This window comes from Jaculus jaculus, chromosome 10 (genome assembly GCF_020740685.1).
Source record: "Jaculus jaculus isolate mJacJac1 chromosome 10, mJacJac1.mat.Y.cur, whole genome shotgun sequence".
NCBI classification, from domain to species: domain Eukaryota; kingdom Metazoa; phylum Chordata; class Mammalia; order Rodentia; family Dipodidae; genus Jaculus; species Jaculus jaculus.
Genome location: NC_059111.1, coordinates 74,168,835 through 74,240,923, shown reverse-complemented (window position 1 = coordinate 74,240,923; position 72,089 = coordinate 74,168,835).

The following is a 72,089-nucleotide window of genomic DNA, read 5'->3' as shown; positions in this document are numbered from 1 at the left end:
AAGAAATCCTGATTTTAAATGGGTAATAGTGCTACAGACACATTCTCAAATGGCCAACAGATATATATGTGTATGTGTGTGTGTGTATGTATATATACTTATATATATACATGTATATATATACGTGTATAAATATATATACATACAACACACATACACACAATAATTCAGTAACACTAATCATGAAGGAAATGCATATCAAAACCACACTGGTATATTATCACACCCCAATAAGAAAGGGCATTATCTAAATGTGAAAAGATATTACTGGATATGATGTAGAAAGAAAGAAACCTGTGTACTGTTTTATGGCTGCGGACATTATGAAAAAAAAAAGCAACATAGAGATTGTCCACCCACCTAACACACACAAATATTCAAAGTACACCTATCATGTGATCCAGTTAGTTCACTACTGGGTATACATCAAAAGGGAATATATATGTTGAAACATTTGCACTCCTATGCTTATTGAAGCATTTCTCACTAGTGCCAAGAAAGGGAAACTGTCCCACTGTCTATATAAAGTGATGAATGGTTGAAGAAAGCATGATATATACCACGGTACATTATCCAGACATTAAAAATAATAAAAGTATAGCATTTGCAGTAACAAACTCAGAACAAAAGATCATTACATTCAATGAAGTAAGTTAGGTAGAGGGAAATGAGTAGCGCATGATCTCCCATATGTAACACATAAAAAAAGTTGTGCTTAGAGAAGGTGAGAGTAGAATAGTGGTTACCAGAGGCTGAGGAAAGTAGGGTATGGAGGGGTAGAATTAACTCAATAAATGGATACGCAGGTGATGTTAGTTAGAAGTAAATCCTGGTGTGTTCTTGCATGGTGGTGTATAACTGTGTGTTTGTGTGTGGACTAGCTCAGAACACTGCCAGAAAGAAAATATTGTGAATGTTTTCCCCATCAAGATTTGATATGTTTAACCCAAATGCACAGTGTATACATGTACCCAAAAAGTACAAGTTAATTACCCTAATAGTAAGTACAATTTTGTCGGTTTATGTATAAATTTTAAAATACACTAAAAATAAGCTGGATGTGATGACACCTTTAATCCCAGCACTCAGGAGGCAGAGGTAGGAGAATAGCTATGAGTTTGAGGATAACTTGAGACTACATAGGGGATTCCAGGTCAGCCTGAGTAAGACCCTACCTTGAAAAACATAAATGAAAACAAAAACACAAAATCAAATCAAACTTTTTAAAAAAGCAGGGCTTAAAAGGTTATGCAGGACCATTACTTGTTGATTTTCCAGCCTTGTTTCCTACCACTTTTCCTTTCAGCTGGTCAATGTCAGCTGCAGTGGCATTCTGGCCATTTCTTGACCAGGCTGAGTTTATCCCTGTCTTAGTCCTTGGCACAGGATGTTCTCTCTGTTGGGAACACCCAGCCCCAGATGGCCTGCTGCCTCCCTCACGTCACTCACAGTCCAGCTCAGATGTTAGTTCCTCAGAAAGACCTTCCACTTTAAAATAGATGTTCTCTATTTCCACCAGCCTCCCCCTTCAGTGTTTGCTATCATTCCATTCTGCAAGTCTTACCAGCACTTAGCACTTGCTGAAAGTGTCTTGTTTGTTTACATCTTGTGCCCTGACTTGCTCTGAGACTATAAGTGCTTGAGAGAACAGAGATTTTTGTCCTGTCTCCTTCAAGTCCTCATTTCCTAAACTGTGGCTAGTCTATAGAGGGTATTCCAAAATGTATTTTGAATAAATTACTGAAGAACTTAACTGCAAAGAGGATGTAATAGAACTAAGATGGAGCCTTAGCTTTCTGGTCTTATCCTGGAAGGAGTGAGAGCAGGAAGAACTGTGATGTACATGCAAAGTCTGTTCAAGGAGTGAAAACTCAAGGTGTCATTTTGTCACAGGGAACAATGTCATACTTTTCTGGAACCTATGTTTCCTCAGCAGTGAATGGAATATTGAATATGGCCAGTTTGAATAATCTTCCAGGTAAAATAATATATATTTAAGACATATGTGAGGACTAAGGCATACACAGGTACTCAAGAAATGATGACCATTATTTCAATCAATATTGGGAATAGGGAAGATTTTTAATAATTATTATGTTCACATTATGGATGAGAAAGCTTAAAAACAGTTGCATTACATTTTCTTCTTTACCTAAACATGCCTCTTAAATACCAGTGTATATACATCTGTAAAGGCAACAGGGACTTAAGTATACTTTGCATATCAAACAAGATATTCATGTAGGCTGGATTTTTCAGATGCAGTCAGATAATAAATTGGGCCATAAAGTATGAATACTTTACCTAGCAATGAAGGAGTAGTACACATGAATAGAAGAGATATAATGGTTGGTCATAAAATATGATTAACCTAGTTGAAACAAAAGGCCTTAGTACCTCACAAGTGGTGAACTCATTAGTGGGTTATGGGGGTTCCACATGAGTGAAGAAATCATGTATAATGGCTGCTCATTACATACCCTATTTATTCCTAGGGTACCTTTTTGAAGCTTGTTTTTCAAATAAATTTAACCAAAAGAGACAAAAAGCATGATATAAGAATGTACCCACCATATTTTAAAACAGTATTATTATAGAAAGTTAGTCTGTATTAGTCAGAAGAAACTTAAATCTTAATGACAGAGCAAGTTTGGTGTGAATTTCATGTATGAACAAGCCATTTAACAGTGGTTTAAAATGAAGCCTTTTATGAAGCAGAACCATTTGATGGGCTATTTCTATGGGGATCACACTGGCCTGTTACCTCTCTCCTTTTTATGAATACTATTACTGCTTTGTGGCTCCAGTTTTACAACTACCTCTGTGACTTTGGGATATATAATTAACAATGCTGGGACTCAGTTTCACACCAGTGTAGCCTGTTTCAGAACTCAAAGCAAGGCAAGGCCTAAGGATGTTGGAAGCCTTTTGACCTATCCTGCACATGCCATGTATCAATAAACATTCCCTGAGAGACAGCCTCTGTTGTATTGAGTACAGGCTTTTTACACAGAGAAAAATGGGGCAGCCACCTGGGTACCTGTCCTATAACCTGTAGGATACATTTCCAGATAGAAGTTGATAAAGGGAAAAATCTATGAATTTTTCATTTCATACTTTTCCTGTTAACATTGTTTAAAGCTTAAACACATTCTGAGCTGGAGAGATGGCTTGGGCTAGAGAGATGGCTTAGCGGTTAAGTGCTCACCTGTGAAGTCTATGGACCCTGGTTCAAGGCTCGGTTCCCCAGGTCCTACTACGTTAACCAGATGCACAAAGGGGCGCAAGCATCTGGAGTTCGTTTGCAGTGGCTGGAAACCCTGGCGCGCCCATTCTCTCTCTCTCCCTATGTCTGTCTTTCTCTCTGTGTCTGTCGCTCTCAAATAAATAAATAAAAAATGAACAACAACAACAAAAAAAACACATTCTAATATATTTGGATGTGTTTGATGGTGTCTCTCTGCTTGGATCTGTGAAAGGGGGCCAACCTTCTCCCACCAGCAATGGAACTTCCCCTGGGATCTGAAAGCTTCAAATAAATTCCTTCCTCGCATAAATTGCGCCTGGTTTGGAAGTTCATTCCAGCATCATGAAGCTGATTATGATATCTATAACTAGCTACGTTAAGATACTTAGCTGGGAAACATACTGCTTATGGTGAATCAGATAATTGCTCCTCCTGTCTTTTCAAAACTGTTGCACTGTAGCTTTTTGTAAGATGTCTTCACTAGAATATTCTTGTGTTATGATTAAAGACAGGTGCCACTTCACTCAGTAAAAAAGAAAATTCTTCATGTCTTAAAAAAAACTCTTCAGCAAAATTCAATATACTTTCTTACTGCAACAAAAGAATAAACCTATCACCTGAGTTGAGTAATGGTTTATTTAAACGGAATTGAGTGGCAAAACAAACAGGATCCTCTAATAATAATAATAATAATAAATAATAATAACAACAACAACAACAACAATAATAATAATTAATGGCAAATGCTTAGGTCTTAGAGAGGAACTGCATTTTATAGTGACCAACACAACTATTATATGTGGAACATAGCAGTAAAATACAAGCAAAAGTAAAAAAAGAATATTATTATTTTTTATTAGTTATTATTATCACTCTGATCAATGCTTAGGGGGCATCATAGAAGAAGGAAGTGAAAGAATGTAAGAAATGGAGCATCAACAAGAGCACTGGAAGGCTGTGTTCTTAACACAACATGGTTAGTACAGGAGCAACTGTGTTTTGCTGCACAAGATTGAGCTCCTTAAGGTTTTGTTACACATTGGCAAGGGATTCATGAGACTCCCCTCCTTCAAGAGGAACTTTTGGAAGCTAATGGCTGCTGGGGTAGAGGAAGACATTTTCTTCCCTGTAATCACTGGTAAATTGCTTATACTCCTATAAATAACTCCTAAGGCATGAAAGAAACATGAAAGTAGTAAGGAGACTAGTTCGGAAGAAGGAATGGGTTAGCAGAAGTGGGAGGGGATAAGAGAGGGTAATAGTGGTGATTATGATAAAATTATAATATATTCATGTATGAAATTGTTACAAAATTTAACTGAAAAATGAAACCATCTCAGAAGATGCTGCTTGTTTTATCATGACTAAAGTTATTTACTTTAAAGTTCTTATTTATAAACTGTTACATTCTGTATACCTCAGCAAAATTCTAATTTTTTTTCATAATATAATCTGTAGAAACTATGATTATAGCTACTCTCATTTCTCATGCCATTTTTAGCTTAATTTTTGCCTTGCTTCAACTTTTCAGAGGGGTAATTTTATTTTCTTATGAATACTAAGGCTTGATCATGATACTTTTCGCATGCTATGTAAGCACTCTACCAATGAGGTACAATTGCAGCCTTCTGTCTATTTTTTTTTCCATTTGAACTTTTGAAATATTTATTCCATGTATTTATATTTTTATTTTATAGTTTTGCAGCCCAGATCAACCTAGAACTTGGTATTCTCTTGCCTAATCTTCCAGAGTACCTTGATTACAGACATGTACTACCATCTTCCCTTGATACTCTTTCTTACTATATTCAACTGTAATTTTTCCTGCTATTCAGTATCCTTTGGTAGAAAATTATAACAGTTTATTATCTTTCTTCTGTGAATGGGCATGTTATACACAACTTTTTATGACTATCACAGATATATAATACTGAGTGGATACAGCAGAAAAACAAGGGACATTTAACTCGTTGATATAAATTTAATAAAGCCTAAAACATGAAAAATATATGGATATATACAATTTTAAATAACACATCATTAGTTAAGAAAACGTCTAGCACAAAATTCTTGATACTGAATTATAAACGGAGATCAGCACAATGAACACTGTTGACAATGTCCTTCATTATGTTTCGGGTGCCTTCATGAAGATTCATTTTTAAACTTTTGCTTCACAAATCATGTAGCATTTTGCATGCATAAAATGTTTAAAAAATTAGAAAACAATTGTTACATTTGTTCTTTAAATTAGCCCTGGAATGCAGTCAATTAAATACAAATGCCCTTGTTTTGCAGATGAAAGAAATAAAACATAAATAATTTGTCCAAAGCTTTATTAGTGGTAAATTTTTAAATAGACTAAAATTTAATTTGTTAATTAACTACTTTTTAAATTTTTTAACTTTTAAAATTTTTTTCAAAGGATGGTAGTGCAGCATTGCACTACCTCAGGCTGACCAGGAATTCTCTATGTAATCTCAGCCTGGCCTTGAATTTACAGTGATCCTTCTACCTCTGCCTCCCAAGCGCTGGGATTAAAGGTGTGTGCCACTATGCCTTATCTTAAATAACTACCTTGCAAAGCATTTCCTCCATTTATAGAAAGGTACTGCCATTCACCTGGTGATTCAGCCTCAAGCTGGAGTTATTCATAATCATTCTATTTGTGTCCACAAGCCATCAGGTACCCATTTGTTGTAGTCCAATTCATATTGCTGTTAGAAATCACCCAACCAAGGGCAGCCTCTGGGAAAAAGAGATTTATTTTGGCTTACAGGCTTGAGGGGAAGCTCTATGATGGCAGGGGAAAATGATGGCATGAGCAGATGAGCATCACCCCCTGGCCAATATAAGATGGACAATAACAACAGGAGACTTTGGCAAACACTGTCATAGGAAACTGGCTATAACACCCATAAGCCCACCCCCAACAATACACTCCCTCCAGGAGGCATTAAGTCCCAAGTATATATCAGCTGGGAACCTAACAGTCAGAACACCTAGCTTTATGAGGGACACCTGAATCAAACCACCATACCATACCTGTCAAAATTATCACTTTAAAAGACTTGGATCTGGATCCTTTCTTTGAATCCCCATGACTTCAAAGATCATATCATCTTTATTTTTTTGTGTGTTAACAGCATTTTTGTTCTTTTCATTTTATATTAATTCTTATTCTTCTTAATAAGATGTTTTTTTATGGATACATCATGTGTTGGTACCCTCTTTTCCCTCATCCCGGCCACCATTAAGTTGGGGATGCTCCTCAGTAGGGTTGCAGGTTTTTTATTTGCACACTGTGGTAACTTCCCTGCCTTGTCTCCAGACAGTCATATAGTGTTTGGATCAAAACCATTGTCAGAGTGTTAACCAGAACACACCTTGTGCAGTAACAGTGACCCTGACTTTGACTGATAATATTGCTTATTAACTCCCATTTCACTCAGATGAAGCCAGTGATTGTTATGAGGGTGTTATAGAGCCTCACCGCCTGCCTCTTGCTGAGCCCTCTCAGTATGTTTCCATTTTATCATCACATCACTCATAGCAACCACCTTATGGTTTGCAGATCAGTGGCCCTTCTCAACGCTGTCACCATGTCTGGGGACGTTTCTTCAGGAAATCATTATCCCACTAGACTTACTATAACAGTTACATATTACAGATCAAAAGAAATACGCAAACAAGTAATTGACAAATTGGTATGATGCCAAATGTTGTAGAAATAATGCATTTTATTTACTCTGAAAGCAGTAAAAGTTGGCTACTATAGGGCAGGATCAAGTATTGAAATATCTCAGTGAATAAAGATCAGTTCCTCCATTCATGGAGCCTCCAGTCTTATTTTAATGGTATTTTAAAATATTTGTTTATCAATTTATTGGATTTAAAACTTTTATATTTCAGAGCAATATCAAACAAAATCCCTTATATATATATTAAATCACAAAAGCTTTTCTTGCCAACCCTTTTATAAGCATGAACATTTAGGGTTCTGTCTCCCACATTTTCTCCTGAGGAAAGCAGCTGTTAATTTTACTAACCATGCCATTTCTCCCCCTTTGCTACTCCCTGGAACTTGGCTAGACCTAGTCACTTTGTCAAGTCTTGAAGTGTCATTTTGGATGAAGCTTAGATGCTTAGATGTGTCCAGATATCATTCACTATCTAATTTTTCCAGCTCCCTAATAGTCCTGAATAAAGCCCATAGGAGAATTTTATACACCTTGCTCAAGACTTACATTATGTTCCATTATTCTCATAATACAACTGAGATCTCTTTTCATGGCATGGTGTTGCAATATTTTTGAATAATCATGTTATTGCCTAATTCTCCTATTTCATTTTAACCACACCTTCCTGTTCATCTCTCTTCTCTACTCAGAGTAGCCTTCCTGTGTTTGTTGTTATTGATGTTTTATTTTTGGTGTGTATGTGTTCATGTGTGAGGGATGTGGTACTCCAGTGGAGGTTAAAGGACATTTTTTCGGTGATTGTACTCATCTTCCATCTTGTTTGATGCAGGGTCTCTCACTGTTTACTGTTCCTTTCACCAGGCTGGTAGGCTTGCAAGCCTCCAGGAAATATTCTTGTCTATGCCTCATGCTGGAATTTTGGAAGTCTGCCATTGTTTCCAGCTTTTACAGGGGTCTAGGGATCAAAACCTAGGTACTATTGCTTAAGACCCAAGCAGTCAGCCCTCTCCCCTGCTGTTTTGATAGGTAATAAATAGGGTCTTCTTCAGAACCTATTCTCTTGGATGGTTTTTCACTTACTACCATGACTTCATTGTAACATCTACTCAAAAACTTGCCCCTTTGCAATGCCTTTCCTAAGTATGCTACCTAAAATTGACCTCCCTTACTTCTCTTTTTCTTTAGGTGGTAATGTCTTCATTGCTCTTGCCATTTCTTGACAACATAGCATACTTGATTTGTTTTTTGCTGTTCCACTCACAACAATGTGAATTCTGTAAAACCCTCTTTCTCTTGTTCACTACTAAATACCCAGCACTTAGTAGAGTATGTAGACATAAGCATTCAATACATATATTTCTAATGAATAGATGGAACTTAACACAATTTTCTTGTCTCTGCAGTTAATAAAATCAGGTCCAGTGTATGATCCTATATGTCCTTCATGTAGCATCTGCGACAATCTCTATTTATGTACCTGTATTTTTCACAATGCATTCAACATAAAACTGTCTTATTCATCTCAATATTTAGAACACAGTGAGGCTAGAATAGGCATAGTGTTTGTAAAAGTGTGCATTCTTTTCCATTGAGCAAGGTACTGAACTAAATGTTGAGATTTAAAATTTTAAGTTTATAGCTTTTCATGGTGCCTGTGAAATGTTCCCCTGTCTTCTGGTAGGTAGTTAATACTCTATCATAAGGGGTTACATTGCCCAGACACAGTGTTATCATATTTACTTAGAACAAACACTTACTTTGCATTTTTTAGATTGTGTCTCTATTAGGTTATTACACACATACTTGAAGACATTCTCAAAACAATGTTCACAGAAATTTAGGAAACCAATTTTATAATAAACAGTGAGTTTTTGTTTGTTTGTTTAACAACTCAATTTGTATTTTTACTTTGACTCAGGGTTCATTTAAGGGACAGAAGACAGAAAAGTGAAACTTCCAAGACTAATTCTCAAGAAGGATGCCATCTGGAGTTAGGGCTTGAGAATAATGGAGTCTTTCTCTTTTCTGGACTTAAGCTGCCAGATGATTCAATGATATTCAGATATTTCTGATCCGGTAGTTATAGAGTTTGTTGCTGCACTCTAAGAAAAATTAAGAAATGCAGACAAGGGATAAACAATGTGAAAGTAGATGTATTAAGGAGACATTGAGAAGGACTCTTAAAAGAGTAGAGCAACCCTCAAGAGAGAGGGTTGGCCCTGACCTGCCTGGTTTACTGACCTTTTGTGGAACCATGGCAGTAATTGAACAGAGTTTGAGATGATTTTTATTGAGCTTGGTTATATTTCATGAAGATTTAGTTCCCCTGAGGGACCTTTACACTCTGTGTATGTTCTTTTGGTCTAATCAGGTAGCTAACACCATGTTACTCATCCAGTCATTTGAATGGTCATGCATCTTGGTTCTTCCCTCTCACAGTTGGTTGTACTCTTGAAAGCTATTAAAATGGTTATTTTCTTTTCCTTTGTGGGCTACATGATGGCTTATAACACCATGGATCCTTGCCTTTGAAGTCTAAAGAGAGTAAATTGCTATCTCAATATGAATTTTAGGCCAAGTTTAACAATTCATTCAGTCACTAATTCAGTCACTTACTTACCCACAACATTTCTTCATTCTTCATTCATGTTTTTAAGTTCCTACTTTGTAAAACTAAGTCAAATGAATTGTGGATTGATATTTACTGTCTTTGTCTAATCTTTAGCTGGTCTTGTTCAGTGATATGTTGCCTTTTCTCTCTTCTCCTTCTTTGAATGCTAGTCACCCAGTTTTATATTTCTTCTTAGCATAAATAAACTTGAGCAGCTTTCTTCCTCAACATAAACTCCTGACTTCCCTTTTCTTAGAACAGTTGCAGTAGAACTCTTGCTGCTGGAAGTACATGCTCTGCCTCTTTGAGCATAAGTCAACTCACACTCTTCCCAGTTTAACACCTTGGGAATGTTTTTCTCAAGGACCTGGAAACCATCTGTTTTTAATGCAATAATCAAGAAAAATAGTGCCTTTACCCCCTAGTCTGTCTTGGAGGGTAAAATCCCAATTTAGTAATCATCCATTTTAAACATAAATATCCTCATCATAGTCACCAATCTGCTTCTAAGTCAAGATCTTTCCTACTAACTTGTGCACAGGTAGATGAGGGATAATAGAACCCTCTGAAAGTAAAGTAAAAGTAGCTAAAGAGAAATGTCCCTGAACCTATGGGGGATGGGTATATGGCTGTTCCATGTCTTTTTATCCCTAAGCAAGTCTTTGCAGTTTCCACTCTGCTACAGGCCAGAAATCTGGTTTATTCTTATCTCATTCTTTCCCGGAAGAAAATATTACCCCTTCCAAGAAGTGTCTGGTCCACTGGCATGACAACTGGACTCACCAGCTTAGCCCTCATCCAGTAAATTTCCATGAATTATCTCAACAGAGGTCTTCAGGAGGGCTTTACCATTTCTATAAATCTCTTCCTGCGCAGGAGCTGTGCCTACTTTCCCTCTCTTACGTTCTCTAATAAAATCTTCCTAAAGTTCCCTCTCTACTGTCTGTGGAGTTCATTCATTGAAATTCATAAGATAAGAACATGAGGAGCACTGACTCAGTGAAATTTTTGTGTGGCTGTGAGAATCTGGCACCCTTAACTCCTGAGTAATAGCAGAGCTGAGAAAAGCTCCATCACTCTTAAAAACACCCCCAATTCATGTACCAATCTCAAGGCTAAAATCTTTTATTCTTTTTATTTCAGTTCAGTTGAGTTTATTCTCTCCTTTTTCATAGTCCTTTTGGCTTCACTCATGATAGTCTTGAATGAAGTTTTCTTTTTAGTGCTGTGTCTGGTAAAAATTTTTATATAGAGTGCCAGTAGAATGTGCCTTTCTTCTCTCCACTTTTGTTGCTCTACAAAGCAGTAAGGACATTTTATTTCTTTCACTAAATCATGTACAAAAGTGATGTAATTTTTAAGAAGGAAGGAAATAAATATTTTGCTGATATATGAATCTGTGGGAACATCATTTCATTTAAAATTATATCAGAAAAGAAAATTTTTACAAGCAGTAAAGCTTTTTTAACGTTATTATACTATGAAAACACAAATTTGAAACATATTTCTGGACATATTGAAAATGTGTACCCTGTCCATTCTCAACTTGCCAAGTACCCTATGAAACTAGTCAGAAGAACTCTTCCAGAGTCATGATCAATTCGCTTGCTGGTGTGATGCCTATTACTATGCAAAATGTGTGGTAACAGTTCACTTTGAATTTTAACTTGGTATCTTTAAAGAACAGTTTTTCTAAGAGAAAGAGAATCTCCACCTGACAAGTAGAGCTTTCTATACAAGAACCCTGACCTTTGACAGTGTAAAGATACCACTTGGAATTTCACTTATTTATTAATTTTATCTATTCTCTGGTTTAAAACCATGCAATTTTGCCTTCTCCATCTGAACTTGCCTACTGATGCAAACTGTCAGTCGACCTTTCTGCTCTCCGTTTAGAAAAGACTATCTATATCAAATAGCCTTGACTTTTAACAATTGGCAAACACAGCCTGGGATTATTGTATGCTGCTTAAACAAACAATTTCCCTGTATAACATTAACTAAGGGATTCGTGGTTTTAATGTAGCCACATTCACTTAAATAACAGAAGAAAACTATTAATATTTGCTTATGATTCATTACAAAATGCAATGCCTTTTAAATTAGAAGTTCATACTAAGTCTTAAATAGTACTAATTTTGATCAACATTATATGTTTTGCTTATCTGTGTAGTACAATATGTAGATAATATCTGCATTAGCTATCTTATTAGTATAAGCTACATTAGTATAGTAAGAATACTCAGAACAGAAGTATATTTCTTTTTTTTTCTTTATTTGTTTTTTTGAGGTAGGGTCTCACTCTAACTCAGGACATCCTGGAATTCATTATGTAGTCTCAGGGTGGCCTTGAACTCACAGCAATCCTCCTACTTCTGCCTCCTGAGTGCTGGAATTAAAGGAATGCACCACCACACCCAGCAAAAGATTTCTTATACAGATTCTCTCCTCACATGCATTCATTCCTTTTACAAAATAAATTACACAGTGAAGATCTTGAGCAAACCAATGAAATAGCCATTTAATGAACTAAACTAGATAGCCATAGTTCTTTTTAATTTTAAAGACTGTTGTATAATGCATTCATTATTTATAGAAATATGGATGTATAAAAATAATCCAGAAGTGTACTGAGCATGTAGGAACAACAATAGCTGTGAGGGACATGCAGGTAGAGTAGAACCTAACCTCAGGAAAGGCAAAACAATGATAACATATACTCTGTGGGGTATCATAAAAGCCAAGAATGCAAAGATGAATGAATTTCTGTGATCCCAGCTCTCAATAGATTTCTGGATTTCAGATTGTTGACATTAAACTCAAATATTATAGAATGAAATTGATGGTGGTTATGCCTCTTCCTGCTCCCCAGGCAGTTTGGTCATACTTTCTGATCCATGTATTTAGTATATGGTTCATAAATGTGGATTTACTAAAATAGCATATCCACCAGCCCTAACTCCATTGTAAAGTGCATCTGTTAACTTTTCTCTTTTGAAGAGAAAGTTACAAGTAGTGTCCTTTAAAGTGACAGTGGCTTTAATGAGGGTGAGTCATAACACTCAGGGAGCAAACCGACTTATTTTTATTACACAACACTTTTAACTGGGACCATTTTTAAAAGGGCAAATGACAGGGGCCAAGATTAGATGTATCCTCCGTAGAAAGCTTGCCTGATCCTGCCAGGATATGGATTTAAAGAAGTGGAAAACAGAAAAATATGCTTCCTAAAGAATGTTAAAGGAAAGAAGGAGGGAGAGGAAGAAAAAGAAGATGAAGAAGAGGAGACGGAGGAAGAAGTGGATTTTTTTTTTTTTTTGGTGTTTTGAGGAAGAAGTAGATTTTAAGAATGGAACATTTCACAGAAATTTCAGGACTAAATTGTGTGACATGAGTTTGTACATGAAATCAGACATTTCGCAATAGGAAGAGAAGGAAAGAACCCAACATGTGAGGGGAAGTGTTGCTATTCTAACTGGGAATGCTCAAATAAAAAGTTACTCAGTCATTTTTCCAATACACTAGGAAAATGGTATGCTATTTCTGAAAAAAAAAATGAAAAAAGAAAAAAAAAACTTGCTTCTAGTAAAAACGGCAATAGACTTATTTTTATGTTTCACATTCTATTACAGCAAGTGATTTAATAACTAATGAACTACAGTGGATAGAGTAGAAATAAACCTTCTTGGCTGCAAGAATGAGTTCAAAGACTGATCAAGTGACAGTATTCTATATTGGACATATGATAGCCCTGACCAAACCCATTGCTAGCCATTGCTAAAAATTATGAAGCTGCTTCTAAAAATGACAGTCTTGCTATATTGAGCCTTTACAAGTATGCCTCACTCTTCTAATTAAGGAATGATTTAATGCATAAGTTTGCCCCAGAATTTGAACATCTTTTAATGAAACATTTTTTTTTCTCTAGAAGCCATATAAAAATTCTACCTGAGCTTAAAATAAATGTATATTTCCCCTGAAGTTAATAGTACACTATTCTGAGATATGCTAATTCCAATAATATTAATGTCTATAATATCCATAGTAATGGTTTCACAAAGTCCAGAAACATGAGACGTAACCAAAGCCTCTCCTTGAGTCTGCTACACCAACAAGAGAAATAGAAGCTACATTTTCTGGCCACGGGTTCTTAGATTAACATCCCAGGAAAGACAAAAGTGACACCTCAGCATTATCATTAACTCATACATTGTTTGCAGCTTAGTAAATGTTTGTCAGACTTCTGAAGAAAGACTTTAAATATGGCAATTATGAACATAATTTGAAAATTGCTACAGATAGTAAAATCTACTTAGAAAGTCAGGGGAATGTATCCAATAGATGGGACCATGTTAGCTGTAGGGTCTTAATGAAGGCTTTAGGGCATAACAAAGAAATAAAATTATTAAAATAAGTTTAAACTTCTGTTTCTGAAGCCAAATGTGCAATAATAAGTATTTTACCTTATATTGTTATGTGATGAATCTCAGTAGTTAAAATTATTTTCATATTATATTTTCTTATTGTATTTTCCATGTATCCTTGCTTATACTACATTCTTATCAAACAATGAAATCTGATAAATTAAAAAAAAATAGAACTGAGGCACTGGCAAGGGTTAAAGACACTGATTGCAAAACTGGCTGGAATGGGTTTAATTCTCCAATGTCCACATAAAACTGATGTAAAAGTGGAACATACAACTGGAGAGCTATTGCAGTGGCAAAAGTCCGTGGCATTTACATACACACACACACACACACACACACACACACACACACACACACAAATGAATAAGTGAATTATAAAAAAAAATTAAATCAAAATGACTCATTACTTATGAATTGATTTTTTAACATTTGCATTGTATCAGTGAACGAACTAAAGCCTGAGATGTATGCATATATATTTTAATAAATAAAGCAATAAGCATATAGTATAGGAAATTGAGTTAAATTTAGGAAGCAAGATATTTCCCTGAAAGGAATAATTTAAAAGCTACTTTGTTTGTGGAAAGATGATTCTGAGGGCAGTCTCTCAATTGCCAAGATTGAGAATGTAAAAATTTATTTATTTCTCATTAAAATAACATACCTTCTTAGGCTAGAGAAGAACTGTTGGAATGAATATAGAAAAGCAGTGAGAATATGAACAGACAGAGGGAGAGTATGTTTGATGAGCACTAGCACAACATAGAAAAGGATGATTTGAGGTAAAAATTCTGCAGTTGAGAAATAGAAGCCCTTGTGTGTATCTTCAAACATCAGTTTTGTTCAGGCAGCCCCTTTTTTTCACTGTAATTAAAAATACTTTGGTGGACATTACATTCACTGATAACTATATTTTTAATAAATATTGAATGGGCATATAAAAACCTTGAGAGATTTTTATAATATTCAAAATAGAGATCGATATACTAAAATCATCACACTTAGGTAATGGTGAACTAATAGGCAATTTTGCTGCATGCTTGCCGTTGGCTATTTTGAAACAAACATGGGCACTAAGGATGCTGCTCACCAATAGTATATTTTCCATAAATATTTCATCATCTCTCTTTACCATACAAGACTAAAAATACACATATTATCATTGCTACATATAAATTTTAAAAACACAATCATATAGTCAGTTTTCAAAACTTTTGATTATCTTATAATGGATTCCTAAATTAAAATCTGAATAAGACTCATAATTGATTCATGTCCTTAAATTGTCTTAATTTTTTGGCTCTTTTTTTGCTACTGGTTTTTATTAGTTATGGACATATGCAGTATGTAAACAGCACATCTTGGTGCCATCCTTATCCTTATCCCTGCCCTCCTCCAAAGGGACCCTCCTATTGGGGATGCCAGTTATCTCTATGGGGATAATGGGTCATGCATTGTGGGGGTAGCCATCAGTTATGGGAAAAAGGCAATATCTTTGTGCATAATGTCACAACTTGTAGCTCTAACAATCTTTCCTCCCCCTTCTGCAAAATTCCCTGAACCATGCAGGGTTTAAGTCTACTTCAGTGATGGGCTTTTCAGAGCCTTTGGTCTCTGGTTTGGTAGGTGTTGAGTGTCCTCAGTGTCTCTCTCCTTCACCCTTGTGCAAATATCAGGTTCACTGACAAAGAAGTACTCTTTCTCATTTCCCCAATTCCTCTTTGATTTCAGTTGGGGTCATGGTGAAGTGCAATGGGCCATTTCTCTCTTCAGGTCCTGCTCCCATCTGGAAAAGAGAAGCAGACTCTTCAATGGAGAGTGAAGTCATCACAGGTTAAATGGGATAACCATTGTTAGTTTAGAGAGAACTTAATGGGTGTAGGCCCTCTTGAAGCCCAACATTCATGTGATCTTGATATCGGAGAGCAGATTCAGTATCTGGATATGATTCTGACTTGTTTCCCATTTCCAGATATGGGTCCCTTTCCATTGAGAGGATCTGTCAGCCAATCTAAGAGCAGCTGATTACCCATCATGGCAGTCTGCCACTATTGTGCTTGTGTGAGCATCACATCAGATTGTTTGATTCTGAATAGCTTAAGCCTGGAGTTTCTCAGACAGATGTGGGCCACTTTCCCCAATACCTCGTGTAGCACCTTCTACCACTAGATGGGCTAACTATCTGGGTACTGGCTCTCTTCCAGATTCTAGCCAAGTCTGTCTATGTTCCCTACTGACAGCATATAGTGTCTTCATCAGTAGGTACTTACCATTAACCTCTGGTTGATAATCAAGTTCTCTGACAGAAGTCTGTCTTTTTGAGGAAAACTTTTATGTCTCTCTGATCAACATGTCACTATGGGTGTTAACCACATCCTGGTACTTGTAGTTATAGGTCATCACCAAGGGAAAAGAAAGAAGCAAAAGAAAGAAAATATAAAGAAAAAAAAAAAGATAAACAGGACAAAATTAAGGTTAGGCTTCATCTTACCCTCTCCAGGGCCCTTTGAATCAGGTCCCTTTGAATCTATGATTTTGATAAGGGTTCAACCTTTTAGTCTGTCTTCCAGGATATAGGATTTTATAGTACCAGGTCCATTGGGTTTGAGTCCAGTTTTGTACTTACCCTATTTGCCTTTACCCTCCCCTCAAGCCCTACCCTCCCTATTGTCTTGTCTTCCAGATGCTTATGAGGTATTTCAGCATCTCCTACTGATCCAGGTTAGGAGCCACAGATGAGTGAGACCATGTGATGATTGTTTGTCTGTGATTAAGTGAGTTCACTGAGGATGATCTGTTCAAAGTTCAACCATTTTACAAAAAATGTTCATTGTGTCATTTTTTTTCCAACTTCTGAGTAGAATTCCACCCTGTAGATATACCATATCTTGGATATCAGTTTGTTCAATGATGGGCATCTGGGTTGATTCCAGTTCTTAGCTATTATGAATTGAGCAGTTATAAACATGGTTAAGAAAATCTCTCTGAAATGAGGCATGGAGCTTTTAGGGTAAATACCATAAGGGAATAACTGGGTCTGTTCGGAGCTCTATAGTCAAACTTCTGAGAAATCTCCAGATTGCTTTTCATAGTGGTTGTACCATCTTACATTCCCACCAACAGTGAATGAGGGTTACTATTTCTCCACATCCTCACCAATATTTGTTTAATTTGATTTTTTTTTTTTAATGTTTGCTATCCTTACTGGGGTAAGGTAGAATCTCATAGTTGTATTAAGTTGCATTTCCCTGATGGTTAGGGATGTTGAACATTTTCTTAAGTGTGTGTTAGCCATTTATATTTCTTCCTCTGAGAACTCTCTATTCAGTTCTCTTTCCCACTTTGTGAGTGGGTTATTTGATTTTTTTTATAGTTTAGTTTTTTGAGTTCTTTGTAGGTTCTATAAATTAGACCTCTGAAAGTTATGTAGCTGGCAAAATATTTCTCCCATTCTGTGGGTAGTCTATTGGCTCTGCTTATGGTGTTTTTTTTTTTTTTTTTTTTTGTGTGTGTGTGTGTGTGTGTGTGTGTGTAGAAAAACGTTCAAGCTTTATGAGATCTCAATAATTGAATCATAGCTTAAGTTTCTGAGCTACTGGGGTTTTGTTCAGGAAATCTTTTTCCACTCCTACATAGTGGAAAGTTCCTCTTCTTTTTTTTCTTCCAGTAGTAGCAGAGCAAAGTTTTCAGTCATATATTGAGATCTTTGATCCATTTAGTCTTGATTTTTATGTGTGGTGAGGTGTGCCAGATTAGTTTTATTTTTCTTCCTATGGTTTTCCAGTTTGTCCAGCAACTTTTGTTGATGATGCTATCTTTTATGAGCCTACAATATTAGGGTCTTTGTTGATGATCAAGTAGCCATAGTTACGTGAACTAAAGTACCGATCCTCAGTTCTGTTCCATAGGCCTGTAAATTTTTATGCCAGTACTATGCTGTTTTTGTTACTATAGCTTGGTAATATAGCTTTATATCAGGTATGGTGATACTTCCAGAGGCAATTCTTTTGCTGAGGATATGCTTATATATCCAAGGCCTGCTGCAATTCCATATGAATTTTGAGATCATTTTTTTCTATGTCTCAGAGGAATAATGCAGGGACATTTTTAAATCAGTATTGCACTAAAACTGTATATTGCTTCTGGTAGGATTGCTATTTTCACAATGTTAATTCTGCCTATCCTGGAGCATGGGAGATCTTTCCATTTTCTCAAGTCCTCCTCAATTTCTTTCTTGAATATTTTTATGTTTTCCTTATATAAGTTTTTACATCCTTGGTTAGTGTTATTCCTCAATTTCTTTCTTGAATATTTTTATGTTTTCCTTATATAAGTTTTTACATCCTTGGTTAGTGTTATTCCAAGGTATTTGTTGTTGTTACCATTGAAAATGGGACAATGTTGCTAATTTCAGTTTCTGCATATTTGTACTTTCCATATAGAAAGGCTACTGATTTCTGTGTGTTGAATTTTTATCCTGCTACTTTGCTGAAGGAATTAATCACCTTTAAGAGTGTTGAGATGGAGGCTCTCAGGTTACTCATGTACAAAGTTATGTCATCTGTAAACAAGGGTAACTTAACTTTGTCCTTTCCAATTTGTTTCCCTTTTATTTCTTTCTCCTGTCTTATTGCTTGGGCTTGGACTTCTAGTACTATGTAGAAGAGCAGAGGTGAGAGTGGAAACCCCTGCCTTGTTCCTGATCTCAATGGGAATTCCTTGAGTCTTTCCCCATTAAGTACTATTTGGACTTCAGGTGCTTTATATGTAGCCTTTATTATGTTGAGATATAAACCATTCATGCCTGTTAGCTCTAACCTTTTGATCATGAAGTGATGTTGTAATTTATCAAAGGCCTCTTCTGCATTCATTGAAGTGATCATGTGTGGGGTTTTTTGTGGTTAATCTTATTCATGCATTATATTACATAGACAGATTTTTGTAGGTTGAGCCAACCCTGCATCCCTGGAATAAAGACTACTTGATAAAGGTGGATAATGTTTTTGATGTTTTGTTGAATTCAGTTTGCTAAGATTTTGTTCAGGATCGTTGTGTCTAAATTCATTAGGGATATAGCTCTATAGTTTTCTTGTTGTATCTCTGTCTGATTTTGGTATTATAAAAAAGGAGTTGGGGAGCTTTCCCTGTTCTTTCCTTGTGTGGCACAGTTTGAGAATAATTTATTTCAGTTCTTCCATGAAGGTTTGATAGAATTTGGCTAAGAAACCATCAGGTCCTGGACTCTTCTTTTTGGGGAGGGTTTTGATTACCTTTCCAATTTGATGGGTGTAATAGGTTTGTTTAGGAGATAAATCTGCTCTGAGTTTAATTTTGGTAAGTGGTATGCATCCAGGAATTTATCCATTTCTTCTAGATTATCCAGTTTTGTGGAGTAGAGGTTTTGGAAGTAAGTCCTGATGGTTCTACCAATTTCACTTATGTCTATTGTGACCTCTCCTTTTTCATTTATTTTTTAAATTTATTTATTTATTTGTATTAGTAAATTCCATGATTGTGTACAATATACCATGGTAACGCCCTCCCTCCCCCCACTTTCCCCTTTGAAACTCCATTGTCCATCATATCCACTCCCCAATCTTTTACTTCCTGTTATGATGGCCTTGTGTAGGTAGTGTCAGGCACTGAGGTCATGGTTATCCAGGCCATTTTCTATATAGAGGAGTATAAGTGTGTGTAAATAGTTCTGCCTTTCCTTTGGCTCTTACATTTTTTCCTTCACCTCTTCTTCAATGGACCCTGAGCCTTGGAAGGTACGATGGAGATATTTCAGTGCTGAGAACTCCTCTGTCACTTCTTATCAGCACTATAGTGCCTTCTGAGTATTTCCAAGGTCACTGCCATCTGGAAAGAGAAAGTTCTGTACCAAAAGTGAGAGTAACATTAATATATAGGTATGAACATTAAGAGAAGTGTTAACTGGGAAGTTTGATGAGCATAGTATATACATTTATCCAGACATCAGTAGACATTACACTCCTAGGGCTCATGACTACCCTTGTTGTAGCTTTTCAGTTTCAGGGATGTATGCCCTCCCATGGAGTAGGCCTACAGTTAATTAGAGGGCAATTGTTTTCTACTATGACAGATGTGCCACTTTTGCACCCATTGGCTCATTTGGCCTGGTTGGAAAAATATAAGGCTTGTAGTGTCAACTGCTGAGTATCTTTACTGTTGATTTCTCTCTCTCCCATTGAACTGCATACAGAATGGTTTCTTCCAGCTTTCTGTCAGCTAGACTACATGGAGAAGGTTATCAGCTCAGTTCCAGCAGGATTTCTCAGTGGCCTTCCAGCCCAAGTATGTGGACTCTTCAGCAATAGGGTCTTACCATAGATTCCTGGTTGGAAAACAAGGGTGTAACTTATATACAATAGTATCCTGTTAAGTACCCCCCTCACTTCATTTCTACTCTGTTTATATGTCCTTTCTGGCTTGCTGGCCGCTGCTACTGAGTTTTCTTCCTACTCGCACAGAAGTCTAATAATCTATAGCAAGGATCCACATGAGAGAGAACACGTGACGTTTGGCTTTCTGAGCCTGGGTCACGTCACTTAGTCTAATCCTTTCCAGATACATTCATTTTCCTGCAAATTTCATAATTTCATTTTTCTTACTGCTGAGTAGAACTCCATTGTGTAAATGTGCTATATCTTCATTATCTACTCATCAGTTGAGGGACATCTGGGCTGCTTCCATTTCCTAGCTATTATAAATAGAGCAGCAATAAACATGGTTGAGCAACTATCTCTAAGGTAATGAGATGAGTCCTTAGGATTTATGCCTAGGAATGTTATAGCTGGATCATATGGTAGATCTATTTTTAGCTGTCTCTGGAAGTTCCACACTGATTTTCACAATAGCTGGACCAGATTGCATTCCCACCAACAGTGTTAGATGGGTTCCTCTTTGTCTGCCTCCTCACCAGTGTTTATGGTCATTTGTTTTCATGATGGTAGCCCATCCAACAGGAGAGACATAGAATCTCAATGTAGTTTTAATCTGCATTTCCCTGATGAATAAATATGTATATATTTTTTAGATGTTTATATGCCATCTGTTTCTTCTTTTGAGAGTTCTCTATTTAGTTCCATAGCCCATTTTATAATTGGGTTGTTTGATTTCTTATTATTTAATTTTTTGAGTTCTTTGTATATCCTAGATATTAATCCTATATCAGATGTATAGCTGGCAAAGACTTTTTTCCCCATTCTGTAGGTTGCCTCTTTGCTTTATTCACAGTGTTCTTTGCTGTACAAAATCTTGTTAATTTCTTGAAGTCCCAGACATTAACCTATGTTTTTACTGCCTGAGAAATTGGGGTTATATTCAGAGTCTTTGCCAAGACAAATATATTGAAGGGTTTCCCTTACTTTTTCCTCCAGCAGTTTCAGAGTTTTAGGTCTGATAATATTAAGGTCTTTAATCCATTTGGACTTAATTCTTGTGCATGAAGAGAGAAAATGATCTATTTTCATCCTTCTACAGATACATATCCAGTTTTCCCAGTACCATTTGTTGAAGAGGCTGTCTTTTCTTCACTTAGTATTTTTGGCATTTTTATTGAATATCAGATTGCTACAACTATCTAGACTTACATCTGGTCCTCTTTTCCGTTCCATTGATCTATATGTCTGGTTTTGTGCTAGTACCATGCTGTTTTTGTTACTATGGCTCTGTAGTATAGGTTAATATCAGGTATGGTGATACCACCAGCCTTATTTTTATTGCTCAGTATTGTTTTAGATATTTGAGATTTTTTGTGCTTCCAACTGAATTTTTGGATTTTTTTTCTATTTCTGTGAAGAATGCCACTGGAATTTTAATGGAAATTCTATTAAATGTGTAGATTGCTTTTGGCAAGATTGCCATTTTCACAATATTGATTCTTCTGATCCAAGATCAAGGGATGTATTTCCATTTCCTAGTGTCTTCCGCAATTTCTCACTTGAGCGTTTTAAAGTCTTCAGTGTAGAGATACTTCACTTCCTTAGTTAGTTTTATTCCTAGGTACTTTTTCTTTTGATGTAATTGTGAATGGGAGTGATTCTCTGATTTCATCTTCTGTGTGTTTGTTGTTAGCATATAGGATGGCTACTGATTTCAGTATGTTTACTTTTTATGCTGCTACATGGCTATAGGTATTTATCTACTCTAACAGTTTGCTGTTAGAGTCTTGAGTCCTTTATGTATAGACTCATGTCATTTGCAAATAATGATAAATTGATGTCTTCCTTTCCAATTTGTATCCCTTTTATGTGTGTCTCTTGCCTTATTGCTATGGCTAAGACTTCCAGAACTATATCAAATAAAAGCGCTGACAGTAGACACCTTTGTCTTGTTCCTGATTTTAGTGGAAAAGCTTCCAGTTTTTCTCCACTTAGTAATATGTTGGTGGTAGGCTTATCATAAATAGCCTTTATTATGTTGAGATACATTCCCTCTATTCCCAGTCTTTGTAGGACTTTTATCATGATGGGATATGAGATTTTATCAAATTCTTTCTGTGCATCTAATGAGAGGATCATGTGATTTTTGTCCTTCAGTCCATTTATATAATGTATTACATTTATCAGTTTGTGTATGTTGAACCATCCCTGCATTTCTGGGATAAAGTCTAATTGGTCATGGTGAATGATCCTTCTGACATATTCTTATATTCTGTTTGCAAATATTTTGTTGAGAATTTTTGCATCTATTTTCATGAGGGAGATTGGTTTGTAAATTTCTTTCTTTTTTTTTTTTTTGTTCTATCTTTGCCTGGTTTTTGTATCAGGGTGCTGGTGGCTTTTTTTTTGGAAAAGTTTAAGAAGCATTGGTGTTAGTTCCCTGAAGGTCTGGTAAAATTCACCACTGAGTCCATCTGGGCCTGGACTTTTTATACTTGGGAGATTTTTAATAACTGCTTGGATCTCTATACTTGTTATAGGTTTGTTTAAGTGAGTAGTCTCATCTTGATTTGATTTAGGTAGGTCATATCAATGAAGGACACCATCCATTTCTTTCAGATTTCCAAACTTAGTGGAGTATGTCTGTATGATTTTTTTTCCTTTTTAAAAATATTTCATTTATTTATTTATTTGACAGAGAAAGAAGGAGAGAAAGAGGAAGAATGGGCATGCCAGGGCCTCCAGCCACTGCAAATGAACTTCAGATGCTGTGTACCCCCTCGTATATCTGGCTAACCAGGGTCCTGGGGGAATTGAACATTGACCCTTTGGCTTTGCAAGCAAACACCTTAACTGTTAAGCTATCCCTCCAGCCCTCTTCCTTTTTTTCTCAATTTTTATTAACATTTTTCATGATTATAGAAAACATCCCATGGTAATACCCCCCACACACACACACGCACTTTTACCTTTGAAATTCCAATCTCCATCATATCCCCTCCCCATCTCAATCATTCTACTTACATATATACAATACCAACCTATTAAGTACCCTCCTCCCTTCCATTCTCTTCCCTTTATATCTCCTTTTCACCTTACTGGCCTCTGCTACTGAGTTATTCCTTCTTACGCAGAAGCCCAATCATCTGTAGCTAGGATCCACATATGAGGAAGAACATGTGGCACTTGGCTTTCTGGACCTGGATTACAACATTTAGTATAATCCTTTCCAGATCCATCCATTTATTTGCAAAATTCATAACTTCATTTTTCTTTACCACTGAATAGAACTCCATTGTATACATGTGCCATATCTTCATTATCCATTCATCAGTTGAGGGACATCTAGGCTGGTTCCATTTCCCAGGTATTATAAATTATAAGTTAAGCAGCAATAAACATGGTTTAGCACATACTTCTAAGGAAATGAGATGAGTCCTTAGGATATATGCCTAGGAGTGCTATAGCTGGGTCATATGGTAGAACAATCTTTAGCTGTTTTAGAAACCTCCACACTGATTTCCACAATGGCTGGACCAGATTGTATTCTCACCAACAGTGTAGAAGGGTTCCTCTTTTTCCACATCCCCGCCAACATTTATGATCATTTATCATGATGGTAGCCAATCTAACAGGAGTGAGATGGAATCTCAATATAATTTTAATCTGCATTTCCCTGATGACTAGTGACACAGAACATTTTTAAAAAATATTTTTGTTGTTTATTTTTATATATTTAACAGTGACAGACAGAGAGAGAAAGAGGCAGAGAGAGTGAGAGAGAATGGGTGTGCCAGGGCCTCCCACCACTGCAAACAAACTCCAGATGTGTGTGCCCCTTGTGCATCTGGCTACCGTGGGTCCTGGGAAAACGAGCCTCGAACTGGGGTGCTTAGGCTTCACAGGCAAGCTCTTAACTGCTAAGCGATCTCTCCAGCCCAACATAGAACAGTTTTTTAGATGCTTATATGCCATTTGTATTTCTTCCTTTGATAACTCTTTATTTAGCTACATAGCTCATTTTTTGATTGGCTTGTTTGGTTTCTTATTATTTAACTTTTTAAGTTCTTTGTATATCCTAGATATTAATCCTCTATCAGATATATAGCTGGCTAAGATTTTTTCCCATTCTGTAGGCTGCCTCTTTGCTTTTTTCACTGTGTCTTATGCAGTACAAACTCTTTGAAATTTCATGAGATCCCAGTGGTTAATCTGTGGTTTTATTGCCTGAGCAATTGGGGTTGTATTAAGAAAGTTTTTGCCAAGACCAATATGTTGAATGGTTTCCCCTACTTTTTCCTCTAGCAGTTTCAGAGTTTCAGGTCTGATGTTAAGGTCTTTAATCCATTTGGACTTAATTCTTGTGCATGGAGAGAGAGAAGAATCTATTTTCATCCTTCTACAGATACATATCCAGGTTTCCCAACACCATTTGCTGAAGAGGCTGTCTTTTCTCCAATGAGTATTTTGGGCATTTTTACCGAATATCAGGTGGCTATAGATACCTGGACTTACATCTGGGTCCTCTATTCTGTTCCATTGTTCTACATGTCTGCTTTTGTGCCAGTACCATGCCGTTTTTGTTACTATGGCTCTGTAGTACAGGTTAAAATCAGCTAGGGTGATACCACCAGCCTTATTTTGTTGCTCAGTATTATTTTAGATATTTGAGGTATTTTGTGATTCCAAATGAATTTTTTTGGGCTGTTTTTTTCTATTTCTGTGAAGAATGCCTTTGGAATTTTGATGGGGATTGCATTAAATGTGTAGATTGCTTTTGGTAAGATTGCCATTTTCACAATATTGATTCTTCCAATGCAGGAACAAGGGATGTTTTTCCACTTCCTAGTATCTTCTGCAATTTCTCACTTGAGTGTATTAAAGTTATCATTGTCAATAGATTCTTTACTTCCTTGGTTAGGTTTATTCCAAGGTATTTTATTTTTTGATGCAATTGTAAATGGGAGTGATTCTCTGATTTCATCCTCCGTGTGTTTGTTGTTTGCATATATGAAGAAGGCTACTGATTTCTGTGTATTTATTTGTATCCTCCTACATGGCTGTAGGTTTTGATCAGCTCTAACAGTTTTCTAGTACAGTCTTTAGGGTCCTTTATATATAGAATCATGTCATCTGCAAATAATGATAACTTGATCTCTTCCTTTCCAATTTCTATCCCTTTAATGTGTGTCTCTTGCCTTATTGCTATGGCTAAGACTTCCAGAACTATATTAAATAAAAGTGCAGATAGTAGAAACCCTTGTCTTGTTCCTGATTTTAGTGGAAAAGCTTCCAGTTTTTTCCCATTTAGTATTATGTTGGCTGTAGGCTTGTCATAAATAGCCTTTATTATATTGAGATATGTTCCTTCTATTCCCAGTCTCTGTAAGACTTTTATCATGAAGGGATGTTGGATTTTGTCAAATGCTTTCTCTGCATCTAATGAGATGATCATGTGATTTTTGTCCTTCAGTCTATTTATATAATGTATTACATTTATTGATTTGTGTATATTGAACCATCCCCGCATCTCCTGGATAAAGCCTATTTGGTCAGGGTGAATGATCTTTCTAATATATTCTTGTATTCTATTTGCCAATAGTTTGTTGAGAAATTCTTCATCTATGTTCATGACGGAGATTGGTCTGTAATTTTCTTTTTTGTTTCTATCTTTGTCTGGTTTTAGTATCAGGGTGATGCTGGCTTTGTAGAAGGAGTTTGGTAGAATTCCTTCTTTTGATATTTTATGGAAAAGCTTAAGAAGCAATGGTGTTAGCTCTTCCTTGATGTCTGGTAAAATTCAGCAGCAAATACATCTGAGCCTGGGCTTTGTTTTAGTTGGGAGATTTTTGATAACTGTTTGGATCTCCATGCTTATTATAGGTCTATTTAAGTGACTAATCTCATCTTGATTTAATTTTGGTAGGTCATATAAATCAAGGAAATCATCCATTACTTTCAGATTTTCATACTTTTGGGAGTATATGCTTTTATAGTATGTCCCTAAGATTTTTTGATTTTCTCTGGCATCTGTTGTGATGTTATATTTTTCATCTCTAATTTTATTAATTTGTGTCTCTTCTCTCTTTCTTTTGGTCAGATTTGCTAAGGTTTTATTAATCTTGTTTATCCTGTGAAAGAACCAACTCTTTGTTTCATTGAATTTTTGAATTTCGTTTTTGTTTGTTTATTTCTATTTCATTGATTTCTGTCCTAATCTTTATTATTTCTTCCAGTCTACTGATTTTTGGTTTGCCTTGTTCTTCTTTTTCCAAGACTATAAGGTGAAGAATTAGGTCATTTACTTGCACCCTTTCTAATTTCTTAATCTAGGCACTTAAATCTATAAATTTGCCTCTTAGGACTGCCTTCATTGTGTCCCAGAGATTTTGGTATGTTGTGTTCTCATTATCATTGAACTCTATAAGTTTTTTGATTTCCTTCTTGATTTCTTCATTGACCCATTCATCATTTAATAGTGTATTGTTTAGTTTCCATGATTTTGTGTATGCTCTATAGCCTTTCTTGTTATTGATTTGTAGTTTGATTCCATTGTGGTCAGATAGAATGCAGAGAATTATTTCAATTTTCCTGAATTTGTTAATATTTGCTTTGTGTCCTAATATATGGTCTATTTTACAGAATGTTCCATGTGCTGCTGAAAAGAATGTATATTCTGCAGCATTTGGATAAAATGTCCTGTATATATCTGTTAGACCCATTACTTCTATGACCTCATTTAGTCCAGATGCCTCTCTGTTTATTTTTTCCTTGGATGATCTGTCAATTGATGAGAGTGGAGTGTTGAAGTCACCCAATTCTGCTGTGTTTGGTGTGAGCTATGACCTTATTTCTAATAGTGTTTGTTTGATGAATTTGGGAGCCCCCATGTTAGGTGCATATATGTTTAGGATTGTAATGTCCTCCTGCTGGAGTGTGCCCTAAATCAATATAAAGTGACCTTCCTTATCTGTCTTGACTAACGTTGGATGCAAGTCTACCTTGTCAGATATTGGGATAGGAACCCCTGCTTCTTTTCTAGGCCCGTTCCCATCCTGTATAGAATGGTGAGTTTCTTGGAGACAACAAATTGTAGGATCCTGTTTTTTAACCCAGTCTGCAAACCTATGTCTTTTGGTTGGGGCATTGAGGCTGTTGATATTAAGAGATATTATTGAAGGTGTGTATTTATGTTTGCAATTTTTTTTTTTTTTGTGGTTCTGGTTCTACCTTTGCTCTCTTGTTTTAACTAGTATTTGAGCATTGCTTGTTTTTTCCAAGTTCCTTATATGTGTGCTTTTCCTTCTCTTTAGCATGGAGGATTCTATCAAGTATTTTCTGTAGAGCTGGTTTTGTCTTCAAATACTCCTTTAGCCTGCTTTTGTCATTGAATGTCCTTATTTCTCTGTCTATTTGAATGGATAGCTTTGCAGGATAAAGTAACCTTGGTTGACAGTTGTTATCATTCAGAATTTGGAATACATCACTCCAAGCCCTTCTGGCTTTTAAAGTTTGGGTTGAGTAATCTGTGGTGATCTTGATGGGCTTGCCTTTGTAGGTAACTTGATTTTTCTTTGTAACTGCTTTCAACATTTTTTCTTTGGATTGTGTGTTTGGTAGTTTTATTATAATATGGTGAGGAGAGGTTCATTCCAGGTTTTGTATGGCTGGTGTTCTAAAGCCTTCCTGTATCTTCATTGGCACGTCTTTCCAAAACTGGGGGAAGTTTTCTATGATTTTGTTGAAGATGCCTACTATGCCTTTGGAGTGAAATTCTTCTCCTTCTACTATGCCCTGAATTCTTATGTTTGAACTTTTCATAGTGTCCCAAATATCTTGAAATTCCCATTCATACTTTTCTATTAGTTTTTCTTTCTCTTTGTTGGACTTTTATTTATTTGATTTCTTCTTTGACCTCTTTGAACATATTTACCATCATTCTTTTGCAATCTTTCTCAGGCATTTCCTTTAACTCATTCTCGCTGTAGGTCATTTCTCATGCACTAATAGTTTTTGGTGGATTTATATTGTCTTGAGTTTTGGTGTTTCTTGTGTTATAATGTATATATTTTTGCATCTTGGATTATGTTAATGCTTGGATTTTCTAGTTAGCTGGGTGTTCTTAGCTGTATCAATTTATCTGATGTTATATATCTTCAGGGTAGGAGATTAAGATGTTAGGTGTGGCTGTTAGCACTCTCAGACTATCTAGCAAAGTGCTCGTAGTGGTTGAGTTTGCCTACTATGGGAGTATTCAAGTAGGCTGAGTGGAAATAATACAGGTAGATTCTAAAATTTAACTAACCCCTGTACACATTCAATCAAAACAGCATTGAGTATTTTTGCAAGAGTAGGTATTATAACAACCAGATCCTCTATCAACAAAGAGGTTAAGATTTCTGGTCTGTTGAGGGTTCTAAGTCAGCTTGTGAGCAAGTGAGACAATTCCCTGGTGCAATCCCAAGTTACCTTTTTGGATGATTTTGGTCTCAGTCAAGTAGGCTGGCTGGGTTGCTGGACTGCTATTCTGTTTTCTGGATCTGGGCACTGGCTTTTCCTGCAGGGCAAATCAAGCCCGGAAACTGTGGCCCTGCAGACCGGCACTGCCCCTGCTGGATCCACCACTGCTGCTGCTGAAGCTGCCGCTGCTGGATCCGAGGCTGCTATAGCCACCGCTGCTGCTGCTGGAGCTGCTGCTGCCACTGCTGGAGCTACCACTGCTGGAGCCACTATTGCCAGTGCCAGAGCCACGGCTGTTGCTTCCCGAGCTGGAGATGCAGCTTCCACCACTCCTTCTGCTGCTGGAGCTGGAGCCATCACTGCTGGAGCTGCTTTGGCCTGCCTGTGTGGGCTCTGGATGCTGTGGATCTTTCTTACTTCTCTGCTGCGATTTGAATTTCTTATACACCTCACTTTTTAGTAAAAGTGTGTATTTTGCTGGGTTTTCCTTGGCTTTTTCTCCCCTAGGCTGCTTTAGCGTGGTTCTTATGCTGCTATCTTAACCAGAAGTCTTCTTTATGATTTTTTGAAATTTTTCTGGTATCTGTTGTAATGCTGCCTTTTTCATCTCTAAAACTCTTTGTTTCATTGATTCTGTGGATTGCTTTTTTTGGTTTCTATTTCATTAATTTCTGTCCTTATCTTTATTATTTCTTCTCATCTACTTAGTTTTGTTTTTCCTTGATCTTCTTTTTACAAGGCTTTAAGGTGAAGCTAGGTTGTTTATTTGAGACCCTTCTAATTTATTAATACAGACACTTAAAGCTATAAATTTCCCTCTTAGTACTGCCTTCATTGTGTCCCAAAGGTTTTGGCATGTGTTTTCATTATCATTTGACTCTATGATTTTGTTTTATTTCCCTCTTAATTTATTCATTGACAAATTCATCATTTAGTAGTGTATTGTTTAGTTTCCATGATTTTGTGTATGATCTATAGCTTTTCTTGCTACTGATTTGTAGTTTGATTCCATTGTAGTCAGATAGAATGCATGGAATTAATGCTGGACTGAAATCTACTTTGTCAGATATTAGGATAGCTTGCTAGGCCCATTTTCTTGAAACACCATTTTCCAACCTTTCACCAGAAGATAATGTCCATTATTTGTAGAAAGGTGATTTTCTTGGAGGAAACAAATTTAAGGATCCTGCTTTTTAACCCAGTCTGCATCCCTATGTCTTTTGTTTGGGGGTATTGAGGCCATTGGTATTAAGAAATATTATGGAGCTGGATAGATTGCCTAGTGGTTAAGCACTTGCCTGTGAAGCCTAAGGACCCCAGTTCAAGGCTCAATTCCCCAGAACCCATGTTAGCCAGATGCACAAGGGGGCACATGTGTCTGGAGTTCATTTGCAGTGGCTGGAGGCCCTGGCACACCCATTCCCTCTCTCTCTCTCTCTCTCTCTCTCTCTCTCTCTTTCTCTCAATCTCTCTCTCTTTCTGCCTCTTTCTGTCTGTTGCTCTCAAATAAATAAATAAAAATAAACAAAAACATTTAAAAAGGAGATATTATGGAAAGGTGTGTATTTATTTTTTCCATCGTTTTGTAGTTCTTCTGGGTTTACCCTTGGTTTTTTGTTGTTGTTTTTTTTTTTTTTTTTTGGTTCCTTATATGTGTGCTTTTCTTTATCTTCAGCATGGAAGATTCTTTCAAGTATTTTCTGTAGAGCTGGTTTTGTCTTCAAATATTCCTTTTGCCTATTTTATTATGAAATGTTCTTATCTCTTCATCTATTTGAATGGATAGCTTTACAGGATAAAGTAACCTTGGTTGACAGTTTTTATCTTTCAGAACTTGGAATACATCACTCCTAGCCTTTCTGGCTTTTACAGTTTGGGTTGAGTAAGCTGTGGTAATCTTGATGAGCTTGGCTTTGTATGTAACTTGATTTTTCTCTCTAACTGCTTTCAATATATTTTCTTTGGTTTGTATGTTTCATAGTTTGATTATAATATGGCGAGGAGAGGTTCTTTCCAGGTTTTGTCTGTTTGCTGTTTGAAAGGATTCCTTTATCTGTATTTACATCTCTTTCCCAATTTGGGGGAAGTTTTCATCTATGATTTTTGTTGAGGATGCCTACTATGCCTTTGGAGTGAAATTCTTCTCCTTCTACTATGCCCTGAATTCTTATGTTTGACCTTTTCATAGTGTCCCAAATATCTTGAAATTCCCATTCATACTTTTCTATTAGTTTGTCTTTCTCTTTGTTGGACTGTATTAGATCTGACACATGGTCTTCTAGCTTAGATATTCTTTCCTCTCCTTCATCCATTATAATGGTGAGATTTTCTATAGAGTTTTTTATATTATTGACTGTGTTTTCCATTGCTAGTAGTTGACTTTTTTTATTATTTCTGTTTTCTTATTTATGTCATCTTGACCTCTTTATTTCATTAACTTGGTTTTCTGTGTCTTCTTTACTACCTTTGAGTTCCTCTTCCATTCCTTTGATTTCTTCTTTGACTTCTTTGAGCATATTTGTAACCATTCTTTTGAAATCTTTGTCAGGCATTTCCTCTAACTCGTTCTCACTGAAGGTCCTTTCTAATGCATTAATACTTTTGTTGGATTTATAGTGTCTTGATTTTTGTTGTTTCTTGTGTCATAATGTACATATTTTTGCATCTTGGATTAATTTAATGCCTGGATTTTCTTACTAGCTGTAGTATTATTAGATTTACCCATCAATCTGATGTTATATATCTTCAGGGTAGGAGCTTAAGGTGGTAGGTGTGGCTCTTAAGACTCTCTGAGTATCTACAAAAGTGACCATAGATGTTGGGTTTGCCTGCTATGAGAGTATTGAAGCAGGCTGAGTGGAAAAAACACAGGCAGATTCTAAAATTTAACTAAATAATGTACACATTCAATGAAAAATAGCCCAGAGTATTTATGCAAGGGTAGGTATTGTGAGAACCAGATCCTCTAACAAAGTCACAGTCCCTTAGAATGGTGTTGCCCACACCCTTAATCCTGTCAACTAGGTGGCTAAGATTTCTGGTCTGTTAAGTGTTCCAAGTTGGCTTCTGACCATGTGAGACCCTGCCCTAACAAATGACAGAAGAGGAAAAAGGCACTATAAATCAGATAGTAAGAAATGACAAGCACAAAATGTAGCTTATTTAAGAATGGCAAATCTGATCATCCATCAGATTTAACACATAATTTATTCTGATATGTATTTGCAATTAGCATTTCCAACTCAAGCCTATATACCTATAGAATTATTTGGCAGGTACTGACCTTGTATAATCCCAGTTACCTTTTGGGACTATTTTGGTCTCAGTTAGGCTGCATGCCCACCTCAGGCCCTCTTTGCTGTGCTGTGGGTTCAAGTACGCAGGTTGGGTCACTGGATTGCTGCTCTGGTCCCTGGTTCTGGGTGCTATGAGCTCCCTTCACCAGGTGTCTAGTGTTTACTGGCACTTTTCCTGGTGGTGGGGGAAGGGAGGCTGTGGATGGTGGCTCTAGTTCTCCCACTGGTCCACGGGATCCTCTACCTCGTGATCTGGTCCTCTGTTGGTCGCTGTGATCCTCCCTTCACATTTCTTGAGTTCTCGAGCAGCTCAGGTGTGAGTGATAATACCCTCACCTGGCTTTTCCTGTGGCTCAAGCCTAGCCTTGCAGCTTCGGTCCTGCTGACCTGTTGCTGCTCCTACTGGAGCCGTGGATCTGGTGCTGTGGCTGCTGGAGCCAGTTTTGCTTGCCTATGTGGGCTCTAGATGCTCTGGATCTCTCTTCTCTGCTGAATTTTGTAATTTCTTATACATCTCACTTTTTAGTAGAAGAGGGTATTTTGCTGTTTTTTTTTTTTTTTTTCTCTCCCCTAGGCTGCTTTGGTGTGGTTCCTATGCCACCATCTTACCTGGAAGTGGAAGTCCCCCTCCTTTTTCATATCTAATTTTGTTAATTTGAAGTGCCTTTTTTTGGGGGGGGGGGGCTTGGCCAAATTGGCCATAGATTTATCAATCTTGTTCATTGTTTCAAAGAACCAGCTCTTCGTTTCAATTTTCTTGTGTCATAATTTCCAGTTCATTAATTTCTGCTGTGATTTTGATTATTTCTATCTTTCTGGAGCTTTTTGGGCTTGATTTTTCTTATTTATCCAATATCTTTAGATGGATGGCTAGGTTACTGATTTTCAGTCTCTCTGTGTTTGTTATGAAGGCATTTAGTGATATGAATTTTCCCTTAAGTACTGCCTTTATTGTGTCCAGTAAGTTTTGAGACAATGTGTTCTCATGGTCATTCAATTCTAGACATTTTTCAATTTCATTTTTTATGTAATTCACTACTCATTTGTTTTTAAAGGTGTGTTGTTCAGTCTTCAGGAGCAGCTGGGATTCCTGGTGCATGTTTTGTTGCTAATTTCTAGTTTTACAGCATTCTGGTGTGATATCATGCAGGGAAATACATGGATTTTCCTAAATATATTGAGACCATCTTTATGGCCCAGAATATGATCTATTTTGGAGAAAGTACCATGGGTTTCTGAGAAGAAGGTGTATTCTGTAGATTTGGGGTAGAATGTTCTATAGATACTCATTAGGTCTAGTTGATGTATGGTGTTGTTGAGCTCTCTTACTTTCCTATTGATTTTCCTTTTGGATGATCTATCTATTGCTGAGAGTAAAGCATTGAAGTCCCCAACTATGATGGTGTTGGTGTTTATTTCTGTTTTGTTTTCACATAGGTTTTGTTTTATGAATTGTGGTGTGCCAGTGTATTGTGCACAAAGATTGATGATTCCGATTTCCTCTTGTTGGATATTCTTCTGATGAGCAGGAAGTGGCCTTCTTTGTCTTTTTTGGTTACTTTTGGTTTCACGTCTATTGTATCCAATATTAGTATAGAAACACCTACTTGTTTCTTATTTCCCTCACTTGAAATATCATTTTCCACCCTTTCACCCTGAAGGGGTGTCTGTCTTTAGTGGTCTGGTGGGTTTATTGAAGACAGCAGATTGAAGGGTCTATTTTTCTGGTCCAGCTTGTTAAATTGTGTCTCTTGATTGTGAATTAAGGCCATTAATGTTTAGGGTAATAACTGTGAGTTTTGATTTAATTCCTGCCATATTGTGATGCTTTATGGGGTTTGTTGTTTCCCTGGAGTTGTTTTTTTTTTTTTTTTAGGAAGGGTTTCACTCTGGTCCAGGCTGACCTGTAATTCACTATATAGTCTCAGGATGACCTCTAACTCTCAGTATTCCTCCTACCTCTGCCTCCTGAGTGCTGAGATTAAAGGTGTGCACCTCTATGCCTGGCTAAGATTATAGTTTTTTAAGGCTTCTCTGGGTTTGGTTATTGTGTTCTGCTTCTTGTAGGATCTTGTGGTTGGTTGTTTAACTCTTGTGTGGAGAATTCTCTGAAGTACTCTCTGTAGGTTTGGCTTTGTGTTCATATATTTGTGGTGCTGACTTTTATCATGGAATGTTTTTCTTTTACCATCTATTGTAAGGGACACTTTTGCTGGGTATAGTTGTTTTGCTTGGAAGCCATATATTCTTAGACTTTGCAGTATTCCATTCCAGGCCCTCTGGCTTTCAGGGTTTCTATTGAGAAGTCTGAGGTAATTCTGATGGGGTTACTTTTATATGTAATGCACTGTTTCTGATTTTCTAATGCTTCTTGGACTTCATCCTTGCATTTATTTATGTCTTCATTGAGCATATCCAGATGATTATTGAGGTCTCCCTTTTTCTTTCTTTTCTTTTCTTGTTTTGGGGAGACTCTCCTTCAGATTACTTAACTCTCTTTGAAAGACTCCCCAGTTTTCTTAGGACCAACCTAGTGAGGACAGCATTCACACAATGGTTGGTCTTTTGTTGATATTCTTCAAGTTCTGTCAATTGCTTGGTCTGGATCACCTACCTTGTGTCTTCATTTGGGTGTTCTGATCCCATTGTCTCTTCTATGTTTTTATTAGAGACTTATATTGTGGGACTAGGAAAACTTGTTGGGGTTATTTCCATGGGATGTTTCATTTTATTTCTTTTACACTATAGTCTTACTATCCTCGTGTGGGAATATTATTTAATTCAAGAGCAAGCTGTAGTTTAGCCTTAAGTGTTTTTAGTGATTTTTCCCCTTTTATGTTTGACTAAATTAGGCTTTTGCTGGCAAGGGGCTGTCTGCTTAGGCAGGAGTTGGTGTGGCCATGCTGGGGACCCAGAGACCTGGTGGCAGGACCTGTTGGCAGGTGGCAGGGCAGGGGGATGGGACTGCATGGTCTGGTGATGTGTCAGGGTAGGGGGATGGGATGGTGTGGTACAGTGGTATGGCAAGGTGGAGTGATGGGCAGCATTGTCCAGTGTTGCAGTGGGGAGGAGGGAATGGGACTGCAAGGTCCAGTAGCATGGCTGGGTGGAGGGAATGGAACAGTGTGGTCTGGTGGTGTGGTGAAGTGGGAGGATGGGACGGTGAAGTCCAGTGATGCAGCAAAGTGCAGCGGGGGGGGGGGGATGGGGAGGAGGGGGAATGTAGCAGCAGTTCCAGTGACAGGGAAAGGGAGGGAGGAATGAGAGATGGTTGACATGGGGAAAGGTGAGAGGCACCTGGCCCGGATCCACAAAGCATGCAGTTATCACAGGAGTGAAATTCATCCATGGTGTGGTGAATGCTGTAGTGGCTGGGATGGCTACTTGAGGGGTTTGGGGACTTATGGCTACCTGAGACTGTGGGAATCAGTAGGTTCCCTACTCTGCTCCTCAAAACCCTCCCATTGGAGATCTACTAGGACATGCTGAACCTGCAAATCCACAGGTCTACCCTAGCATTGCCCCATGAAATAAAGCATGGTTAACATCTTCAACATTTTTTACAGAAACAAAATGGGTTGTTTTAGGTTCTTATTGTGCTTCACAAATAAGTTCTAACAGAAGTTAAAATTGTCTGTCAATCTGTTTGTATGTTTCTCATGGATGGGACAAAAGTTTGTAGCCAGAGGCACTTAAAAAAGAAAAGAACTTCATTCAGCTTACAGTTCCAGGGAGATATTCCATCAGGTTAAGGAAGTTATGGTGGCAGGAACAGGAAGACAGCTCTTATATTAGAGTCAAGAAGAAGGGAGAAAGAACAGGAAGTAGGGACAGGCTACGAACGCCAAGGGTTGCCTACAGTAACACATTTCCTTTAGTAAGGCTTATCCTTCTAAAGGTTCACAACCTTCCCAAACATGCCACTAGCCAGAGAGTAAGTGTTCAAACACATAAGCCTATGTGGGATACTTTATATTCAAATCCAGTAATACTAGACAGAAATCTGTATTTTGTGCTATAATACATATCTTATTGACAAAACAAATCATGCACTGGCCTTGGATTTTTAGGAAGAATAGCTTTTTCTGGAGGAAGTTTAGTGTATATCCATTACTGACCCACTAACCTGAACAGCATCTATTATCTTTTTGTAGTTATTAAAACATCAGCAACAACAAAAAACACTATCTATTGGCCAAATTATCAGAAGCAAAATATTTATTAGCTCTTACGAAGTATGAATTATTAACTCAATTTAAGGTCTGAGGTATCCTAGTTGCATGTGCCAGTTGGTTATCTCTTCTAGCTAGCAGAATTTATGTCATCCTCTGCCTCTATAAATACACACCTAAAAGAAATAGGAAAAATTAATAAGGTAATAATAAAAAGTGAAAATTGGCATATTAAAGTGTTTTAGGGAAATATTTGCTACACTATGAGACCTGTAATGAGGAATAATATACATACCCTTTATCCTATATATACTACAATGCCATTCATCAGTTATAACATTGGATACAAGCTTATTTTGAGAGATTATGGATAATATATATAAAGTAAATACAACTTTTTCATTAAATAATTCAAGCTGGGCATGTTGGCTCATGCCTTTATTCCTAGCCTTGGTGAGGCAGAGATAGGGGGATTGCTACAAGTTTGAGGCCACCCTTAAGCTACATAGTGAATTCTAGGTCAGCCTAGGCTAAAGTGAGACTCTCCCTACCTCAAAAAAAGCAAATAATAATAATTATTCAGCACTTGAAAGATGTATATTAAAATTTGAGAATATTTGTTCAGAAACTGTTAGTGCTTATAAAAATGATAGCACTGATTACAACTGAATTCATTCTCATTTTAAATTGGACTTTGTAGGAATTTTACTTAATACCTTCTTCCTTACAGTTAAAAAGTGTACTTCATTTGATACATTTCATACATCATCATGCTCTTACCCCTAAAATTTGTCCAGGTCAGTATAGAATAGCTTTAGGGTATAAATCACAAAGTTTGTTCCATAAGTATAACATACAGAGCAAAAGAAATTTACACTTCAAACCACTACCAATTTAGTAACCTACTTAAGGGAAGATTAACCTCTGGTAAGAAAGTGAAACTAAATTAAATTCTGGTTAAATACAAACATTCTTGTTCCCATGCTGAGTCATCTCACTCATACTCCACAGGGTGCACTGTTACATCGCTTGGTGAACTTCATGATTATTTATAGATTTTTCTTAGATTTAAACTCACTTCTTATCTAACTTTACACAGGCAGTCTAGTTAGTGGCTCTTACAGAGATGTATTCCTGCACAAGATGGTTTCACGTGGTAAGTCAGGACCCAGATGCCCTATTTACTCCCCTAATTTATGATTGGTTTCGAAATACCACAACAAGGACAGCATGCCACATTGATTTTATAATTTCTAATCTAATGTCTCTGTAGGGGGGTTCTAATTCCAGGCAACTTAGGTAAAACAAAGAGATAAATATTATATATTGCTAAGAACAGAGGTACAAGGACCTATTGTGAAGATTTATACTTACTGAAGAATTTCTAAAACTAGATTATACATTAAAAAAAAATTATTTCACAATGAAGCAAGCTTTTGGGAAGCTAAAATACTTAATACTAAGATACTTCTATTTTAAGCATTTTAAAATTAAAAACTAATGATGAGAAGCAAATTGTATTTCTTATTTCATTGTACATTGAAAATTATAAGTGCTCATTCAATCAGATCATAAAGTAACAAGTTGCTTTAAGGAAATGTGTTTTAAGAACAGTTTTTGCCTAATATGATATATTTGATTGACTTTGTGATGATCTTGAGATGTATTTCTTTGCATAAATAAAGTAAGAGAACAGGTTCAAAGCTGTGCACTAGGCAAGACTCTTATTTTTATTTGTTGTAGAAGTAAGTAGGCAAAGAAAGGCTGATCATGATGCCATGTAAGGAAAACCATTACCCTTCTTGAGTGGACAGAATTAGATAAGGTTTGGATCAAATTGACTATTCTCTTTGAAGGTAATAATGATGTAAGGTTTGTGAGAGAACAAGACCACACAAACCACTCTGAGGCAAAGATGAAAGCTTTTACTAGGGCTGACGCACAAGAGAACACAGTCAACTTGAGTTATCAGTTAGTGGGCTTTATAGAGCTTCTTCATTTGGGGGAAGGTGAGGATGGGAAAAGTTGAATAAAAAAGGTTCCTTTATGGGAGATTTAATATATCCAGGGTGTGAGACAAGAAGAGGCACCAAGGCACTTACAAGATAAGGGGACAGGAAACCATGAACTGGGGCATTGTTAGGTAAGGAAAGGATAATGGATGGGTGATTTCTTGAGGAATGTGGTTAATCCACTTCCTTATGCCTCTGTCACCATTATGTTGTCCTTGGTGACTCCATTTTGGGAGTCCATTCTGACCTAAAAAATGGCACCCTTAAGCAGTGTTAATAGGGATCCTCTGAGAAATAGTATGCATGAAAGTCTGAGGGACTGATGCCAGAAAGTCCATGTATTAATTTGCAACTAGAAGTAGGTTAATGTAGAAATGAATAGTTTATTGGCTTGATTAGCATATTGTGTCTCCATACTCAAGCTACATGGGAACTAACTTACAATCAAGAAGACTCCATTTGTGAGTACAATATTTCAATGGATTAAATATGAAATGGACTCATTCAAAGCCATTCCACAAATCAGAAGCTACCAATGGAAATGGAAACCCATAAAGCCATCAGCTACTATCAGCTCTACCTTCTTCCATTGGAGAGGAAGCTTTGATATATAGGCTTGAAACAACTGATAGCTGGAAGATGAATCTTTCCCCTAGACAGTGTTTCAATAAGTTGTTAATAGCTTCATCTATGACACTGTTTAATGTTTATTCAAAACAACTACCTTTCTGAGGGACCTAATCCTTATGCATATTTAGATTAGATTGAAACTCAACTGCATGGCCTATAAGTCACTCTCTTTACACTGGTGGCACATTTACTCTCTGATTAATTGTTTACTTCTTTACAATTTATTTCTGCATGAACAAGCTCATTTCCATTATGTACTAATTATTTTAAGGGCATCACTGATTAGCTGCATACTGTTAAGGGAACATAATTATGCAGTTTCTCTCACTGAAAAACATAGGTAGACAGATCTCTTTTGTGGCTTAAAATATATACATTGTCATAACAATGAAGTCTTTTTAATAGAGATAAGCAAATTTCCATTTTATGATACGTTGATTTAATATACTGTATAATTTAAATTTTCTCTGATTCTCTTGTATGAATGGTTCATAGCATTACTGCACTATTCACATCAATCCTATATTAATTAACATGAGCTGAGATATGGCATCAAAGAAAGTATACATTATCCAGGCCCAGACAGATTGATTAATGAGTTCTACCAAGCCTTCATTCAAGAGTTAAAACCACCTCTCAAACTATTCTGCCCTACTGGAAAAAGAGGGATTGGTCTCAAATTCCTTCTATGAAGCCAATATTACTCTAATACCTAAACCAACAGTTATGCAACAAGAATAGAAAATTATACATTGATAAGTTCATTAAAACTTAGAGAAACAAAAATTCCAAATATAATCTATGCAAACTGAATCTAAGAACACATCAAAAGCATCATCCAACTTGGTTAAGTAGGGTTTATCCTAAGTATGCAGAAATCAAAAATTTAATACATCACATAAAAATATCTCAAACACAAGAATCCAATGTCTGGTTTGTTGTTTTCATACAGCATTGTCCCCTATTTGCTCACAACATTATTGGCCATTTTCCTGAGCTGCTCATGTAGTACTTTTCAGCACTATAGGGGCTGACCATCTGGGAACTAGCTTTCTTCCAGGTTCAGCTATATCTCTAGATGTTCTACAAGAAGAACAAGAGCACCCTTGACATTTCAAGCCTGATAATCTGGGCCAGGGTGATGGAGATAGAAACTGAGAATAATCAAAATGTGCCAAAGCAGAAATCCAGAAGCTGGTGAGAACTAAACATTAAAGTAGAATTAAAGCACACCCACCAAGGCTCAAGGAAGTTTGCAGAAGACTGGGTGGAAAGAAAGTAAGAATCACAGGATGGAATGAAATATCCAGAGACATAGCCCTCCCCACAATTACTGACTGCTGCTCTCATGATGCATAACCTACAACTCCATGGTAAATACCAGCAATCCCACTAAGGAGGGAGCGCAGTGGAGTGGGGGCAGGGAGGAGAGGCATCATGGTACCAATATATGATGTGTCCATACAAAGTTTCTACTTAATAATAAAAAGAAGGAGAAGGAGAAAGAGAAGAAGGAAGAGGAGGAGCAGGAAGAGGAGGAGAAGGAGAAAAAGAAGTGACAAGGTACAAATGAAAATGAAGACTTTTGTGAGGGGAAAGTTATGTTTCTTATATTAATAGAAATAATAATGATTTCATAATGCAAAAGTATGAACCCATTTGTAAAACTGAAGAGTTTATGTGGGTGCAATTTGTCAATTATTTCCAAAGAAAACTGATAGAGGTTTTTAGTAAAAGAAAGTCACTGTATGTACTGCTATAATAAATCTGAAATTAACAGTTTTTGCTATGGTCCCTAAACCCTTCTGTAGTTTTTCTGTATGTTAAGAGATAAGGAAGAATGATTTTTAAATGTCTATTATATCATTCTTTGTAGTTCTGAAAAAAGAAGTACTGGATTTTCTACAGGCTAGGCAAGCAGTATATTATTAAATTACATCTGCAAGACTTTTACTTTTTAATATTTTATTTATTTATTTGAGAGAGAGATAAAGAGACAGATATATAGAGAGAATGGGTGCACCAGGGCCTCTAGTCACTGTAAACTAACTCCAGAAGCATGCACTACCTTATGCATCTGGCTTTATGTGGGTACTGGGGAATCAAACCCTTAGTAATTAAGCTTTGCAGGCAAGTACCTTAGCTGTTGAGCCATCTCTTTTACTTTATTAAAAAAAAAAAAAAACTCTACTTGATAGAGTGAGTGCATTTGTGTTGTGTGAAGATTTTTTTAAAGAAGTTAAGATATGTTAATTTTGGCTCACTTTGGAGATAGTTCTCTTCTTCCAATAGATCACTCAGTTTCTGTATTTTCCAGTAATCTGTGGCCAGCATTATTGTTTCTGGAGATTTTTATTATTTAAAAATCAATTTTTTAGCTATCCCCATAATGCATGACCCATATTCCCCAACAAGGGGGGTCCCTGTGGAGGTGGGAGGATAAGGAGGAGGTTAACAATGGTACCAATTTGACTATATTCACTGAGTACAAAAGTTTTTAAAAAGCAAATGATTATACCAAAGCATAATTCTCCAATTTATTACAAAACTCTTAATTACATTTTATATCCTACCTGAAAGTCTGTTAAGAGGAAAACCCTTGTTGATACAGGTGTCAGTTGGTCATGAAATGAAATAATAAAATTTCATCATCCATTAAAAAAATTCAGCATTTATGGTAGCATCCAGAGTGCAAAGTTGTGCATATATAAATTTGAAAGTAAAAGATATTCTTTAGTCTCTTAAAATAGAACTGAAAATATATTTTAAAAGTAAAATTGAATGACAAAAACATTGAATGATAACAAATGCTGGTGAGGCTGTGGGGAAAGAGGAACCCTTACTTATGTCTGGTAGGAGGGCAAACTTGGGTAACCACTCTGGAAATCCATCTGGAGACACTTGAGAAATATTAAAATTGATCTAACCATTTGATATAGCTACACTGCTCCTGGGCATGTACCCTAAAGACTCCACTCTTTACTACAGAGATACTAGCATAGCCATGTTTGTTACTGCTTTGGAATCAGCCTAGATGTCCATCAGTTGACGGATGGATAAATAAGATGTATTACATATACACAACGGAATTTTCCTCAGTGGTAAGGAAAAACAAAATAATGAAATTTTCAGGAAAATGTGTGGATTTGGAATATATAATTGTAAATAAAGTCACATAAGCCCAGAAGGACAAACCGCATATACTCTTCCATTTGCAGTGAGCTGACTGGGATCAATTGGAGAAGAGTGCGAACCACAGTACACATCATGAATAGGGATATAAAACTAGAATGAGACAGGAAGAGAGAAAAAATGGAAGAGAGATAAAGAGGAATTACTTGACAAGTTAGGAGACAGACAAAAAATAGTGAGTAGGTGGATCTTGGAGGTATAGGGGGATTGGCAGAGTGTGGAAGGAATTATACAAAAGTTAAGACAACATTAATCAATTCTACAGAATCCCCAGAATTCTACAAGATATAAACACCAACAAAGGGGTGGGCATCCAGACAAATGGTAGAGAAAATTTAACCTTAATACCAATATCTGGCCAGTGAATCTCAGGCCCAAAATTGGATTGCCAACAGTGAGCCATTAGCCAGGAAGACTAAAGAGGTCTCCAAAACAATAAAGGCCATTAACAAAACACTTGATTGTGTGCCAGAGCTAAAAGGTAATACCCTATCACTTGAGACACCACAGGTTACTGTCACAGAACATTCAAATACTATTCTGGAACCAAAAGAGAAAATAGTTCCCACCTGGCTGCCCTCATAGTGCTGGAAGGCCCTATAAGAACTGTTAGAGGACAATAATCAACAATAGCATGGATTAGGAGGGGAACCTTTAGACTGTGAAATCATCCAGCTGGATAAGAAATACTCACTTGTGCAATAGTGCCATGAAGCCTCTGGGTAACCAACTGTCCTCTGATTGGACATGAAGTCTGCACAATGAGGTAGAACTCAAATTTGGTACTGGAAACCCAGTCAGAATTCCAGGGACAGGAAATCCAGTCTTCATACAGAAATCCCCACTGCTTTTTGGAGAATAGTGTGATTGCCCATCAAAAGGCTCTCAAATAATTTTGCCTAATCCCTTTGACCAAAGCTACTCTTACTCTTGGTTGGAGAATCTGTTTTATTTTAAAAAAGTCAAAAAAAATAAATGGAGGGGAACCAAGATCTACTATAAGATAAGAGAAAGGAGAGGTGACAGCCCACCACAAGATATGTCACTGCTATCACATCTACCAGGTCCCAGGAGAAATTTGCAGAGGAAGTGGTGACATGAATACTGCTCTTACTGATAGCTAACAGCCAGCTCCAGGATGATGGTGATAGACACAATGATCAATCAAAACCCATCAAAGCAGAAATACAGAAAATACAGAGAACTCAATACTCAGACTGCCATCAGGCCTGGCATAGCTCAGGGAACAGTGTAGAAGATGGGGTGGAAAGACTGTAGTAGACACAGAGGGGTATGAATAACTGGAGGCATGGCCCCCTTCCTACTCCCCACCAAGAATGGAATGAAGCCTTCATGATCCCACAGGGAATATAGCATAACCGCACTGAAGAGGGTGTCCAGGGTAACAGTAACAGGGACACAGGAATAAAAGAGTACATACAGCCTGTTATATAAAAAAATCAAATAAAAATGAAACAGAAAGTATAATTTATGCTCCATATTATTTCCATTTAGTTCTTGTCTTGGCTGTTTTGGAGAATATGATGTCTAAGATACAGATATGAAATTAGACGAAAATATGCCTGGTCTCTTATTGCACCAAAAGAACACTTTCTTTTGATTCCTCATTGAAGACTTTTCTATCTAACTTCTTCACAACTTGTGCTCCTGCGATGTGTTTGAAAGCTTCCACTAGATAAGGTTGAGTGATTTTGAATGAGTGAGAACTCGGGCACAGATCTTTGAATGACCTCAAGATGTTTTAACAGGAGTAATTCCACTTTCTTACTTCTGTTCAAACCAATTTAGTTTCTAAAAATGGCATTGCAATTTAAAAATTTCTCAAGACATTAGTGACCTCTTTGCTAATTATTGACTCCTTTTTGGCATTGCCAGCACTCTAATTCTATGCATTGAAAAACCTCAATGCTGGCTGGCATCAGAGCACTTTTTAGAAAGTACTATTGCTAGTACATGAGACAGAGTTCTGGACCAGAAGTAGATATATTAAAATTATAATTGCAACTGTGTGATTTCAAAGAAGTTATTTAATCCTCAATTGTTAGTCTCTGATACAGATTGAATTACATCAGATCAACTCCCCATTCATATGTGAATTCCTATGCCCCATTATCCCAAAATGTGACTATATTTGAGATAAGATTGAGTTAAAGTAAAGTTATTAGCTTGGGCCTTTACCCAATTAATCATGCTCCACCAAGAGGAGAAATTTTGAAACAAGTAGGCAGGATAAACCACTATTATAGCATAAATACAGTCAACTATAAGTCATGGAGACTTGAATTCAGCCATTTCCTCATAGTCTACAGGGGACTAACATTCTAAACACTTAAGACTTCTAGCCTCCAAAAGACAAATACTCTTCCATGCTGTTGAAATTTTTTTTGCATCAGTCTTCTATACTAGGGAAATTGTATTTCTGAAATCTCATCTCAAAGTGGACTCAACAATGTCTTGCCCAGCCTCATATCTGGAACATCTACAAGATATGATTCAGATCCCTACATAAGCGCAAAGAACTTTTCATTCTCTACTTCAAAGCCACCTTTGCATGTAGCCTCTCTGTTCCTAAATGTGTGACATGAGTTTGTCTGCTTTCTCATTCCCTCCCTAAATATTCCTGCTCTTCTCTTAAACTTAGGAACACATCACCAAGCACAGAATAATTAAGAATATAAGGCCCGGACACTTTTAGAGAAGACTGAATGGGAGGAGATAAGAAACAGAAGAAAGACAAGAAAACTAAGATGATAGACTTCAATTCATATATATATATATGTTTATAAGAGACCAAGCCCAGTGGCCTAACTCTATCCTTTGGGACTTATAATGGAAATCACTTTTATTTTCTCTTTCCATAGCATACTCAAGGGTTTGCTACTCTCTTTCTCTATTCTAAGGCTCATATGGACATTGTGCTTTCATTTGTTACCTGTGGATGACTGCCCACTATGATAGATGAGCTTTGTCTCCACTGTTGCTAGGATACCCTAAAATGACTTTTCTATGTACCATCCCCAGCACTCCTTCCCTTTGCCAATACACCCAGGCATTCTTTCATGACCCAACAACCAATATGGGCAGAAACCTGACTTTCATATATGTTTGTTATAATAACAGTTAACTTAGGGAGAGGAATAGTTTTTGTTTTCACAGGATATAAGCTCTTCTATTTTTTGTAATAATACATTTGAGATGTTAGGAGATCTAATTGATATGTAATTATATTAAAATGAAAATGTTGCCAGCATCAGAAAAGAAATATATTTAGGGGCTAGTCCAAATCATAGGCTTGGGGAAGATAGAGAGTAGAGGCATGAAATGAGAAAAAGAAAAAAGAAAGTTGTACCTTTGTAATACAAGTCTTGCATATATTACTCTTGACTGCCAAGTGAAAATTGAATCATGGGAAGGGGAGTTTAAATCACAAAATAAACCTTCCAAAGATTATCAAAAAATTTATGGCTTTAAAAAAATTGAAAAATGTTTTGAATGCAAAATTCCAAATTCTATGAAATGGGACATTTTGTACTTTTAGACATTATTATTTTAAGTTTTAACATTTTCCCCCTGAAGTATGTGTGGAAGATTAAGGTAACATAATTTCGCTCCTGGGTCAGCCTTGGCATTCTTCATATTGCCCAGATGTATGTGATTACATTTTCTCTCATGGAGCCATATGGTTTTTTCATCAAAAAGTGATGAAAGAAAACATATTTAGTAAAGCTGAAAATATTGCATAACTTAGGAAACAAGTTTCTAATGCTGGAAACAAATTTTGTTTCTTTTTTTACATTTTAATTTGGTTGTCCAGGAGTCTAAGTGGACTATGTGCACTGAGAGTGTTGAAGGATGGTGAATGAGTGGAGAACCAAGTACAAACAAATACACCAGGAATATGTAACTTATAGGCTTGAGTCAAATTCTGCACTGCTTATGATTTATACAAGAAATTAGCACAAAAAATTACCTATGCATATTTCACTTCTGTTAAACTGCCAATGGTGAAAACAGTTTAAAAGGTTAAAACTACTCATTCATTCTTTTTTTAAAAAATCTTTAAATATTTTTTTTCTTTATTAAATTGAGAGGGAAAGAAAGAAGAAGAGCAGGAGGCAGATAAAGAAAGAGTGGGCATGCTAGGGCCTCTAGTGACTGCAAATGAATTCCATACTCATCACTACCTTGTGCATCTGGCATATGTGGGTCCTGGGGAATCAAACCTATGTTCTTTGCTTTTGCAGGCAAGCCACCTTAACTGCTAAGCCATCTCTGTAGGCCAACTCACTCATTCTTAAACATATTCTAATGATTCCCTTCATTAATTAGGTTGTAGTCTGAATACAGTGAAAGTGATCCTTTGTTCACATTTTGAATGAAGATTACATATATATTCCCTCTTCTGTCTAATGAGTGAAGAACATAACATGATAAAAAAACACCCTACTCCAAAGTCAAGCTCAAGTTCAGATCAGCATGTAAACTTCAGTCAAATGAGGACATATTGCATTCTTATAAAATACTAACTCAGCTTTTGGAGAGCATAGTGTCATGGGTTATAGTATGTTAGTGTGTGGAGTGTTCATACTTGACAGAATATGTAATGCATGCCTATAACGCTAATACCAAGGAAATTTGTAAATAATTGAGTGAGGGAACCATGCAAATCTTTTAACTGTATATTCATTTACGTTTTGTTTTCTCTTCCTTCTTTACTTTACTCCACGTTCTTCTTCTAATTCTTCCTTGGTCTACTGTGCTAAGCAGGAATAGATTTTCTTTTCCAGAGAAGTAAAAAATACAACTAAGAGGTATATCAATGCAATATCCATTTAACAAAATTGTCTGCAACTGAGCTGATGATCTCATTTTCTGGGAACTGGTCTTTGAGAACATTTTCAAGGACTGATACTGAAGCTCCTCTTCAAAGTCGAGTTAGTTTCAAGACATTAAAGAGAAAATTGGTCTTGATTTGAAAGCATTCAAGAAAACTAGAAGTTTTCCCTTAAAAGTTGGTTTTAATATAAAAAAAAAGCATTAAAGTTAAGACCATCTTGAAAAATGATTTATACACCAATTTTAATTATATTCTTGTTTGCTACTAACATCAAACCCATTGCCATTTCCACAGATATATTAAAGTCATCTAATCAGAAATGGGATGTCCAGTACCACATATGCTGCCCTGTTCTTAAATATAGAGTGATGAGACTTTCAAGTGGAAATATTCCTCTCTGTGGACCACTCTTTGCCTCTTCTCAACTGAAGAAACAATTAGAAGATGAGTTCAACATAAACATGAGAGTGTGCATCAAAGAAGAAACTTATTTCAGATTGACATTCTTGGGAAAAGTGTTAATACATGTCTTTAAATTTTTTTCATGGTTTAGAATCTAAGTACTAGAAAATAAATGGTTGAGACTAGAAAATGTACAAGTAATGTATGCACATTTGAAAACTGATGATACATGACGATAGTAACAACAAATAGTAAAAATAACAATCAGTTTTATTTGTGTTATAAGAGAAAGAAATATTTTTGAAATTGCAATATAAGAAAAGGTCATACTAATAACATTGTACTGAAAAGTAGAAGTTATCCTGAGTTCAGTGTGTACTTACATCTACTACATTAACATTAGTATAGTTACCCCTTAGTCAGCTAGCTTAACCACTTCTACTCTCAGTGTAAAGTTATAGTTACTTTCTTCTCTCAGAAAACAGTGACAGTAAGCAGACATATGAGCATTTTCTGGGCTGGTAATTAATGCATAGGAAGCTCACAACTGTTTTGATCAAATCATAATCTTGGAACCGATGTTCTATGATGATGGCTCATGTTTCCATTCAGGTGTCCTTTTCTAAATTAGTAATAGTGTCTCTGTGTAATTCCTTTGAATAGCTTAGTTCAAACACAAAATGGGAAGCAGTAAAAACTATGGAAAACTTAGCCAGCTCAACTCTTTTGATGAAATTGGTTTGCTTTTAGGAGAAATACTTAAGAGTTGGATTGTAACATTAAAGGAATAAAATTCAAAGTACAATGATTTTCTCAGCAAAAAAAAAAAAAAGTCAAATGGAAATTTGGTATTTTTTCTGGTAAATTTGACATAAAAAGCCAGAATTACAATTTTCTCTTCTTAAAACATATACCCATTGAGTAGCTTTAGAATCATTGGAAATTGTTCTTTTATCTTACTTTTACTCACTGAATAAAATATTATTCTAGGGACAATTTGAAAAGAATCATCTTCAGAATATAAATGTAGTAATGACATTTGTTTTTTTTTTTAAAGTGAGAAACATTCTGTAAATCATATTAAAGGCAAACATACTGTGATTATATGTATGTATATATGTACATTTATATGTATGTAGATATATTTTTCCTTTTCACAGTGAATGGACCATTTATCAATTAAATATTTTTTATATTATTTTGCTCTCTGTACAGTGTTTATAAAATTCCAGCTTTTACAATGTCACTGCATTATCTTGTCATTGCTCTCCTTTGTTATCTATCTTTTGTAAGCAACAACATACACAATTCATCTCTTTTCTCTGACAGCCATGCACATTCTGTCTCCATTTCTTTTGTAGCTTTTTTCCCCTTCTTCCTTGACTTGTTTACAATCTCAGCATGCAAGCCTCCCACTGTGCTTTTGACACAATTCTTCTTTAATATTCTTACCCCTTCTATAACCAGTTTTGGTCCCCTATCCCCTGGACACTCGCCTGTTATCTAACAGCGAAGATAGCAAACCTTTATAGTGAAGGGTGTTAGAGTAGCTACCTTGGGCCTTTCAATCTATGTGGCATTAGTTATCAGCCACTCAAATGGGCCTCTTCAAACCCAGGAGATCCATACATGAGTGAGTATGAAAGTGGTCCCGTGGAAATTTCGTATCATGACCTAGATTATGCCCTGTTCACCCAATTCAAATGCTGTGGTTCTGGGCTTGCTTTTGGAAACAGAACCTTTAGAGAGATAAAGTCAAAGCAAGGTTTTTAGGGTAAGATTTCACTTGTTATGGCTGCTGTCCACGAAAGTGGGGAAATATGGACATAGAAAACCATGTGATAATGAGAGAAGGTTGTTATTATAAGGTAAGGAGAGAGAGGCCTCAGAATAAACCAGCCCTGCCTACATTTTACCAACTTTTCAAATGTTCAGGCTCTAGAACTGTGACTAAATAAATTTCTGTTGCTAAAGCCACACAGTCTGTGATACGTAGTTATGTCATCCCTGGTCAATGAATTCAATATATCGGGTTTTCTTTTTTTCAAAGACTGGAAAGATGCCTCAGCAGTTAGTAGCATGAGTTTGCAGAGCATGCTAGCATAAGGTTCAACTTCCACGACACCCACATTAGTCGAGGCTGCTGCAGCTAAATATGTCTTGTTCACATTCTCTGGTAGCTGTCTTTGGACTCTCCTCATGCTGTTTCCTAGTTCTAATTATGGCAGTCTTGCCTATTCCTCAAGGCCCAAAGTTGTCTTTCTTCTCCAGAAAACCTAAAACCTATGTATTCTATTCCACATTTACTATTTTTAATACCACTATAACACTTAATATCTGACTATTTAGCACTTGCTTTTAAAATTGCCTTCTAATTCTGAATCCTATGCTTCATTGTCTTGGAACACACATTGCTAAAGGTCATTTCAGTCATAAGCCCCATGTAGGTAATTAATTGAAGGGTCTGAATCAGAAAAACAGTCTTGAGCATAAATTCCCCTTCCAGCTCAGAGTCTACTCTATTTTGTAAACATGGCCTTTGGCACTTTTATATCATTGAAATTTCGAGAGTCTTGATGATAATATTATCCCTTTCAAAAATATGAATGTGTATGCACACAGGCTACCTCCTCACAAAATGTTCATGTAACTAAGGCTTCATCAACCCTAATTTACCACACCTTTCTGGATAGAACACTGATTTCATTTTTTTTTTCTAAAATTTAACACAGTACCTAACTGTTAAATAATTTTTTATTGGACAAATATAGGACAAATTTCAAGCATTTACTAGATTACACTGCCTATATTTGTATTCTATGCAATACTTACCACAGTGTCTTGGCCATACTAGTAATTTAATAAATATTTGTTGAATTGAATTGGATCCTGCTTTCTTTGTATCTCAGAGAAACACCAATTACAGCAATATAGGTAGAAGGGGCTAAATAAATATTTAGAATGACTCTTTCAACACTTCATCTTATTGTTTTAACATTCTACAGACTCAAATCCACTTAATTAAGTATATGATTGTTAATAGATACACTCTTTTAATCTTTTTTCATGAAGTGTTTAAATTTTAAACATTTGGACTACAAAGAAACAAAGTAGAACTCATTTTCCCTTTTATAAATGTCACTACATTCTATTTTGGGAATAATGTGAATATAAGGGCCAGGGCTGAGAATTCTAAAATAAAGCATTTCCTCCAGTGAAGGAAAGGTACGAGGCACCTTTTGCTTCCACAATCAACCCAAATGTCTTAACACTTAAAACAGATTCTCTTCTGCTTGGGTAGCAATCCTGTTCTTAGCAGTTTTTGGAATAATGAACAATCCTCTTCATAATGACAGAAGTTTGAGCCTTAAAAATAAAATAAATAATTAAAAAGGAGAAGGGAGAGCTGACTGATTGGAACGACACCAAATTTTTATTTTCAATGGCATTTGTAGCTGCTGGAAGTGACACAATTTGTGTCAGTCTACGAGCTCTAGGTAACCAAACATCAATTGTAATTGACCAAATTAAAGTTAGAAGAACTGTAATTGGTTAATTAAGTAAAAGATACAGAAAATATTCAAATGCAGTGATAAGGCATGTACAATGTATTCAAGAACAGATGATGTAAGAATAAAAACCTAACTTTCTCTTCAAAGAAAGCAAAGACAAGAAAATAGCATGCAACATTAAAATAAAAAAGAAGGTTCAATTAGCAAGGAAAGGGAAGAGGAGAGGAATTCAAGTGGAATTCTCTGGGAAGGACTCAAATGTGATGAGAATTTAAATCATAATCTATAAATAGCCTTTTATTTTATAATCCAGCAAGTGATGGATAGACTACGTGGGATGCCTCACTCATCCCTCATACATAGACTCATGGCAGATAATTTTTAATGCAATCTGCAATCGTAAGCACAGAGGACTTGGACTGGAAAATGACTAGGGCTCCTCTCTTTCAAAATAAAGAGGAAATTTGATGAGGAGAGAATGTGGGAACATTGCACAAATTGTCAGGAGGGTACTGAAGGGAGTGAGGGAGTGATAATTCCTGTACACTATAAAATAAATTTGTAAAATAACAGAGAAATAGTCACTCCTGTGTCATCTAACTTACCTATATAAAGGATGATTTTTAATTGTCAATCTCTAATGAACCTTCCCTAAAAACCATAACCATTGTATCTGACAAATTTCTTCATGTCTGTATCAGATCCTACAATCTCTCTGTCTGCTCTAACTCCTTTGTTCTGATTTTCAGTTATGTAAGATGCTGTGAGTGACCTGAGTGTGGGAGATGAAAAAGTGGGGAGGAAAAGCACAGATGGTTTGCAAATAATTCTTGGCATGCTGTTTCCTTGTGTTATCAAAGTGCATCTTCCACAAAACTTGAAACACTCAGTTAAATCATTTCCTAAATTTTTTGTCTCCCCATTTCTAAAACTGCTTTCCAGTTTTTTAAAAATATTATTTGATGACAAACTATTGATAAATATAATCTTAATAAACAGTTGTCACTTCACTATTATATTTATTTATGGTCATTATAATTTTTATTATAAACTTATTTATAAACAGAAATTAAGACAAATCCTGAGATGCCTGGAGCAGGAATGGGTTGTAAACACTGAATTCTTAGGAGAACCACAGTGACTGAGTAAAAGGCATTCAAACATTGTTTGTTGGGTCTTTTCTGTGGAGCTTTTTGTCAGGTGAGTTTTTAAAATCTATGCTTCCTCCTCCTCCTCGTCTTCATCCTTTTCCTCCACCTCCTTCTTCTCCCCCTCCTGTTGCTCCTCTTATTCCTCTTTCTCGTTATTCTTCTCCTCCTCCTTCAGATTGTTATGTTCCAAACTCATAGAATTTATATTATCCTTGGGCTACTTATCTTGAGTTTTACCATTTTATCATTCTTTCTTGGCAAAATGATTAAGAGAAGCTTTGTTTTCAGTATATTTAATTGATTAATTTTCCATGTGTATATGTGTGTATGCCTGTTTATATGTGGGGTGTGTATCTGTGTGTGTATATCTCTGTGTGTGTGAAGTGTGTGTGGGTAGGCCAGAGGGTGAGGACATGTGTCCTCCTCAGTTGCTCTCTGCCTGCTTCATAGAGATTGGGTCTCTCAAAAAACTAAGAGTGCAACAATTGGACTCGAATATCTGGCCAGTAAGCCCTAGAAATTTTGTCTCTGCCTTCCCAGAACTGGAACCACTGTTGCACATCCCAATGACAGATATTTTACATAGGCAATGGACATTTTATTACTTAAAACATGTATTTATGAGTCTAGAGAGACTGCTTAGTGGTTAGGCAGCAAAGTCAAAAGACCCATGTTCAGTTCTCTAGTACCAATTAAAGCCTGATGCACTAGGTAGTACATGTGTCTGGAGTTCATTTTTCAGTAGCTAGAGGCCCTGGTGTGTCTATTCTCTCTCTCTCTCAAATAAATAAATAATTTTTAAGACTTAAAGAGACTCTATTAGATTAAGAGAAGGAAAGAAGAGAACGTACATAGAGCTACTGCCATGTGGCTGGCAGGAGGAGGTAGAGAGTCCACAGAGGAGTCAGGCCCCTCCATCAGCCCAGCAAGGCCAAGATGAAGCTGGCTTACCAGAGCAGGGACCTGGAAATTTGGAAGAGGTGAAAAGCCTCAAGAGTGAATAAAACCATGCATTTAGTGATAAACAAAAGTACATATTCTCCAATGACATATTTTTTCATTCCTTCTTAGGTCTCACTGAGCTTTCCAAAATGTCCTGGAAATACTACTTAAAATAATAAACTGAATAGTTTCAAATGACTGATTTCACAGTTCCTTTAATCTACCCTGTTTATACACAACATCAGCCAAGTGATGTCTGCCCCAGGATATCACTGGTAATTACAAGGGTGGAGAAGGAAGTTACTACAAGGTTGAGATATTTTGAGTATGCCATTGAAGAAGCAGAATCTGTTCTTGCTTATATATTTAACAATAGATCCAGAGAAAAGCAGTCAAACTATACTCACTCTTTTCTGTCCTGCCATGACACAGGAGCAGTACATGATGTGACAGGTGCTTGCAGCAGCTGGAGAAAGCTACAGCATGGCATTAGAATTCCAAAAGAAAGCCTCAGGATGATTCTGAAAACAGAAATTATGAATGCTCTCTCCCTCTCCACCATACCTGCTGAAATCTGGGTTTACTTTAAAGTTTCTTATTCTCTAGGAATGGCCTGTCAGAATCCTAAATTTTTCAAGATGGGTCTAGATAAAGTGCCACCTTTTCTGTGGATAAGGTGATTACTCAGGCACTGGTCAAGAAAATACAATTCATTTCTGCAGGGATCATAGTCAAAAACCTGCCTGACTCAAGTGTGTGGACCATAAGACAGTGAGGAATGTAGACTCAGAAAGCTATAGAAATCAATGTGCTATATGAAACTATTTCAGTATTCAGCAATATAGAAGATTGTGAATCACAGTATGAGAGGTCATTGTATTAGTCAGTTTTCTCTTGACATAAAGTACACAACAAAAACACATTTAAAGAGGAACACTTTATTTTTCTTCACAATTTGACTGTCTATAATCCATCATGGGGAAGAAGTCATAGTGGCTTTGCTGCTGTGGCAGTGGGAATGTGATTGCTTCTGTAGTCAGGACACAGAAGGAAATTGGGACCAGCCTATGTATGACCTTCTAGCCCCACTCTTAGAGCCAATTATTTGAGAGTTAGATCCAATGCTAAAAAGTTTCACACACTCCCAAAGAGCATCACCAACTGGTGTCTCAGTAATCAAACATGAGAGTCTGTGAGGGACATTTCATAGTCCAATCACCAGGAGCACTGACTACTGACTCCTTAATCCGTGGCTGCTCTAAGAAGTGGATGACTGTGAAACTACAAAACTGAAAACCTGAGTGTGTCAGTGGCCAGATTTGGACTAGAACCATTACCATATTAAAAGATATCACTACTGGGGAGGCAGAATAGATAACCTTGAGAGTAAGGGTCAGGTGTAGCCAGAATGCCAGGGAGAGGTTCAGGCATGGAATATGCAGTAGAATCTCCCTCCTTCTCAGAGAGACAAATGGGTCATTTTGTTAGTAGGTACATGCTTGGCATAGGTCTGGAGCTCTGCTGCAGTAACTCACACACCTCTAGTTGGTTCTTAGCCTTGTGTGGTATAATAATGGATGCAGGCAGCAATGTTTACTCATGGGAAGAGTTAGCTACCCTAGGGTACTGTTGCCATCAGGTTTGTATTGCTGGCATAAATCACCCAACCAAAAGCAGCTTTTGGGAGGGGGGAAGGGGGCTTATTTTGGTTTATAGGCTCAAGGGGAAGCTCCATCATGGCAGGGGGGAATCATGGCATGAGCAGAGGGTGGACATCACCCCTTTCCAACATAAGGTGTACAATACCAACAGGGCAGGGTACGAAACACTGGTAAGGGGAAACTGGCATAACACCCATAAGCCCACCCCCAACAATACACTGCCTCCTGGAGGTAATTCCCAAATTTCCATCAGCTGGGAACCTGGTGTTCAGAACACCTAATTTTATGGGGACCCCTGAATCAAACCACCACAGATACCACTTGTGCATCTCATTGTGATCCTGATTTTTAGTACTTGTCCTATAACAAACTTTCTCATGATTTCTCAATAGCAAGCCACAAAGTGTTACTTCTAGGTTGGTTATACAAGCGAGTTGATATATGTATTTCTAATTGCAATGGATTTTCCTGAAATACTGTTCTATCTCATGCAGCTCTATTTTTTTCTTTTCTAGAAATTTTATCTTTGTCCATATTTTTCATTCATCACCAAAATGCCATGGACCATAAATGGTCTGAGATTTTCCCTAATCTGGAAGCTAACAAGTCAGAGTGAAATGGATTTATAGGCAAGGCAATAGATATGACACTCTTCTGTCACTATCAAAGAATTTTGTAACTCATAGTATCAAAGTCAGGATATAGTGTTCTGTTTCTCTGAGTCCTTGTTTTCACAGGGCAACAGAAATTACTATGCATGTTGTGTGCTATACTGCAGATAAGTGTAAGAGACTCAACTGTTTTATAACAGCCAGTAAGCATGACTTATACTGCTCTAGAGGGAGACACTATCTTTATTTTTATTTTTTCAACAATAACTGATTCTGACTCTTTCTCTGAGCAACATGCTACTCTTGTCTACATTAACTGTGTTCCATACAAACATCCTTTAAAAGATAATTTAGAACAAATGTAGAAGAAACGTGAAGGACCCATGTTGATTTCCCCCACCTCTTTTCTATTGTCTGATTTCAAGGTTCAGGACCTGCAGTTATGTGAATCTGAAAATTTCCCTATGGAATTAATTTTGAATGCTTGGCCTGTAACTTGTGGGCCTATTTTAATGAGCATGGAGGCTTTAGAAGGCATGGCCAGGCTTTTAAAAGTGAGCAACTAGGTGGGAGATTTACTTTAAAAGTTATAGCTACCCCTTGTTTCAGCTTCTTCTTTCTACTTCTTGGTCCTCTAAGATTTCAATAGTCTCTCTGCCTTCTCTGCCATCCATCTGAAACCATGAATCAAAATAGACCTTTACTTCTTTGTGCCAGGTATATGGTCACAGAAATGCACAAATGACTAATACAGGATGTTCATATTAACTCTAACCTTACTATGGCTAACATAGTAATTAGATAATTTCTTTTAATAATTTCTATTATGTTGGAGTATTTGCTAATTCAAAAATCAAGAATGATAAATAATATTTTCAGTATGAATCTTTGCTGCCTTCTCTAATTTCTCTATTTTCACTCCTTTCTCCAGTCATAAAATTGCTCCTTCTGGGCCATAGAGATTGCTTAGTGGTTAAGGTCCTTGCTTGCCAAACCTAAGGATCCAGGTTCTATTACACAGTACCTACATAAGCCAGATGCACAAGGTGACACATGCATCTGGAGTTCATTTCCAGTGGCTAGAGGCCCTGATGCATCCCTTCTGACTATCTACCTCTTTCTCTCCCTCCTTCTCTCATAAATAAATAAAAAAAATTGTTACTTCCTTAATACATTATATTCTTAAAAATGTAAGTACTGCTTCGATAAATAAAGTAGTTTTAGTTCTCAGTGTGTTCAGAATATGATTGCAACTTCCCTGCCTTGGCAGCAATTTAAAAATAATAGTAAAAGAAATGTACCCTATACGTTAAAGATGAAGAGAATGTTGTTAAAATTACACCGGAATTAAGATTTATAGTCTGCACAAGATTTATTGTTTGCTATTCCCCCAAATTATAAGGTGAGTGAAGAGTGAGGAATCTGCTTCATATCCTGTTTAGTTGATTATGTTTTCACAGAGGAGATAGAATTTCATTTTAATAATTCTATGATTCATTTTTCAGAACCTTACTTTAATTAGCTTCCAGCAAGTCCTACATAAGATGCTAATGCATACGATATATGGGAGACCAGGATTTTGGTGAATGATCAAAGTAAATGTTAGGATAGCTTTAGAAGAATACACTAATGGTTCAAACTAATTGATTTTACTAGATATAACTTATGATAGTATACTTGGGAAAGCTGGAATACAAAAATATTCAGCAATGGCAGTTCACAAAAATTATTCTTTAAAAAAAAAGTCTTTCTTTTTATTTATTTATTTGAGAGACAGAATGAGGGAGAGAGAGAATGGGTGTGCCAGGGCCTCCAGCCACACTGCAAAGGGACTCCAGACACATGCACCCCCTTGTGCATCTGGCTTACATGGGTCCTGGGGAATCGAACTGAGTCTTTTGACTTTGCAGGGAAATGCCTTAACTGCAAAGCCATCTCTCTAGCCCCACAAAAATATTCTTGATAAAGTAAAGAATTGATGGTAAGTTTCCTCTCATCATCTTAAAAGTATACTGTATTGTAATTTAGAGACTTAAATAAGATGTTCACCAGATACTATCACCCATTTGCCTTATAAAATTGCCTACAAGTAATTTACATATTGAGAATTCAAAGCTTAATCAATGATCTTCATTGTTTCACAGTTTTTTTTTGATAAAAAGATAGCATTTTTTGTCATACACATGATTTTAAAAGCTGAGTGTGATTGATAGCCCTTGCCTGCGATCTCACTAGTAGGGAGGCCAAGGCAGGAAGGTCATGATTTAGCAACAACTTTAGCTACAAAGTGAGTTTTGGGCCAGCCTGGTACATAAAACAAAATATTTAAATTTTTGGCAGTTCTGACAGTGGCATGAACAAGTCTGTAGTTTAGACCTGAAAATTTTGCTTTCTTTTCCAGAAAGCAAGAGGTAAAAAAAAAAAAAAAAAAAAAAAAAGGCAGAGTCTATGTCCTTTAAAGATATATCAATAAAAAGTTCTTGTCATTTATTTCTATTTCACTTGTTCTAGTGAACCGTTATTTCCAGCTCCCTGTCAAGGAAGGCAAAGCTCTATAAATTGAGTTCTTAAGAACAAATCTATTCCAAGTCTAGTCTCTTGCCTTCACATAGAAATCTCTGGTTCACCATAGGGTTTTCCAGAGATCTGTGGAGAAATTTCTAATTTGTGGCTAGATTGCACAGTTGATGCCATCTGTCACTCTTTTGATGCAGTTTTTTCTCTCTCTTGCCTTAATTGTTCTGGGCAGATCACACGTGATCTGGCAAGAGAGCAATAGCCAAGGCAAACTGAGACCTAGAAAATCAGCCACAGGTTTTGTGTTCCTTTCTCACCTGGCTTTCTGTGAAGCTTTAAGAGAAAGGAGAGTTTGTATTGGCTTGTTAATATTTAATATCTCCTAGTAAAAATGAAGCATTTCTGTTATAGGGCTTCATCAGTAAGGTCATGGTACAATAGGGGGTTGCAGGTTCTGCAAGCATGAGTGGTATTTGCATGTCAGAGCAGACCCTGTGTGTTAACAGTACAAACATTTCACAGCGGCTGCAGTTTACTCCTTTGCTAATACCCCAAAGTACAGGAGTCCTGTGTTAATTGCCCAGTTGTAGAGTGACTGTTTATGTGTTTTCCACAGAGCTCTTCATAAGTGCATTGTTGCAAATAAACTGCTAATGACTTTGCTTATTCCAGCCTTTTAAGAAATCTACCATATACACACTGATTAATGATTCCTCTATTTAGCAGTGTGTCTTATGACTAGGCATGCGCAGAAGCAGTATCAATTAAGTAGCAATTATCTGAAAAGTGGAAAAAGGAGGCAAACATAAATAAGTGATGAAGGTGATGCTAAAATCTCTGAGTACAACTGGCATTGAACTCTGATGCAAGGGCACCGACTAGTGAACAGTTTCATATACCTGAAACTCATGAAGTACCCATGAAAAACAAGAACCGGATGGATTACCAAATTCATAAGCTATTTTCTAAAGTCTAATTTTCAAAGGCATGCATTCTTTCAAAATAGAAAAATACAAGAAAAAAATCAGCTATATCTAACATCTTTAAGAGCATTACCTAATCAAAACAGCAGCAAGGGCTGGAGAGATGGCTTAGCGGTTAAGGTGTTTGCCTGCCAAGCCAAAGGATCCTGGTTCGATTCTCCAGGGCCCACATAAGCCACATTCACAAGGGGGCCCATATGTCTGGAGTTCCTTTGCAGTGGCTGGAGGCCCTGCCACACCGATCCCTCCCTTTCTCGCTAACTCTTTCTCTCTCTAAATAAAAATAAGGGCTGGAGAGATGGCTTAGTGGTTAAACGCTTGCGTGTGAAGCCTAAGGACCCTGGTTCAAGGCTTGATTCCCCAGGACCCACTTTAGCCAGATGCACAAGGGGGCACATGCATCTGGAGTTCTCTTGCAGTGGCTGGAGGCTCTGGCATGCCCATTCTTTCTCTCTCTCTGCCTCTTTCTCTCTCTGTTGCTCTCAAGTAAATAAATAAAAATAACAACAAAAAATTAAAATAAACACATAAAGAAAATAAATTAAAAAAAACAAACAGATCCTACAAATGTCTCTTTTATGGAATGATTCTGCCTAAAACATACCTAATTTTCCTTATGTCTCAGTAATGTCAATACAACAAAAACTCAATTTATCACAAGTTTTTTTCAACTTCAAATAAGTGTTCCTTATGAGTATTTCACAAGACTTATATGGAATATGGTACATTATCTGGCTATAAAAAAAGGTCTGGTGTTGTTGAGAATGTGAAAGTGCTCAAGTGGATAGGATTCCTAAGTGACTTCATAAACTCTATTTTTGTTTATTTATCTTGGCTTATAACAGCTAGAGTTTTTTTTTAAATCTAACCTTCCTGCACGAATTAGTCAGACAGACTAAATCCATAGCATCTATGCAAGGAAAATAGGCAACAATGACTAGAACCAAGTGACCCAGCCCTTGTCAATCAAAAGAAATTTGACCATATTCTTTCCCAGTAATGGCAACAGCAACAAGCTATGCCATAGTAAACTAGTCCCCACTCCCATATTTTATTTACAGGGACCACATTTTCAAAGTTTTTAAGTTAATTATATTATTATTATTATTATTATTATTATTATTATTATTATGTGTGTGTGCATGTAAATAGATATCAGATAAAACAGGAAGTTTGTCTTCTTCCACTTTATTTTGAGACAAGGTCTCTGTTGTTTTAGCACAGAAAGGACAGAAAAGTTAGCCCAATAACTTCAACGTTCTTCTGACCTTATCTGCCATTGCTGTAGGCATGTTGGGGTCAGCAATGTATGCCACTTCATGTATGGGTTTACATGGGTTCTCAGAGATGCTCTCTGGGGCTGTATCTCACATCTCCTTCCTCCCTCCATTTGCAAGTCATGGGTTTTGTTGTTCCAAAGTTTGACTTGTAGCAATTGCATTTACTCATTCCATTATTTCAGATGAGTTGAGATGTTTATGTCTCTAAATTAAAAATGTGGTGCCTCCATCTTGAATCATAGAGACATAAACGGCTCAACTCATCTGAAATAAGGGAATGTTTTTATTTTTGTTTTTGGTTTTTAGTGCTTCATGGATTTCACAGTTTTGAACCAGAGATAGTAAACTTATTTATCTTGTGCATTATTGTTAACCACTTATTTTGCTCTCTGACTTGAAATGATCCACTCACTATACTATGCATCTATAAATCCTTATCCAGTACACTCAAATTTTACTATTGCTCAGAATATTCTGTGTGGCAGTTTTCAGTTCTCAAATACACACTCAATAGGTTTGATATTTGGTCCAAGTGTGCATTTTTAACAAGCTAGGTAAACCAGGCCATTACCTGAGATTCTAATGAATTAATATTAGGATTTAAATTGTGAAACACTGTCAGATGTTGAGTTGACTTTTCTCTATGAAAAGTCATTAGTATTCTTAAATTCAAGTTTAACCTGAATTTTTGTTTTCAGAAGGTAGCAAGACCCAAGGGGATAACTACCCCTCTCACTTCAGCCAAGCCATAGCTGAAATCAAAGAGGAATTGGGGAGACGAGCAGGAGTGGGGCTTCCATGCTGAGTATCAGCAGCAGGGTATAGGAGACAGACCTACCGAAGCAGAGATCCAGAGGCTCCTAAGAGCTCATCATTGAGGTAGACTTAAAACTCACCCACCATGGCTCAGGGAATTTTATGGAAGAGGGGGCAGAAAGATTGGAAGAGACCCAGGTTGAGACATCACGCCCAGTAGCATTCCCTCCCCTCAAAAGAAACTGCCTACTGCTCCCACAGCCCACAGTGCATAAACTACAGCCCCATAGGGAATACCCCCAGCCCTACTGAGGAGCATCCCAAATGGAATGGGGGCAGGGACGAAGGAAAAGAGTACCAATACATGATGTATCCATATGAAATATGTTGCTAATAATAATAACAACAATAATAAACATAAAACTATATAAATGTATAAAATTATAAAAAGAAAAAATGTTAAAAGCTGGTTGTGTTGGTACATGCTTATAATTCCAGCACTGGGGAGGCAGAGGCAGGCAGGCTCTTTAGGTTCTCTGGCCAGCCACTCTAACCTAATTGTTGAGCTCCCTATTTCAAAATAGGAGACCCTATTTTCAATAATGTGGATGCTGTCCCCAACAAAAGCCCCAAGGTTGTCCTCTGGCCTCCACATGCACACATGTTTATATGCATACCTGCACACATATGTGCACCCACACTTGCATGAAAAGGCACACACACAAAGTTATAGATATGAACTCTGTGGAATGAACAGCTTTGTTGATAACAATCATGTGATATTTATCAATATTCACGGCTTTAATCATAGCACTCAGGAGGCAGAGGTAAGAGGATCGCTGAGTTCGAGGCTACCCTGAGAAGACACAGTGAATTCCAGGTCAGCCTGGACTAGAGTGAAACCCTACCTTTAAAAAAAAAAAAAAAGAATATTCATAATTTTCCACCATAAGTCAATCCTAAACTTTATAGGATTACATATCGATAGATGTACATGTGGTGGTTTTTATCAAAATATTATGTAAAAGAAAGAAAAATTATATAGAATCTAAGTGTTCATTTCTATGGTTGCTAACTTGGTGGCATGTGTTTTGGCCTTTTCACCTGTCAAACTGTCATATTGCTGGCTGGAGATATGGCTTAGCTGTTAAGGCATTTGCCTGCAAAGTCAAAGGATCCTGGTTCAACTCTCCATGATCCAGGTAAGCCAGATGCACAAGGGGCACATGCATCTGGAGTTCATTTGCAATATATTTTTAAAATATTTAAAACTCACTTCTTGACAAGTTGAAAAATGCTCATTTATTTATATCATATATATATATATATATATATTACATTCATTTTTAAAATTTATATTTCTCTTTTAAAGTAGCATTTAATGACAAAAGAAAATACAATATAATATTGAGTTAAACAAAAAGAATAAAAAATAGTTTGTTCTTCTGTTCTTCTGTTTGATTCTACCTACTTTTGCAGCTAGCTCATACAGCCATTTGCCTTCCAGTGTGATATTAAGTTCACCAATCACCCTTTAAGGATGTTTATCATGGAATGGTAGAAGTTAGCTTTTGAACTGAAATAGAGCTGAATGGTTTCCACTTATCTTTGAGTACCTGTCTCACTAGAATATCAGCACTGAATCTATAGAGCTGTGTAAGAGGTTCCGTATTCCCATTACAGCTCAAGTTATAGGTAGAAAAACTACAAAGAGACTCTAATGGGTAAATGGATCTACAACAGGTGTAGCAGTGCAGTTACATGAAATAAACTTGCAAGTGTGCTCTCAGCTCAGCACAACTTTTTCTAGGTTCTCTTGCAGGACCAATTTCCTTTAAAATGGGTAAAAATAAAAGTTGTATTTCTATTCCAATGGCATTGCTGATTTCTATTTTAAGGTGAGTGTTTCCTGAAACTGGAGACTAATCTAGACTTTAAGAAGATATAGTTAGAGAAGTGAAGGGAAAAAATGAATGTCACAAAATCTTTCAAGTATTTCTTTGGTATTTGTTTTTTTTGTTTGCTTGTTTCAATAACTAAATGTTTGCAATACTCTGAGTTGGAATTTAAAATCTTTTGTTAGCAAAATAGCCTAAATGTTCTAATATTAGGAAAGTAGAAGAATAACTGAGCCTGAAAGCTTTTAGAAATATATATGGAACATGATTTCTTTAGGTTCATTATGACTGAATTGGGACTTTTTGTTTGAATTTAATGGAATTAAATGTAGTATGTACCCCTGGAGAAAGCATTTTAAGAAAGAAGTTCAGAAAATCTTGTAATTTTTATCCTAAAGTAAACAGAGGCATTCTGGTTTGAAACCAAAACTTTGTGTTTTATTAGTAAGACAGATGACTGTTAAGAAATATCATAAATAAAAATGCCTCTTTAGACTAATACCTCATATCCTATAGTGCTCAACCTTCTTTCTCAGTGATGCAGGGCAAGCTGGTGGGAAAGTTTAGGAAACACTGTAGTTGATTGTGACATGTGTGGTTAGGTATTTCCTGTAAAGAACCCAAACGTGTCCACTTTGTTATTCTAGTGCCTGCCCTTAAATTCTTCGTTTCAGCTTACAACATATGGAGTTGAAAGCTATATGAATATCGTGTATTTTAGTTGTGCTACCAAGGATATGCAACAGGATGTTAAAACTGAACTATTTCTGACTCTGTTTTGGCTAAAATCCCAAGATAATATTTGCCAACTATTCCACACGCTAAAATAAGACCACCTAGCAGGACTTATAACAAATTATCAAATATGAGAAGGAACCCAAACTATCCCTAGTCCTCTGCAGGTAACAACCTACAGCAACTCAACTGGGAGCAAAAGGCCATTCTAATTGTAGAGGAAATTTGATATTGCATGGACAGGGCACTTTAATTGTTGAAGTAAGACTTTCTTCCTTTTGCTAGATATAAACAGAGGATTTTAAAAAATTACCTATGGATGACCAAAAAAAGTGAGATTTCCTCTCCATTTCATTTGCATATGGACAAAATAACTCCATGAAGTGGATTTGGGTGGGTAAAAATAACCATGCACCTATTACTAGGACATGAATCAGGGAGGCAAAGGACACATAAGAAAACATTTAGAGGTTCCTTTATTCTTTTATTCTTTGCTTGTGTGTGTGAGGGGGAGGCTAGGATGTTTACTTTAATGAACACCAAGTTTCTACAAAAAATGAGTTCTGCTTTTCCATTCTGTAACACATTGTGTACTTCTGTTTTATTTTGTGTTTTGACATCTTTGTTCATTTAAGGCTATTCATGGTGTTTATTTTGTTTAGATCCATTGGACTTTACAATATTTGCATGGTCTTGTGTGTCATCTTTTATAGTCTGTTTTCTCCCACTTGTAAATGCTAAAGTGATTTTCTGATTTCATATTAAGTGTCTCACAACTTCTACAAACAAAGATAAACACAGAAAAGAATTTATATTGCAATAAAATGAGTAAAGAAGTTAAAGGAATACTATAAATACAAGGAAAAGAAAACAATCTCAATCATGAGAACATAGAAAGAATAAATATGAAAACAAAAGAAAAAAACAAAGACATGTACAAGGAATCCATCATGTCCAGCAGAAGAAATAAGCAAATTACCATACTAATAAAGGAAAGAGAAAAGAAAACAAAAGAATCCAACCCAATAGAAAATCAATTAACAAAATTACAATAATTAATAAACACTACTTAATAATAACATGAATGTTAATAACCTTTGTCTCACCAATAAAAATATGTCAAATGTCTGACTGTATTATAAAGCTATATCCAAATGTCCATCATTTCCAAGAAACTCCTTATGTTTAGAATGAGAGGCCTAGGATAGAAGACAATTTGTCAAGTGTCACAATCAAACTGTCATAGCTATTCTGTTCTCCTATAAACTTCAAACCAAAATTAATCAGAAATTATAAGGCTGCTACTGGTTAATAAGAGACTAATTCATCAAGGCAATATATCACTGGTAAATATATATTCGCCGAATATATGGCACCAAAATTTCATAAAATGAAAAACAAAAACAATTAATGGACATGCAAGGACAAATAGCTCCCAGTGCAATAATAGTAGCTGATTTTAGTATTCTACTCTCACCATTACATAGGTCACCTTAATTGAAAATTAACAAAGAAATCTCAGAATTAAACTCAACACTAGATCAAATCCATTTAACAAGTATACACAAAATATTTATTCTACAGATATAGACTACACATTATTTTTAAGTTGCCAACAGAACATTTAACAAAATCAAGCATATTGTAGACCACAAAGCAAGTTCTAACAAATATAAAATAAGTAAAATGTTTTCTATTGTGCTACCAATTGTAATTTAATAAAACCAGAATTTAATAGCAAACGAGACATGAAAACTGAACAATGTATTCTATTTTTTTAGAGAGAACGAAAGTGAGAGAGAAAGAGAATTAGCTTGACAAGGCCTTAGCCACTGCAATCAAACTCCAGACACTTGTGCCACATAGTGTACACCTGAGCGACTTTGCACTTGTGTAGCCTTTCTGCACCTGGCTTAAGTAGAATCTGGAGAAAGATCAAACATGGGTCCTTGGGCTTTGCAGGCAAGAATCTTAAACATTAAGCCACCTCTCCAGCCCCATATTCCTTTTTTTGTTTGCATTATTCATTTTAATTTTTATTATTAAGGACATATTTTATATGGATACAACATATGTTGGTACCATTTTTCTCTCCTCTCTGTCTCCATTCCTCAGGGGGTCCTCCTCAGTGGGGCTGCTAGCATTCCCCATGGGGTTATGTGTTACAGGAACAGCAGTCAGTTAGGGAAGAGGCAGTGCCTCTGGGCATGACATTTCAACCTGTGACTCTTAGGATCTTTCCATTCCTTCTTTTGCAAAATTCCCTGAGCTGTGGTGGGTGTGGTTTAAATCTACTTCAGTGATGAGCTCTCAGGAGCTTGTGTTGTGTGTCCACTGCATCTGCTTCCCTCACCCTGGCATTGATTGTCAGGCTCACCATGGAAGCAGAACTCTTGCTCATTTCCCCACTTCTTCTGTGGTTTCCCCTGGACCTTGGCTGAGATGTGAGAGATGGCTTATCTCCTCTGGACTTGCTACTTCTGAAAAAGGAAAATGTTGCAGTCCGGTTCGCATTGCTGTTAGAAATCACCCAACCAAGAGCACCTTCTGGGAAAAAGAGCTTTATTTTTGCTTACAGCCTCGAGGGGAAACTCCACAATGGCAGGGGAAAACGATGGCATGAGCAGAGGGAGGAGATCACCCCCTGGCCAACATAAGGTGGACCATAGCAGGAGAGTGTGCCAAACACTGGCATGGGGAAACTGGCTATAAAGCCCATAAGCCTGCCCCCAACAATACACTCTCTCCAGGAGGCATTAATTCCCAAATATCCATCAGCTGGGAACCTAGCATTCAGAACACCTAAGTTTATGCAGGACACCTGAATCAAACCACCACATTCCGCCCCTGGCCCCCATAAACTGATATCCATAGATGATGTAAAATATAATGCATTAATCTCATTTTAAAAGTCCCCATAGTTCTTATCAATCCCGATGATGTTCATACATCCCCATAGTCCAAGATCTTTTAACTGAGCCATAATACCAAAATATAACCTCAAAAAACCAAGAATGGCACAGAATATATATTTACACTGCAAAAAAATGGCATTGGGCATAGCAAAGAAACATTCAACCAATACAAGATTTAAAGCAACCAGGGCAAATATCAAACTCTGTAGCTTCAAGTCCAGCAACTCTAGCCAGTGACAAATCTTCAAGTCCATTAATTCTAACCAGCAACAAGTCTCTGGCATTCCAATTCCACCCTTCCAGCTAGGCTACTCACAGACCTGGAAAACTTCATTGGGGCTGGAAGCTCCTTGGCAGCCATCTCATGGTCCCGGAATCTCCACTGGGTCTCCACTGCAAGCCACAGTTCATCCTCATGGTCCCACAGGGTCTCTATGCAGGCAACCAGTAAACCTGCTTCACACTGCACATGGCCATTTTCAAAACACAAGACTGTTGCAAACTCAATGACCCTCTTTCCAGCATTTCTTATACTCCACGATACCAGGTAATGTGCCAATTTGTTAATCCAGGGGGGAATAAAGCAGACTTTGAAGAACAGGACACTCCTTGAACACCCAGGTGCCTTCAAAAGAGTCTACATTCTTCTTGTTGCCCCAGCACAGGTCAGCTAGCCCAGCCTCAAAGGCTGTAATCTCTCAGTTGCAGCTGAATGGGCAAGAGTTCACCCAAAGATTTTTTCTTTCTGTGCCATATCCCTCTGCTTACACCAGTTCATTTCTACGCAAAGCAACCCTGCACAACTTCTCAGGACATGGGCATAAGAGCAAGCTTCTCACACAAACTGCTAGCCCAGTCCAGGCAAAGCTCTTTCTCACCCTCACAAGCCAAACCTCACAGTCCATAGTTCTTACTACATTCAGGTCTTTCAGCCAAACTAAAACATGGTAGACAGTAAAATATACTGTCACGGGAAACTTTTCTGCTGGAGAGATGCGGACACACATCTTTGCCCCAGACAGGGCCCAGATGACAGGCAAAAATAAAATGATACCAATACCAGTATGGTGAACTGATGAGGTTATTGGGGAGTCACTAATGGAACATAAAGAGGGGTTACTTATAGGAATATGGGACCCCCAAAGCAGCCACTTTGATGGAGATTCCTGTGTCAGAATTAATTCTTGGATGCTCCTCCTTCAGCTTCTAAATGAGGACTTACGTTCAGAGCATCAGGACCTCAGAGCAGCTGCACCATGGAGAAGTCACATTCCACCCTGAGTGACAACTTCACTGTGGCCATTTCTACATGTTCCTTATCCCTTTCCAGGTGTACAAGACCACAAAACAGCACTTCAGAGGTTAAGTATGCTCCTTCCTCAGACTGAGGGTGATGGCCTACTTACAAAGCATGAGACTCCAAAACAACACGACAGCGGAGCTCACTATATTGGGATTACTCCCACAGATGTTCCTCCCTCAGCCTGAGAGTTAGGGCTTACTTACAGAGCATGGAGACTTCAGAGACACCACCTGAATGGAGTGCATTGTTCCTAGATCTTTTCCTTTCTCTATACTCTATTTACTCCCCTCAGATTATAATATTTTATACATTATTTTATACAGTTGGAACAGGGGCTGTGCCTAAATCTCAGGTAGGGGAGTCAGACAACCCTACCCACACCATCTTTTGTGAGTTGACACAGCTGCTTTTGATAAAGCTGGAAATGGTTGTTTATACCTTTCAATGTGAAGGAAATTTGCCATAGAACACACACTGATGATCAGGACAGATATTAATGAAATGGATACTAAAATACACCTTTGCATTGTGCTAAAAATTAACCGTTGGGCTGTACAAATGGTTTAGTGGTTAAGGCACTTGCCTAAGAAGCCTAAAGACACAGGTTTGAATCCCCAGTACCCACATAAGCCAGATGCACAAGATGGAGTGTGTTTTCAATGGCTAAAGGCCAAGGCATGCATGCCCATTCTTCTTCTTCTCTCTCTCTCTGTATATATGTGTGTGTATATACATATGCATATATACATATACATATATATATACACATATACATATATATCTATACATATATATATATATATATATAATGTGTGTGTATGCCTCTTTCTCTCTTCCCTGAATAAATGAATAAACAAATTTTTAAAATATATTTTAAAAAATTAAACATTGACAGACTCCTAGCTAAGCTAATAACAGAAAGCCTACTAAATAGTGAAATAACTTGTAGAGTTATTTCTCTATCATCCAGCAGCCATGTCATGATGATTAGGTGTGAGTCAAGAGACAGTAGCTTTCTAAGAAGAATAAAAATGTGCATAGGAAGGTCTTCACATCTATGTTGAGAGTAATGGAATAAGTCACTTCCTATAAAAGGGGAATCTTCTCATAATGGCAGCAAAATTGAAGAGTGTGCCATCCAGAATGAGTTTCAAGTGCATTTTAAGCGGCATTTTTTTTTTTTCCTGATATGCCAGCTGATTTGGAACTTCACTGATGGACATCCTTCAGGAGAGTGAACCATCTCCTTAATATTTGTGTAAATCCTAGGATGTGCTTTCAAGTTCCAGGGTTTGTTTTCAGAAGCACTGGAGCTTATTCAGAGGTGCAGAAGGTGGCACTGTAGGAAAGTGTGCATCTCAGTCATCTAGGAACACCACTGTAGCAGATAGCTTCAGGTTCGTGGAGATGAACTTCCAAAGGAGGCACAGTTATAGAGAAAGGCATATTTATTGAAGCTTACAGATCCATGGAAATTTCCATTATGCCAAGAACTGTGAGGTAACAGTAGCCAAATCCCTAGACTGGAGGAATAAAGAAATTGTCCCAAGTCATGGTAATACTTATGAAAAAGAACACTTTTTGTTACTAGGAGGAACCACATTAAGGAGGTAAATGGTAACTTTAGTAATGTACTAGTGCTAGTGATATTCATAAGCTTTATTAACTACTTTTTATTTTATCATTTTTAAAAGTGTTGACACTTTAATACATGTATATAAAACCATTTTAATCTGACATATGCTGTAATTTGAATAGAAAATGTCCCTCATGTCTCATATGTTTGAATACGTAATCATAATCCCCAGTTGGTGGCACTGTTTGAGAAGTCTGTAGAACCTTTAGAAGGTAGAGCCTAGCTGAAGGTAGTATGTCACTGGGGTGGGGGTGTGACTTGAGGTGCGATAGTCTATCTCTACTTGCAGTACTATCTCTGCTTCCTTTCTGCTGATATGATGATGTGATACCAGCTGTCTGCTCCTGTCTTGTTGTCCCTGCTATGATAGACTTTCTATCAAAACTGTAACTTCAAAAAGAACCCTAGAGCTGGCAAGATGGTTGAGTGGTTAAGACACTTCCCTACAAAGCCAAAGGACCCAGGTTTGATTCCCTAGGCCCCACATAAGCCAGATGCACAAGGTGGGGAGCATGTGTGTGGAATTTGTTTTCAGTGGCTGAAGGCCCTGGTGCAATGTTGCGCTCCCTCCCTCTCTCTCTCTCTCTCTCTCTCTCTCTCTCTCTCTCTCTCTCTCTCTCACCTGTCTGTTTCTCTGCCTCTTTCAAATAAATAAATAAATAAATAAATAAAAATAAATAATATAAATATATTTTTAAGAAAAGAACCTCAAAATAGGCATGGCTGGTCATGTCTTTAATCTCAGCACTTGAGAGGGAGAGGTAGGAGTATTATTATGGGTTCAAAGGTGGCCAGCCTGGGATAGAGTGAGACCCTACCTTGAAAACAAACAAACAAACAAACAAACATACAAACCCCTTTCTTTTATTAGGCTTATAGTTGGGCATTTTATCCAAGCCTATAGAAAAAAATAACTGAATACTCCCTATCCCACAATTACTCTTTACACCATCCATCTCCTTCTTCCTCTCCCCTTATAAAAAACATTGACAGTTTCATACATTAATAAGAAATATTTTATCCCTCCATTCACATTCTATCTTTCCTTTTCCCTTCCTACAAAAACCCTTCTTTTCCCCATTAGTTCTCCATTCTATTTCAATTCCTTGCTTATTTTATTTTTCACTCACTGATTTAAGTTTTGATAGCTTGCATAATCATGGGTGTGTCACTATTTACTGGAGAAGAGGAAATCCTCAGATGCCCCCCCCCCCCAAAGGACATGCTTTTCCCTTCCCAGACAGCATCAGTTTCTACTGTTAACTCTGGGAGGTGTGTGATCTAAAGGGCCCCTCCTTCACCTATGAGTCATTGACAGGTGCAATCATGTGCAGAAAGCTACATCTGTTGAGTTTATGAGTTTAGCAGTCTTCTGGTTCTAGAATACAGCATTGTGCAGCTCCATTACTTATCCTCCTACTCTTACATTCTTTCCTCCTTCTCTTCTATGCAAATTTTCCTGAGCCTCAGAGGGAGTAGTTTATATGTCAAGTTTAGGGATAGGCACATACTAGTCACTTATGTGGTAATTTGGTAGCTAGCCAAGGCAGGATTAATTTGCATCTACTTGGTGGCTAAGTACCATGATTTTTTTTTTTTTTTTTTGATTTTTCAAGGTAGGGTCTCACTCTAGCCCAGACTGACCGATGTGTAATTTTTTGGTTATTTTGTCAAAATTCATGAGGCTATATTTTTGATATTGATTGATATCAGAGTCTTCTATCTTACTCCATTAATAAATGAAACTACTTTTATGCTAGTATCATGGTGAATTGATGCTATAGTTCTGTAGTGTAACTTGAAAATAGGGATGGTGATAACTTTATAGTATAATTATTGTTGTTGAGGATATGTTTGGATATCCTGAAAGTTCTGTACTTCCACATAAGTTTTGATACTGTTTTTCTATTTCCACTAAGAATGGTGCTATAATTTGGATTGGTATTGAATTGGATTTGTAGATTGCTTTAGTAGGATATCAGTCTTTAAGATATTAATTCCTCCAGTCCATCAGTATGAGAGTACTTTTCATTTTCTTGTGTCTTCTTTAATTTCTGTATCCAGAGTTTTATAATTTACATTGTATAGCTCTTTCACAACGTTAGGTTTATTCCAAAGTATTTCTATGGCTATTGTGAAGCAGTTTTTTTCCCTGATTTCTTTCTGTGTCTGTTTCTCATTGTTTTCAATAAAAGCTACAGTTTTTTACGTGGATTTTTGTATCCTGTCAGATTGCTAAGGATGTTTTTCAGCTCTGGGAAAGTTTTGTTCATTTGTTTGTTATCTCTCTCTTTTCCCCTCCCCCCATGTGTTTATATGTGGTCTTTAGTCTTCTTATATATTGAATCATATTTACCACAAATAAGGATACTTAAAGTATCTCACTGATTCCCTGATGTAAGTACTTAGAGATATACTTCCCTCTTGGAATCACCTTCATTGTATCTCATAAGTTTTTGTCTGTTATGTTACATTGGATTCTAGAATTTATTTCCTCCTTAATTTCTTCAGCGACTTGTTCATTATTCTGTAGTGTATCTTTAATCTCTTCATTGTTTAACAGCATATTGTTTGATCACTTTCAGTAGTTTATCTTATTAATTAATATCTAGTTGTACACTCAGTGGGTTGTACTTTTGATCAGTATAATGTGTTCTTTCCTGACTATTTTGATAGATATCAGAATAGCAATGTCTGATTTTTTTTTATTTCATTTGTTTGCATACCATTTCCTGTCCTTTGACACTAAGGTAGTATGGTGGTTTGATTCT